At 47.5% G+C, this 59407-nt stretch overlaps 2 protein-coding genes and 1 pseudogene across 2 annotated transcripts; 2 read left to right on the forward strand and 1 right to left on the reverse strand.

Moving 5' to 3' along the window:
• Positions 1-4084: 4084 nt before the first annotated feature.
• Positions 4085-41133, forward strand: LOC147362151 (uncharacterized). The gene is made up of 6 exons (XM_086323894.1): positions 4085-4132; positions 9764-9845; positions 12892-12932; positions 13775-14224; positions 40453-40656; positions 40830-41133. The coding sequence occupies exons 1-4, from the start codon at positions 4085-4087 to the stop codon at positions 14207-14209; spliced, it is 606 nt and encodes a 201-aa protein (XP_086180020.1). The 3' UTR covers positions 14210-14224; positions 40453-40656; positions 40830-41133.
• On the reverse strand, positions 31383-35466 carry LOC147362152 (ubiquitin carboxyl-terminal hydrolase 17-like protein 6). Its single transcript, XM_086323916.1, has one exon. It carries the CDS (start codon positions 34116-34118, stop codon positions 32517-32519), a length of 1602 nt encoding a protein of 533 aa, XP_086180042.1. The 5' UTR covers positions 34119-35466; the 3' UTR covers positions 31383-32516.
• Positions 41134-53113: 11980 nt separating the features above from the next.
• LOC147362153 (small ribosomal subunit protein uS2 pseudogene) lies at positions 53114-54261 on the forward strand (annotated as a pseudogene).
• The last annotated feature ends 5146 nt before the right edge of the window (positions 54262-59407 follow it).

Genomic DNA, 59407 nt, shown 5'->3' on the forward strand with positions numbered 1-59407 from the left:
TCAAATTGTTATTGCTGAGCATTTAAGAGTGTTTCTCATTTTAGCATTATTTATTTCTCATCAAACAGGTAAAACTTTATAGCTTATTATCTACTTGGTATAAATCCCCAGAAATGAGAAATGAAATCCCTAGGCCAAATAGGAAACATTTTAAAGGGTTTTGATTTGTATGTGCCACCAAAGAAGCAAACAAGACAAATTGTAGAGTACACAGATCTTCATGAATGAAAGCGACAGTCTTTGTTAGTGGGTAAGATATTATATTGGAAGATTCTTACCTCTTTGTGGGGAAGAAAATATTATTTCACTCTTAATTTGGTTTCTTTTTCTATTTTCTGGCAACAATGTATATTTTTCATTTCAACTTTCCTACTTACGTTTCTTGCCAATTTTTCTGCTAAAGTGTTTACTCTGCTATATATTTATAGGAATTATTTCTTGGGAATACTAGACCTCTATCAGCTATTAGAAGTTACATTCTGGGGTGGGGGGGAAGCAGTAACATTCTGAGTTTGCGGTTCTCCTCTTATTTTTGGACAAATAAGAGTTTAACAGTACTGTGTAGTAAAACTCTTTAAACTTTTTCTGTGTAGTTTGGCATTTAGGATAATATTATTTTCTTGTAGTTGCCTTAACAAAAGACCACAGGTTGGAGGGGAGCAGGGAAGGAATTGTAAGCAGCAAAAATGGATTTCCTCACAGTTTTGGAGGCTGGAAGCCCAAGGCCACGGCATGATGAGCTGTGGTTTCTCCTGAGGCCCCTCCCTGCCTGGCACAGGCAGCCTCCTCAGTGTGTGCTCACGTCATCTGCCCTGTGCACATGCAGCCTGTGTTCCTTGTGGCTCCAAGTTTCCTCTTTCATAGGGAAGGGGCACAGCCTGATTGGATTAGAGTCCACTTTAACAGCCTCATTTTACTGTTTAACTGTTTATAGGCCACAGATATATGTTTAGTCACACTTTGACATACTAGGGGTTAGGGCTTAAATATGTGAACTTGGGGGACAAAATTCAGTTCATAACAGTTTATAAATATCTTCCTTGACCATAGAAATATTTTTAGTTTTCATCTTGAAGTTCATGGCATCATGTTTCCTATTTATATTCCCCTTGGAATTTATTTGGATGTGTGGTATTTTTTTTGGGGGGGGGATACATACAGAAAGTGCATAGGTAATACAAAAGTCTTTACATGTAAAAGAGTAAAAAAGAAACCACATTCACATCACCTGTCTTCAGAAATGAGATCAGATCAGATCAGATCAGTCGCTCAGTCGTGTCCGACTCTTTGTGACCCCATGAAGCACAGCACGCCAGGCCTCCCTGTCCATCACCAACTCCCGGAGTTCACTGAGACTCACGTCCATGGAGTCAGTGATGCCATGCAGCCATCTCCTCCTCTGTCGTCCCCTTCTCCTCCTGCCCCCAATCCCTCCCAGCACCAGAGTCTTTTCCAATGAGTCAACTCTTCGCATGAGGTGGCCAAAGTACTGGAGTTTCAGCTTTAGCATCATTCCTTCCAAAGAAATCCCAGGGCTGATCTCCTTCAGAATGGACTGGTTGGATCTCCTTGCAGTTCAAGGGACTCTCAAGAGTCTTCTCCAACACCACAGTTCAAAAGCATCAATTTTTCTGCGCTCAGCCTTCTTCCCAGTCCAACGCTCACATCCATACATGACCACAGGAAAAACCATAGCCTTGACTAGAGGGACCTTTGTTGGCAAAGTAATGTCTCTGCTTTTTAATATGCTATCTACGTTGGCCATAACTTTCCTTCCAAGGAGTAAGCGTCTTTTAATTTCATGGCTGCAGTCACCATCTGCAGTGATTTTGGAGCCCAGAAAAATAAAGTCTGACACTGTTTCCACTGTTTCCCCATCTCTTTCCTATGAAGTGATGGGACTGGATGCCATGATCTTCATTTTCTGAATGTTGAGTTTTAAGCCAACTTTTTCATTCTCCTCTTTCACCTTCATCAAGAGGCTCTTTAGTTCCTCTTCACTTTCTGCCATAAGAGTGGTGTAATCTGCATATCTGTGGTTATTGATATTTCTCCTGGCAATCTTGATTCCAGCTTGTGTTTCTTCCAGCCCAGCGTTTCTCATGATGTACTCTGCATATAAGTTAAATAAACAGGGTGACAATATACAGCCTTGACATACTCCTTTTCCTATTTGGAACCACTCTGTTGTTCCATGTCCAGTTCTAACTGTTGCTTCCTGACCTGCATACAAATTTCTCAAGAGGCAGATCAGGTGGTCTGCTATTCCCATCTCTTTCAGAATTTTCCACAGTTTATTGTGATACACACAGTCAAAGGCTTTGGCATAGTCAATAAAGCAGAAATAGATGTTTTTCTGGACTCTCTTGCTTTTTCCATGATCCAGCGGATGCTGGCAATTTGATCTCTGGTTCCTCTGCCTTTTCTAAAACCAGCTTGAACATCAGGAAGTTCACGGTTCACATATTGCTGAAGCCTGGCTTGGAGAATTTTGAGCATGACTTTACTAGCGTGTGAGATAAGTGCAAGTGTGCAGTAGTTTGAGCATTCTTTGGCATTGCCTTTCTTTGGGATAGGAATGAAAACTGACCTTTTCCAGTCCTGTGGCCACTGCTGAGTTTTCCAAATTTACTGGCATATTGAGTGCAGCACTTTCACAGAATCATCTTTCAGGATTTGAAATAGCTCAACTGAAATTCCATCACCTCCACTAGCTTTGTTCGTAGTGATGCTTTCTAAGGCCCACTGGACTTCACATTCCAGGATGTCCGGCTCTAGGTCAGTGATAACACCATCATGATTATCTGGGTCGTGAAGATCTTTTTTGTACAGTTCTTCTGTGTATTCTTGCCACCGCTTCTTAATATATTCTGCTTCTGTTAGGTCCATACCATTTCTATCCTTTATTGAGCCCATCTTTGTATGAAATGTTCCCTTGGTATCTCTAATTTTCTTGAAGAGATCTCTAGTCTTTCCCATTCTGTTGTTTTCCTCTATGTCTTTGCATCGATCTCTGAGGAAGGCTTTCTTATCTCTTCTTGCTATTCTTTGGAACTCTGCATTCAGATGCTTATATCTTTCCTTTTCTCCTTTGCTTTTTGCTTCTCTTCTATTCACAGCTATTTGTAAGGCCTCCCCAGACAGGCATTTTGCTTTTTAACATTTCTTTTCCATGGGGATGGTCTTGATCCCTGTCTCCTGTAGAATGTCACAAACCTCCATCCATAGTTCACCAGGCACTCTATCTATCAGATCTAGGCCCTTAAATCTATTTCTCACTTCCACTGTATAATCATAAGGGATTTGATTGAGGTCATACCTGAATGGTCTAGTGATTTCCCCTCCTTTCTTCAATTTAAGTCTGAATTTGGCAATAATGAGTTCATGATTTGAGCCACAGTCAGCTCCTGGTCTAGTTTTTGCTGACTGTATAGAGCTTCTCCATCTTTGGCTGCAAAGAATATAATCAATCTGATTTTGGTGTTGCCCATCTGGTGATGTCCATGTATAGAGTCTTCTCTTGTGTTGTTGGGAGAGGGTGTTTGTTATGACCAGTGCATTTTCCTGACAAAACTCTATTAGTCTTTGCCCTGCTTCATTCCATATTCCAAAGCCAAATTTGCCTGTTACTCCAGGTGTTTCTTGACTTCCTACTTTTGCATCCCAGTCCCCTATAATGAAAAGGACATCTTTTTTGGGTGTTAGATCTAAAAGGTCTTGTAGGTCATCATAGAACCATTCACCTTCAACTTCTTCAAGGTTACTGGTTGAGGCATAGACTTGGATTACTCTGATATTGAATGGTTTGTCTTGGAAACGAACAGAGATCGTTCTGACGTTTTTGAGATCAGGGAGTTAGAATGAGGAAAGGTAATCTGATAATATGTATCTTCAGAAAAGCAGTTCAGAAGCCTCTCTGCTGAGAAAGAGGGAAGGGAAGATGTGGGTAGATATGAAAGGCCTTCCCTGGGGGCAGGAAGGTACTGCAGGCAGAGGAGCCTCAGGGAAACAGCTGGGAGGGTTGTGCTCCTGATCTTACTTAGATCTGGAGATGATCTGGAGACAGCTGAGCTGAGAGAGGGTGATGCACAAGGGGGCTCTTGGGGCCTTGTATCTGCATCTTGACCACCAGGTGAGCGCCGTCCCTCAAAGATGAGCATCCAGAAGCGGGGGGCCGGAGGGGGGGTCCCACTGGAGGGAAAGAGTAACCAGGGGAAAAAAATGATCTTATATCACAACGTGCCCCATGGAAACTTAGCTTTGCATCTTTCTCTTCTGACACCTAGCTGAAAGTGACAGCAATATGTCATCAAATGCTGAGGTAAGAAGCCAGGCATTCTCAGTGCACAAGCCTGAAGTAAACTGTGCTTGTGTGAGTCAGGGGAACACGAGTTGGCTGTGAGTCACACAAACATCCACATCCTATCGCTACCCCCTGTCTACTTGTGTGACTTTGGACAGGACACCTAGTGTCTTTAATCACCTGTTTCTTTACTTCTAGGGTAGAAATGACAATCCTATTGCATCATAGAGCCATGTGGAAAATTACATGAGGTAAGACATGTACTGGTACTTATACGAGGGTAGCTCAGTTCAGTTCAGTCACGCAGTCATGTCCAACTCTTTGTGACCCCATGGACACCAGGCCTCCCTGTCCATCACCAACTCCCGGAGCTTACTCAAACTCATGTCCATCGAGTCGGTGATGCCATCCAGCCATCTCATCCTCTGTCGCCCCCTTCTCCTGCTTTCAGTCTTTCCCAGCATCAGGGTCTTTTCCAATGAGTCAGTTCTTCACATCTGTGAGGGTAGCTAGTGATCCCCCCAGATCCCAGGGAATGACTCGTGATACTGAGCACAGGGGGATCATGCTTAGCATCCTCTGGGTTCTGGTCCTGCTTTGGATTCTTTCCATCCATCTGGCCTGTTTCTACTTCTGCATCCCCCTTGGTTCAAAAAAACCTTATTACTCTCAACTTTAAAAATCTACTTTTCACTGTACAAGGTTGGAGGAGTTGGTGAGAAGCAGCCTTTCTCTGTGCCCACTCTGAGCCCTTTGAGTTCAGGAAACAAGGCTCTGAGGCCTCTGGCAAAACTCAGACTTTGATACTTTTAGAAACCCAGCCAAGATTAGAACAAGTGAGAGTGACCACGATTCAAATGCAGTTGCGTCCTGTCCTTGGGTCTCAGACCCACAGGAGGTCCACTTCCCATTCTACTCAAATCGCCTCAGCAATTGCTTTCATGTTTCTGACTTTATAGATTTCTTGGGCTTCCCTGGAAGCTCAGCTGTAATAAATCTGCCTGCAGTGCAGGAGATATGGGTTCCAGCCCTGAGTCAGGAAGATGCCCTGGAGAAGGAACTGGCAACCCACTTCAGTATTCTTGCCTGGGAAATCCATGGACAGAGGAGCCCAGTGGGCTACAGTCCATGGGTTCACAAAGAGTCAGACAGAACTTAGTGATGAAACCACCACCATATTATTATCAAAGCAATCTATATTTTATTGTAGCAAACTTTGAAAAATATTGATAACTAGGAAAGAAGACATTTAAATTTACCTGTATACAATTCAGAAAATCTACCTATCAGAGATGATCTTGCTTCATATTTTGGTTTATTTCCTTTCCAATTTAAACATTTCCATGGTGTGAAAGTTGCTATACTTTGTTTAACCAAATCCTTATGCTGAGAGTAAAGATTATTTCTCATTTTAGAGTACATATTCTAATAGTCAAAATAAATAGTCAAAATATTTACCTAATTACTTGGTATAAATTCCCAGAAGTGAGACTTAAAATTTCCATGTCAAACATAAGTCATTTTTACCACTCTTTGACCTGTATGTACTGTCAAAGGACCAAAAAAGAAGGAATGTTAAATACTTAGATCTGCTAAGGATGATAGCTACAATCTTTGTTAAATGTGTATGCTATTATTTTATGAGGCATTTGTCTCTTAATAGAAGAAAAAATAATATCTCAGCCTTAATTTGTTGAGAGAAGTTGACTTTTTTTTTCTGTCTTCTAACAAGCATTTGTATTTCTTTATATGAACATTTCAGTTTATGGATCTTGCCAAAGTTTTTGCTAGATTGTTTTATTACACACTTATAGGGGCTATGTGTTGGTAATGTCAGACTTTGTCAAGTGTATTATAGTTTTGAGTTTGTAACTTTCCTTTTCCTTTTTGACATGTAAGTGTTTAGCAATGTTGTAGTAAAACCCACGAAGACTTTTCTATGTAGTTTGCCCTTCAATGTAATGCTTATGTATTAGTTTGCTGGGGCTGCCATGACAAAATCGCACCTCCTCAGAAGCTTGAATGGCAGACATTTGTTTTCTTACAGCTCCAGAGGCTGGACATCCAAGATCATAGTGTGGTTGGGGTTGATTCTCCAAGGACTTGCTTCTTGACTTGCAGACAATGAATTTCTCTAGGTCCTTACTTGACCCTTCCTTTGTATGCACCCATTCCTGGGGTTTCTTTCTGTGTTCAATTTCCTTTTCTTACATGCACAAGAGTCATACTGAATTAGTGCACAACTTAAAGGCCTCAATTTATTTATCTCTTTAAAAACTCTGTCTGCAGATACAGTCACATTCTGAGTCTCTTCAGGTTAGCACTTCAACACATCTCCCTGGGGGGACACAACCCAGTCCATCCGAGTTTATCAAGGTCTTCCCCATCTCAAGACTGCATACATATTTATACTTTATTCTTAAGGTTTATGGTATCAAATTTTATATTAAATGCCACTTGGAATTTATTTTGATATGTGGCACAAATCTTACTGAGAAATAGATTATATAAAGAAAAGCTTGTAGGTAATATAAATACATAATTTGCAGAATATTAGTAAAGCAAATTCTCATGTTCTCAACACCCACTCTTATTTAAAAAGATTCTAATTTTTCTGTATATGTCAATTCTATGTCATTCTCTGCCTTTTATTTGAGATTTTCACATGCATATGAGTTCCTAAACAGTACACAGGCTTTTCCTCTTTTGTCCCTTTATGTAAGTAGAATCACAGTGATTATCCTTTTGTGACATAATACTTATTTTGTGTGTGGTATCGGTTTCTGAGGTTCATTCATTTGTATGCATGCCATTGAGTTACTTTTACTGCTATATAGTAGTCCATACTTTAAATGTACCAAATCTACCCATTCTATTGTTGCTGAATGTTGGCGCTGTTTACAGCTCTTTGCTGTTAAGAATGTCATTCACATGTATCTGCTTTATGAGCTGGATGGGAATTAATGAAGCCTAGGGTGTGCACTTGTGCAGCTGTGCTGTGTTACTACAGTTGCCATTCCGATTAACAAGGAATGACAGCTTCTTCTGTTCCACATCTGAGCCAGCCTTTCATAGTCACTCACAAATGTTTGCTCAACTGTGAGCTGTGAGATGGTGTTTTGTTGCAATTTTAACTAGTATTTAATTTATCACAAATGATATTGATCACATTTTAAATGTTCATTGGACTTCCATGTTTCACCTTCCATGCAAAGCCTGTTAACGTGTTTTTGACATCTACTTTAAAAAAATATTTGTTGGTGAAAGATCTTTACACTTGTTGCACATGTCACTTCCTACTCCCTGGCTTTTGCTTTCCTCATTTTATGTCTTTGGATGAGCAGCAGTTGTTACTTGTAACATGATCATATTTATCCATCTTTTACTTACCTGTTTGTTTGGCTTTTTAAAGAAGTTCTTCATCCCCTAGACATCATAATAGCATTCTGTTAGGTATGCTCCAAAAGGTTTCATGTTTTTTGTCTTTCACACTTAATGTTTAATTTATTAATATCTTCAATTTAAGTTTCAACTTACCTGCAGTTTATATTCATGTCTTGTCTCTGAAGAAAAACAGCTTCTTTTCCAGCAAAGCCTGTGGAGAGAAGATAGCACCCTACCCTCTCCCCACATCTCCCTTCACCCACAGCCCCATCCCTAGAGGCTGTCAGAGATGCAAGAAATAAGAGAGAGAGAGAGAGAGCAGGACGAGTGGAAGAGAAGGATGGCGCTGATGCCCTCCATGTGAGGTGTGGGGTCTCTCCCCCCGGAGGGAGCATTTAAGTAAAGGCCTGAAGCCAGTGAAGGAATGAGCTGTCTGTCGCTGGAAGAGAAGCGTGTTTCAGGGGAATCAGAGAGAAAGGAAATTCTCTGTGACTGAGGGGGTGTTGGGATTTCAAAGAACAGCCCGGGGTGCCATGTGGTCCAGCACCTGAGAGGAGAAGGCGGGGGTGGGGGGGGATGAGGTTCATTTTCACAAACGTTCCCGTTCTTCACATGAGCTGCCTCCACCTCCAGGAAAAAAAGCCTCACTTTTAAAGACTCACCTGAACCTCCCCTCCTCTATGAGACTGTCAGGGTCCCCAGACTCCTGGGCGGAGCGAGTGGACTCTCCACTGCCCTGTGATGGGGGTAACTTTCTGTATTACCAGCAGAGAATGAGCTTCTCAAAGAGAGGTTTTGTTCTTTATCACTAGTGATAAAAATGTCCAGTAAATATTGGATGAATTTACAAATGAATCCAAGAAGGAATGAAGCTAACATTTTCTTCCATCTTCACCATGGCCCATTAGAAACTGGGTATAGTAGGAACCCTGGGCTTCTGTTAAAAAGAATCTAGTAATGGTCAGGTCAGTCTTTAACCTTGTAGGTAGGTCCTAGGAATGAGACTCAGGCCAAAGCTTCCTGCTGCCTCCCTCTCACTGAGAGTTGGTGACCAGTCAGCCCTTCTCTCTGTGTTCCACCCAGTGGGTGACAAGGTCTGCAGACTCCATGGGCCAATCTTCAACCTGGCTTGGCTCTCCTTGGCCACCCCAGATTCACAAGTGTGCATCTGGTACAGGGACCAAGAAGATGATGTCATTACCTGCTATGAGTCACAGCCCTGAGACCCTGGCTGATTTGCATTTGCTTCTGATGACAAGGGCGCCTGCCTGTCTCTGAACAGAGGGCTGGCCACGCTGCCCTGGTCAGCTTCCCACACAGACAACCTCCTGTCATTTCACCTTGACTCCTCCTGTCCCTTTGCCTTATTGGGACGTCTTGCCTGTGACAGCCACTGCTGTTCCTCACCCTGAATGAGGAAGTAGGTAAGTTCTTATGACCCCGAGAATCCCCAGGTGGTGAGTTATGTGGCCAGCCCTGGCCTTAGCACCCCAGGATGATCACCGACCTAGCCCGCACTGAATGCAGTTGATTCATTCTGCCTGAGAGAGAGGAGGAGAAGGTGGACTCGGGGTGGGTCCTGAAGGTATTTACTGAGTCAGAGATGCTGAGATCAGGCCTGGTTTTCCTGATGGGGAGTCTGAATCATTGAAAGATGGCAACCTTCGCCAGCAGTCTGGGGGCTCAGGAAGCCTGGTCAGCCTGCGGGCCCTCTGCTGCCCCGAGTGAGCCCACAGACAGCTGCTCTGGGGTCCATGCGCTGCTCTCCTCTTGGGATTTTCTGGTGGTTTTGGTTCATTGCTCCCCTCACATCTCCTTGGACTATTCAGCAGAAGTGATGTGTGCCTGTTCCCTGAGACGCTGAACACTGGAAATTCCTCCTTTTCTGTGACCTGGAGTTTTGTAAGCATTCTAAATACCTAACAGAATCAGGTACAAAATGTCAGAGGAAGAATGAAAATAAAGAGAAATGAAATGTTTTTTTTTTTTTTGCTGGACTCTGTCTTTTAAAAATTTAACTGATTGATTTCTTTTGGCTGCACTGGGCCGTCACTGCCGCACACCCGCTGTCTGCAGTGTGACCTGAAGAGGCTCCTCTACTGCGGCGCCTGGCTTCTCACCGTGGCGGCTTCCCTTGCTGTGGAGCACCCGCTCCACGGTGCGCACACTTCAGTGGTCGGGGTGCACAGGCTTCGTTGCTCTGTGGCTTGTGGGATCCCCCAGACCAGAGATCAAACCTGTGTCCCCTGCATTGGCAGGTGGATTCTTAACCACTGCACGTCCAGGGAAGTCCCCGGACTCAATCTTTCAAAAGAACTGAATTTAGTTTCAGGAGGGAAGTATAGCACGGCACACCAGGTCAATGGTGGTTGGGGGATCTTTAAGAACTACTCTAAAGGAATTCCTAGGATGGCTGGGAAGAGCCCTCATGGTAAAATAAATGAAACAAGAAACCAGACCCAGAATTAGAGCTGCTGGGGACAGAATGGGGCGGTGCTGGGCCTCTGGGCACACTCTTCTCTTTCACATCAGCTGCTGCCCACAGACATCATTTAGGAAAATAGCTCTGAGCAGGGGAGACTTGGCAGATTAGTTGGGGAGGGAACTCAAGGATTCTTACCATGCTAGGTATAGCTTCTCATTCTCCTGGGGCCACTAGATCATCTGAGATATTTATTTCAAGAGCGAACTTATGGTTGAGGCCTGAGCTCTCTTATGAAGACAAGGGAGTAGGTGGGACTTGTACTCAGAAGAGGCACACCCTTTTGGGAAAATGGGAAACCTGGAGATGAGCAGGGTGAAATGAAACAAATGATTATATTTCTTATCTTTTAAGAAGATGGAGGGTGTCAACTAAATATCAGAATATGTTTTGAGTGAGCACACAAATTTGTTTGATGAAGAAAGTAATTAATTTTCCTTCCTTAGAGACAAATACCTTCCTATACAAAAAGTATGAAATGAAGAATGTTTCTGCCAATAATATTTAGCAGGACAGAAATCCATGTAGTATTTCACCATGCCTCTGAAGGTGTCAACTAGATTTCACCCCAAATTAAACTTCCTCTGCATTTGATGAGCGTGTCTGCCCTGTGGGACTGTGACAACCACCAGGGGACTCATGGTGTATGTGCTCCTGCTTCTTTCCTGTGCAAGGGGGTTTAAGAGCTTATCTGTGTGACCAGAGTGCCTGACCTTTCACCAAGACATGACCCTTAATGTTGTTTCACCTACCACTGAAAAGGTTCACAGTGGCTTGGTTACATATCTGAGGCCATGACAGAACTAAGGTTCGGGCTCCGAAGCTGCCTGATTCCCACATGGGGAGGACTCAAGATGACTGAAGGCACTTGCATCCAGAGGGTCAGGGAAGGGCACAGCAGGAAGGGTGGGGACTCTAAATGACTTCAGTGGGTATCAGAGAACAAAGCCTGATGCATTTGATCAAGAATTAGTTATGGAAATGTTTGAGAGTGGTGTTTGTTCTGTGGAGTCAAATTCCCCAAACGATCACTGTGAGGGTTTCCTGGGATTTGATGTAAATCATAGGAATTGAGTATTAATTAAATAACTCTGAATAAGTAGATCTAATCAGAGTATAAAGCTCATGACTTTCATTTTTTTCTGTGTAAAATGGAAATATTACTACATTGTTTATGCGGGGAGTAGCCCATAGTATTTTTGGAGAGGGCAATGGCACCCCACTCCAGTGTTCTTGCCTGGAGAATCCCAGGGACGGGGGAGCCTGGTGGGCTGCCATCTATGGGGTCGCACAGAGTCGGACACGACCGAAGCGACTTAGCAGCAGTAGCAGCAGCCCCCTAGTGTTTTACCTTTGACCCCAGAGAAAGGAGGGTTCCCTATTTCTCTGCATGCCCGTGGTTTGGTGAGAGGAGTCACCCCCAGGTGAATGGTTGGGGACTCATGCCTGGAGTATCTAGCAGGGCTTTAAAGGCTTGGCTCTCATAACTTCTTTCCATCTCCCCAGCTTTATCTAATCAGTTTCAACAGTCCTGCATGAGGATGCAGAGGAGGACAGTGGTGGCTGAGTTCTTGACCTTGAAACAATGAGAGGGACTTGCTCTCAGTCCAGGTTTGATCTGTGTCTTGCCAAATTGTCCGGTTTCTCCTTTCAGCTTGGATCTTCTAACACCACCCAGGAAATACTAATGCCAGTAACATCCACCACTCTGTTAGGCATATGGCAGCTCAGGGACTGATATGGAAACACCCTCTTTCTGTCATTCACACCCACTTGTTACAGCATCTGTAAAGGTTGTGACTTTAGAGGACAGATGGGAGAGGTTTCTATTAAAAGGAAAAAAAAAAAAAAATACAACTTTCAGGCTCACTAGAGAAAAATCCCCTGACTTACCATGTGAATGGCTACAATGGCCTCAGGTGTGTAATGAGCATAGAGGATAGTGATGAGTGTGAAAGAAGTCTCCAAACCAGGAGAAAAGGCATGTCATCAGGTGAGCCCAGTGTGACAGAAGCTGGGGCAGAGGTGGTGATGGGCAAGAGGGAGTAATGAAGGATTATTTATTTTTCCTAATTTTAAAAAATATTAAGCTTTTATAGACTATATTTGAACATTTTGGTAGCTATAAAACAGATAAATAAAGCTTCCTCACTACCTTCTTGACAATAACTCCGTTTCTCTCTGTTCTTAAACTTTGTTCAAGTTTGAAAATTGAATGCAATATGTGTCGATTCTTATTTCTTAATGGTGACTGTGCATTGAGGAGAGAGGGTAGAGTGGACCGAATAAAGTGCAGGGCGCTGGACAGCAAACTGCAGACTAGGGCGCCCCAAGCCCGCACTCCCCATGGTGAAGTCAGCAAAGCAACCAGGGTCTGCCAGCGCAGAGGACCCGAGAAGCAGCAACAATGATCTCTTTTCTGCTCCCACCATTGCCAGCCCTAGCAGGAGTCCAGATTAGCTCCTGGGGTGTGTGTGTGCCTCTATGTTTGTACGTGGGTGTGTGTGCATGTGTGTGTGTGTGTCATATTTCTTCCTGCCACATAAATGAGCCTGGATGCTTCAAGTAAGCAATGGTCAGGCCATGCAAACAGCACAGTGGAAAGGGTAGTGTCTTTGGGAGTTGAGTGTGCACACAGAGTTTGTATCATGGGTCCAGGTGCAAACTTCCGGTTGTTCCCGTGGGTCATACCTGTTTTGTGAGGGGAATGGTCTTCCCTTAGGATATCAGCTCAAAGCTTATGGAGAGAAGGACTACACAGCTGTATGTTGGAGCCAGCAGCTCTGGGCATGGATGATTGGGCAAACCAAGTGAATTGCTCGAGGCTTCTGATGTGAAGGAAGAGACTGTGGACATAGGGATCCCAGGCCTGCAGAGTCAGAGTTCTGATTGCCTGCAGGGGCTGTGGGTGTTAGTGAAGCAGAGACGTGGAGGGGCTGAGATGCCAGCTGCCTGTCCCAAGACTACGCAGGAGGGAGCAGAAAAGCACGTAGTGTGGCCCATCTTTGTTTCTGGCACGTCTTTCTGTCCAGACACCAGGCTACAGGGAAGACTTGATTCTTGCTCTTTAAAACCGCTTTAGCTATTCTAACTCTTTATATGTCCACTTCACTTTTAAAAAAGGTATATATATATATGTATATATATATATATATATACACACCCCTGGAAGTGCTAAAATTTTCTGTTTTCATTTGACAGTTTGCCTTCGTCATCTTCCAAGTCAATACCTATGGATCTAACTCATTTAAACAACAGCAATAAACCAAAAAGCAAATTGACAATCTTGTGTTACGCGAATGCACTGAAAATGTCCTTAACTGGTCCCTTGCCGTGTTTTCTAAATATTCTATTATTACGTAATGCTGATGTCAACATTCTTAATATATATTTAGTTGCACAAATGTTCTCACACACCCATTTTTTGTCACCTGGCTTTGCTTGGTAAAGACTAAAAGGCCAATTACATAGTCAAGTTTTCAGTCGTTTCCTTTATGGCTTCTGAGCCTTGTATTTTTGTGCTTTAGCAACATCTCAACTCTGAAATTACAGAATAAAACGTATTCCGTGCTTTTGTTCTTTCTGTTTTACTTTCACGGTTCCAGCTCACAGTTCACACAGCCCAGCCCCCTGCAGAATCTCCCTTGCTCAGGTTGGCCTGCGGCCCTGCAGTCTCGCGGGGAGGGCCTCTCCGCCGCGGCCTCCCGCTCTCCGCCCGCCCTCGTCTGCCGCCTGGGCCGCTCCGCGACGCCGCGTCGCGCTGTCCCGAGCGGGGAGTCCCCTCCGAAGCAGAGGCCCCGGGCAAGCTCGGACGTAAGGGCGGTCGGCGCCGCTGCGGCCTGCCGGCGACTCGTCCCGGGGACACTCGAAGCGGTTGTCGGGCGCCCCTGGCGGCCGCTTTTAGAGCGTTCCTGTCCTTCCGCGACCTTCATAAGGACTGCTACTCAGCCGGCGAACGCGGCGCAGAGCTCCAGAGACTGGCAGCACGGGCGGCGATAACAGCGGTGCTGCTGAGACCTGGGCCTGCTTGTTCCTGCTGAAGATTGGACTTGCAGGTTTGTGAGGCGGTCTCGTACCTCGGTGGTGGGTTGCCGCTTGTTCTGGTCGACCAGCATCTCTCCTCGTCCTTCCATCCGCGGGGCTTGGGAGCGCACAGGAAGAGGGTCTTCCGCGCCGGAGTGCCTGTGGCTCGGCGGCCAGGCTCCTGGGTCACCGTTAGGGGCGTTCGTCTCCCCTCCGCGTTCCTCCCGCTCCAGGCTCTGGGTCTTGGACAGCCTGGCCGAAGCCGTGCTCGCAGGGCTCGTTGGCGAGCGCGCTTGGGCCCCGTCTCCGAACCTGGACGCGTCCTGCTCCCGCTAGAGTTGAACGTTTAGGCTTGCATGGCGAGGACGGGCCGTGTATCTAGAAGCTGTGCGGCGATCCGAACGTTTCGTCCGCCTGGGGTACAGCTCGCGGCCAGGAGAGTGACGGTGCACCGCACGGTGTCCTGGGGCCACATTTTCTTGTTTTCCCGCCTCGTCTGAGTAGCCGTGTGTCTCCGTCGGCAGACGGCGCAGGGTTCCCGCCTGCCGTCCCTGAATCCCGTGCGTCCTCCCCCGTAGTGGGGCCTTGCCGGAGGCGCGGAACAAAGCGGCGCTGGACTGCGCGCCCAGCCGGCACCGCGATCACCGGGCTCGGATCTCCCTGCGCCACGTCCTCGCCGCCTGGAGGCCCAGGTGCGCACCAGAGCCGGACGGCGGGGTAAGCTGCTCCGGGACGGACGCTGTCGTGTCACCATACTCTGCGATCGTACGTGAGCGGGCTTGCGTCTTCGCGGGGACCGCATGTAGTTTCTGCTGTTCTTGCGGGCTCGGGGGTTGTGTGAACCACACACGGGTCCCTCCCCGTGGGCGAGCAAGGAGGCCGCCCAACGCGCGGCTCTAGTCCTGCTCGGCCTCGGTGATCAGAGGCACCAAACAAGTGTTTGAGACCCAAAGAGTGGTCGGGGCCGTCCGCTGAGGGAACCAGGGTACGGACCCTGGCTCGGTCTTTGGTTCTGGAAGAGCCTCTGAACACAAGTGGACGGGAGGACGCTTAGGGGAGAGAAATGCAACCTGCGGCGAACTCGTAGGAAATGAGTGCAGTGGTGGTGCTGTACCTTCGCCCTGTGATCAAAATTTGTCCAGGTAGCATTCATGGTGTTTGTTTGTAGCTGGCTGGTCACCGCCAACAGGTCGACCAGGTGGCCAGACAACTTTGGTGCTTTCAACTTTGCTATATTGTAGGCTGCTGTGGTTATGTTATACTGTAGGTTGTAGTAGATGAGGAATACTAAAATCTGCAATAATGAAAATTACTATTATGGTTATTACCATTGTGTGTAATTAGTGATAAAGTTTACCCACAAAATAGCTAGCTGCTCAGTTCAAGATGACCAAAGGAGTTTCAATATGTCTAAATATACGTTTAAAAGCAGAGGGAACTCCCTACAACCCACGAGGCCCTGCCCCATGCCCCGCAGCAACCATTCTGGAAATCCAGACCCCCAAATTCTGCAGCACTAGGCCTCACATTCCGGTCTTGGTCAGTGACTGTTTCCTCATTTATCCTTTCCAATTAGAAACAAATCGGCGGGAATATGTTCCTCTAAGCAATCCCTTGGGCGCCCCTGTTCCCGTCAGCCTGCCTCTAACTTCCCTACATCACAAGCTCTCAGCAGGACATGCCTTCCTCTTTTGCTACCACTCTTATGTGTGCCCCTTAAGGAAGTCCAGACACTCCTCCTTGAATTTAGAAGCAGAAATCACATTTCAAGAGAAAATTATACTTTTGAATCAATAGTTTAAAATCTAACCACACATTCCTTTGGAAGGAATGATGCTAAAGCTGAAACTCCAGTCCTTTGGCCACCTCATGCGAAGAGTTGACTCATTGGAAAAGACTCTGGTGCTGGGAGGGATTGGGGGCAGGAGGAGAAGGGGACGACAGAGGATGAGAGGGCTAGATGGCATCACTGACTTGATGGATGTGAGTCTCAGTGAACTCCGGGAGTCGGTGATGGACAGGGAAGCATGGCGTGCTGCGATTCATGGGGTCACAAAGAGTCGGACACGACTGAGTGACTGAACTGAACTGATGAGATCAATGAATGTAATAATGTAACTCTAGATATGGAAAGAAGCAACAAGAGGGAATATTCTCCTGGGCCAAGAGGCTAGTAAGACAGGTGTGGTCCTGAGACTTTTGCTACTTGCAAGGTCTGGTCTAGTAACAGCACACAATGGCCTGTCAATGGAATCTTCATTAGACCTGAGACACGAGGGCCCTGAAATGCCCCCAAAGCATGGTCAAATATGTGGTTATGAAGGGACCCTGCTGACTGGAAGTTGGCACTTGCCAGCTGTCTCTACAAAGATTACATCGTGACCACTGCAAGCTGCTGACCTTGAAAGGAGTTCAAGGTGGAGATTAGAAATAAGGCACTCTGCTCTGGGAAAAACCCAGAAGAACCGGCCTTCAGGGAGTCGGATGTTTTCAGGTAAAGGTTTTTATGAGCTCAGCTTCTCACCTCTTCTTGCACCCAGAGAAACACTAATGTCATGACCCAATGTCTGGCCCTGGTTCTCCTGGCTAGCTCCTCGGGAGCTTTTCTGCTTCTCTCAATCTTTGGGCCATGTGTCTTTAACTTTCTTGTTAAGTTTGTTTCTTCTAGAAAACAACAAATCTCCAAGTGATAGTTTGACAAGAATATTCCCTGGCCAACACCCAGACGACGCTGAAACGCGCCGCCTTATCGTTCCATGGACTCTCATCTCCCTCCGTAAATGCATCCTGGCAGAGAGCAGGCAAAGGGAACCTAGAGCCCCACAATGCCCCTCCAGCCTGAAGAAGCCAGAGTGGTCATCACCCCTTTCCCCTGAGACCGGGTTCCCAAATGCCTGAGAAGGGAAATAGGTAGATAGTTAGACGTGAGCAGGGTCTCAAAAGGGGCCAAAGAATTGGCCCTAAAAATAAAGAGAGGGAGGAAGGTGGAGACCCAAGGACAGAAGAGCAGAGAAAACCAAGGGGGAACGAAATGCAGGAACGGAGAACCACACCCTGATCGTCCTTCCCTCCCCCATGGTGTAACTACTAACGGATTTCAGGTCCTTCTGAGCAGTACAACCTGTCTCCCCTCCTAGCCCATAGGGAGAAGGTCTTTGCTTTACTCTCCGCCCTCCTTCTCATCCAATCAGCAATGACCCGCAAGACCCGTATCCTGCTCCCTGTACCCTGGGTATAAAACTGGACTAAGGGCCCCTGTTCAAAGACGGTTCTCTCTTGAGCTGGCCCGCTGTTCTAATAGCATCTCCCACGCTAAGAAACTTTATTTCCCTCTCACTCTGTCTCATATCAGGAAATTCTTTTCCAACCAGCGCCAAGATCACGACAATTTTCCTTACTGTTGTTACAAAATACTGATTAAATTTTCCTATCTAAAATATAAATGTCTGATTTACTTACAGGCATGACTATAACTGACACAGGAAACCCCACGAGGCTATCAGGGGATTTCTCAGAAGAAAACTACAGGCCAGGAGAGAGTAAAATGAATATTCAGAGGGCAGAGCCATAAAAATTGCCAACCAGAAAAACTCTATTCACCAAACATCCTTCAAATATGAAGGGAAAATAAAGGTTTTCCTAAGGAAAAGCTAAGGGCGTTCATCACCACCAGATCTGCCTTGCAAAGAATGCTGAAGAAGTTCAAGCAGAATAAAAGAGATGCAAAGTAACACATGAACACATACAAAAGTATATAACACACTAGGTAAGGTAAAAATGTATAGTCAGATTTAGTTAGTTCCAATTACTTAGAAGAATGGTATATTAACAAGTTCAAGTATAAAGACTCAAGGAAAGGATGACTAAAAGTAACTACAGCTAATATACCTTATCACCAAACACACAGCATAAAAGAGAGAACCGGAACATCAGAACATTGCAGAGGAAGAGTTAAATGGCGGAGCCACTTTATTGGCTAAAAAAGCCAGGTTGCCATCAGCACAAGACAAACTTGTTTTAGGTATAAAATTTTAATGTAAGCTCCATGGTAACCACATTAAAAATCTAGAGTAGATGCAAGAAATATAGAAAGGGGAAACAATACCAGGATGAAAAGCCACCAATTTACAAAAGTAGGCAGAAACAAAGGGAAAGGGAATCAATGGAGACAAAAAACAACCAGAAAGCAATCACTCAGATGGCAGGAGTCAGCTCTTATAATCAATACCCAGTCTAAATGCAAATAGAGTGGGTTCACCAATAAAAAGACACTGATGCTTAAAAAAAAAGACCCAAGTATATGTTGTCTACAAGAAACTCACTTCAGCTTTAAGGATACACAAAGGCTCAAAGTGAGGGGGTAGGTAAAGGTATTTCACAGGAATGAAAACAGAAAGGAAGGGGGCATGCTGCTAAGTCGCTTCAGTCGTGTCCGACTCTGTGCGACCCCATAGACGGCAGCCTACCAGGCTCCTCCGTCCTTGGGATTCTCCAGGCAAGAACGCTGGAGTGGGTTGCCATTTCCTTCTCCAATGCATGAAAGTGAAAAGTGAAAGTGAAATCGCTCAGTCGTGTCTGACTCTTAGCGACCCCATGGACTGCAGCCTACCAGGTTCCTCCGTCCATGGGAGTTTCCAGGCAAGAGTACTGGAGTGGGTTGCCATTGCCTTCTCTGGAAGGGGGGCATCGTAATTCTTATATCAGACAAAATAGACTTTAAGAAAAATGATAACAAACATCAAAGGAGGCCATTGTATGACAAAGGGTTAATACATGAAAAAGTATACACACACACACACACACACACACACACTTACATATGCAAATATATAAAACAACATTGGGTCACCTAAGTATTTTAAGCAAATAATAACTGACCTATAGGAAAAAATAGACAACATTACAACAATGAAGGGGGTTTCAGCATCTCAGTCTTAGCAATGGATAGATCACCCAAACAGAAAATCAAGAATGACGTGTTGGAATTAAACCAAACTTTAGACCAAATTACATTAAGAGACATATATAGAACATTCCACCCAATGGAACCAGAATACACGTCTTCCCAGGTCTACACAAAACCTTCTCCTTGGACAGATAAGGTGATGGGCGGGACATGAGCAAGTTTAAGCAGAGGTCGTTGTTGTTGCAGATGCTGTTGTCACTCAGTGTGTCTGACTCTCTGAGACTCTGTCCATGGGATTTCCCAGGCAAGAGTCCTGGAGTGGGTTGCCATTTCCTTCTCCAGGGGATCTTCCTGACCCAGGCATCAAACCCAAATCTCTTGCATTGGCAGGTGGATTTTTTACCATCTGAGCCACCACAGAAGCCCCTAAGAAGTATATATTACATATGTTACAAATAATTTTATTCCTTTAAAGACAGTGAAGTGCTGGCTTAAAATTATGCACAACCTACAAGTTTAGAGTTACATTTTATTCAGCAGGAATGTTTAGGATTTCCAAACAGGGAGACAGCACCTCAAGAAAACCGAGGGAACTGCTCTGAGGTGAGGGGGAGCCAGGTTACATAGAAGTTTTGCACAAAGGGCAAGTAGTCAGAACATCAAAGATTATTGTTAATTAAAAGAAAGCCAGATATCTCAAGTGAATGAATTTAGCACTTTTCTATGTGTGGGAAGACGCAAGAGGCTGGCCTCACTGAAATCATTCCTTTGATACGCATCTCAGCTGTTTGGGGACAGGATCCTGTGGTTTTGTCCTGGAAGGAATAGCAGTCTTTATTTATTTATTTGGCTGTGCCAAGACTGGGCTGTGGCACGTGGGACATGTTAGTTGTGGCATGTGGGACATAATTCCCTGACCAGGGACAGAATCCAGGTCCCCTGCACTGGGGGCACAGTCTTAGTCTTGAAGTAGGATCTCATTTCCCCATCTAGGAAATGAACCCAGCTGCCAGTCCACCAGTGGCTAGAGGCTACAAGCTAAGTTCCTTGATTCTTACTCCATTTGAAAGCAAAAATGTTTCAAGGAGGCAAAAACTGCAGAACAGGTGCAAAGTTTTTTATATAGAGACACAGCGCAACACATAGTAGAGCACTCAGAAATAATTTATTTATGTCAGAAGCATGACAGTAACACACACTGGGAGAGGAGCACGGGTGTCCTGAATGGGGAGTGCAGTAAGAAGCTGATTTAAAATACTCGTATATGGAGAAGGAAATGGCAACCCACTCCAATGTTCTTGCCAGGAGAATCCCAGGGACGGGGGAGCCTGGTGGGCTTCCGTCTATGGGGCTGCACAGAGTCGGACATGACTGATGCGACTTGGCAGCAGCAGCAGCAGCAGACACAAAACATCACAACAGAAGTAAAGAGAAGAGATGCAAACTGAAACATATTTGAGAGTAAAAATTATATAACTAGAGATAAAAAGTAAGGTATGGACAAGAATGCCACATACCTGTCTATTCTGGGCATCTGGGGGAATGGTACTGACATTTATGCAGGCTTTGTGGTAGATTACAATGTTATAAACTCAGTTCTGACCTGTTAACTTGAAGGTGGGAGTGGGACTTCCGTTTGTGTGTATCATACACAACTCTCCTGAGATTCCTCTGGAGACCAGTGATAAAGCTACAGATACAGGCACGGCCATGTACTAGAAGGCAAGACGGAAGACCACTATAGGCTCTGAGTCAGTGACTCAACACGCACCTTGGGTCCAGTTTCTTTCTAAACTTTTCACTATTACGCTTTGTGTATGGGCTCTATAAGTCTTCACTTTTGGCATAATATTAGATCAAATAAAGAAAAAAATAAGATCAGAAAAAAAAGAAAAAGAAAACACTCATATAGGAGTGTCCTGATATAGGGTCTTTGTTTACATTTGGCCAATTATTTTGTTTCTTTTCTCACACCTGGCTGGTCCTTTGCCCCTAAGAGGCTTGTGCAAATTTCTGCTAATATGGATTCCACCACACAAGCCTGTAGGTGTATGTCCACACTTATGGGATGGGACTCCCTTCCCTTTCTGACCCTCAACAAGCCTTCCTGCACATGTGTGCACAGAGAAGTCCTCCTTGACCTAAGGAGTGGGCACTGTATCTCTACTTCAGCAGAGCTCCGTGTTTGCCACTAGCTTTGTCCTTGGAGTGTCTGGGTGAGAGCAAAGCTTCAACTTTACTCCCCTTGACAATCACCAGGTGTGCAGCCTGGGACCCATCTACATCCTACCACATTTTCACATCTTGAGTTCCCTCAGGGCTCGCCATGGGGCATAGCTGCAGTCTGAAGGCTGCCAGAGGGCAGATAGTCTTTCCCTCCTGAGTCCCCTCAGGGCTTCACCAGCTCACCTTTGGCTGGTGGCTGCAATCACTGATGACTGTGAAATCATTTGTTACTGATATGGCAGGAAATATTCCATTTCTCAATGGGAAAGCAAAAGTATAATAAATTCTGATTCCTTAAAATATAAAACCTGTCAACTTAACCACCATGAAGGATTTTAGCCCTTTTCTAGATACTAGGAGATACAAGAATTGGCCTTATAAACTTGACTCCTGAAAATATCTATCTGAAGACTTGTTCCACCAGTTTTTCCCAGAGCACAGGGGTCTTCATTTCTGCTCTCCAGCCTGAACTGCTTTCAAGGGGTGTTGAAAATCAGCAGCTGCAGCAGCACATTATCTGATCCTTGTAGAGGTGGAAGGCAAGTGACCATTGCAAGTGCCAGTTTGCGGTTGACAAACCTAACATAGCGCGCTTTAATACATCTCTGCTTTACCTTTTCAATATTTTCTCAACTGCGTCCACGTGATATCTATGTCAGCTACAAATTGGCACTTGTGAGGAGCATTGGCCAGAGACTCACCTGCAACAGGGGATTTGCCAGCTGCCTCAGCGGAGATTGACCCTGTGCTGCTGAAGCTGTGGACCGTCAACTTCTGCTGAGGGGAACCTAGGGTAGAGAGCCAGGCACTCTGCTCCAGGGAAACTGCTGGAACAGGTCTTTTAGATAGTCAGATATTTTCAGGAACTGAATTCTTGATCCCAACTCTTACATTTCTTCATATCTAGAAAATCACTAAATCCCTTCATGGTGACATCAGCTCGGGACCAGCAGAAAACCTTTTGTAAAATAAGTGCTTGATTGCATTGAACTCCCCATTCACCAAAATCCTATATACTAACCTCCCCCCACTGCCTCTTTGGAGCAGTCTCTCAGAATTATCTCAGATACTGTCTCCTGGGCTCAGTCCTCGTTTTGCCCCAAATAAAATGTAGCTTGGCCACTGTCACATAGTGCGTATCTCCAGCTATCTCAACGAGCTCTCTAATCTTTCCCATCCTGTTGCTTTCCTCTATTTCTTTGCATTGTTCAGTTAAGAAGATTTTCTTATCTCTCCTTTCTATTCTTTGGAACTCTGCATTCAGATGGGTATATCTTTACTTTTCTCTTTTGCCTTTCAATTCTCTTCTTTTCTCAGCTCTTTGTAAGGCCTCCTCTGACAACCACTTCTTTCTTTGGGGGATGGTTTTGGTCACTGCCTCCTGAAAAATTTTATGAACTTCTATCCATAGTTCTTCAGACACTCTATCAGACCTAAATCCCTTGAATTTATTTGTCTCCTCCACTGTATACCCATAGGGATTTGACTACATCATACCCGAATGTCCTAATGGTTTTCCCTACTTTCTTCAATTTAAGTTTGCATTTTGCAATAACGAGCTCATTATCTGAGCTGTAGTTAACTCCTGCTCTTGTTTTTGCTGACTGTATAGAGCTTTTCCATCTTTGGATGCAAAGAATATAATCAATCTGATTTTGGTATTGACCATCTGGTGATGTCCATGTGTAGTCATCTCTTGTGTTGCTGGAAGAGGGTTTTTGCTATGACCAGCGCGTTCTCTTGGCAAAACTCTGTTAGCCTTTGCCCTGCTTCATTTTGTATTCCAAGACCAAACCTGTCTGTTACTCCAGGTATCTCTTGACTTCCTACTTTTGCATTCCAGTCACTACAAACAAAGCTAGTGGGGGTGATGGAATTCCAACTGAGCTATTTCAAATCCTAAAAAATGATGCTGTAAGAGTGCTGCACTCAATATGCCCCCCAAATTTAGAAAACTCAGCAGTGACCACAAGACTAGAAAAAGTCAGTTTTCATTCCAATCCCAAAGAAGGGCAATGCCAAAGAATGTTCAAACTACTGCACAATGGCACTTATTTCACATGCTAGCAAAGTAATGCTCAAAATTCTCCAAGCCAGCCTCAACAGTATGTGAACCAAGAACTTCCAGATGTTCAAGCTGGATTTAGAAAAGGCAGAGAAACAAGAGATCAAATTTCCAACATCTGTTGGATCAAAGAAAAAGCAAGAGAGTTCCAGAAAAGCATCTACTCCTGCTTTATTGACTACACCAAAGCCTCTCACTGTGTGGATCACAACAAAGTGTGGGAAATTCTTCAAGAGAGGGGAATACCAAATCCCGTTACTTGCCTCTTGAGAAACCTGTATGCAGGTCAAGAAGCAACAGTTAGAACATGAAATGGAACCAATTGACTGGTTCAAAATTGGGATAGGAGTATGTCACGGTTGTATACTGTCACCCTGCTTATTTAACTTATATGCAGAATACATCATGCAAAATGCTGGGCTGGATGAATCACAAGCTGGAATCAAGATTGTCAGGAGAAATATCAATAACCTCAGATATGCAGATAACACCACCCTTATGGCAGAAAGCAAAGAGGAAAAAACGAGTCTCTTGATGAAGCTGAAAGAGGAGAGTGAAAAAAATTGGCTTAAAGCTCAACATAAAAAAAAAAATGATGATCATGGCATCTTCTCTTCATGGCAAATAGAATGGAAAACAGACACGGTAACAGGCTTTATTTTCTTGGTTTCCAAAATCACTGTAGTTTGTTGACTGCAGCCATGAAATTAAAATATGCTTGCTCCTTAGAAGAAAAGCTAGGATGAACCTAGACAGCATATTAAAAAGCAGAGAGACTTTGCGTACAAAGGTCCATATAGTCAAATCTGTGGTTTTCCCAGTAGTCGTGTATGGATGTGAGAGTTGGACAATAAAAAAGACTAAGCACAAAAGAATTGATGCCTTTGAACTGTTGTGCTGGAGGAGACTCTTGAGAGTCTCCTGGACAGCAAGGACATGAAACCAGTCAATCTGACAGGAAATCAACCCGGAATATTCACTGGAAGGACTGATGCTAAAGCTGAACCTCCAATGCTTTGGCCACCTGATGCAAAGAGCTGACTCATTAGAAAAGACCCTGATGCTGGGAAAGACTGAGGGCAGGAGGAGAAGGGGATGACGGAGGATGAGACAGTTGGATGGCATCATCAACTCAATGGACATAAGTTTGAGCAAACTTTGAAAGATGTTGAAGGACAGAGAGTGTGTACTTCATTCCATAGGGTCACAAAAGAGTCAGACACGACTGAGCGACTGAACAACAACCCCTATGATGAAAAGAACTTTTTTTTTTTTTTTTTCGTGTTAATTCTAGAAGGCCTTGTTCTTCTCTGGCATTAGTGGTTGGGGCACAGAGTTGAATTATTTTGATGCTGAATGGTTTGCCTTCGAAATGAACCGAAATCATTCTGTCATTTTTGAGATTGTACCCAAGTACTCCATTTCAGACTCTTTTGTTGACTTTGAGGACTACTCCATTTCTTCTAAGGGATTCTTGCCCATGGTAATAAATATAATGGTCATCTGAATTAAATTTATCACAATCACAAATAACTGAAACAGAAGATGGAAGTGGAAAATCTATGGACTTTTAGCCATTTGAGAATAGGAGTCCAGAGTTAATGCCAAGGAATCAATAGACATCTGAAGCAATGGGATACAGCCGGCATACCTTGGAGCTTGTAAGCTTGTAAGGAATCAAACTGTGCTTTTCCGTCATTTAGCAAATCTGTTGTAGCCACGCATTCTGGGAAACAAACTCATTCAGAAGGACATTTCAGAGAGTCAGTTCAGTTCAGTCACTCAGTTGTGTCCAACTCTTTGCGAGCCCGTGAACTGCAGCACGTCAGGCCTCCCTGTCCATAACCAACTCCCGAATTTACCCAAACCCATGTCCATTGAGTCGGTGATGCCATCCAACCATCACATCCTCTGTTGTCCCCTTTTCCTCCTGCCCTCAATCTTTCCTAGCATCAGGGTGTTTTCAAATGACTCACCTCTTCGCATCATGTGGCCAAAGTATTGGAGTCTTAGCATCAACATCAGTCCTTCCAATGAGCACCCAGGACCGATCTCCTTTAGGATGGACTGGTTAGATCTCCTTGCAGTCCAAGGGACTCTCAAGGGTTTTTTTCAACACCACAATTCAAAAGCATCAATTCTTCAGCACTCAGCTTTCTTTATAGTCCAACTCTCACCTCCATACATGAATACTAGAAAAACCATAGCCTTGACTAGATGGATCTTTGTTGACAAAGTAATGTCTCTGCTTTTTAATAATGCTGTCTAGGTTGGTCATAACTTTCCTTCCAAGGAGTAAGCATCTTTTAATTTCACGGCTGCAACCACCATCTGTAGTGATTTTGGAGCCCATAAAAATAGTCAACCACTATTTTCACTGTTTCCCCATCTGTTTCCCATGAAGTGATGGGACCGGATGCCATGATCTTAGTTTTCTGAATGTTGAGCTTAAAGCCAACTTTTTCACTCTCCTTTTTCACTTTCATCAAGAGGCTGTTTAGTTCCTCTTCACTTTCTGCCATAAGGGTGGTGTCATCTGCATATCTGAGGTTATTGATATTTATCCCGGCAATCTTGATCCCAGCTTGTGTTTCTTCCAGCCCAGCGTTTCTCATGATGTACTCTGCATATAAGTTAAATAAGCAGGGTGACAATATACAGCCTTGATGTACTCCTTTTCCTATTTGGAACCAGTCTGTTGTTCCATGTCCAGTTCTAACTGTTGCTTCCTGACCTGTACACAGGTTTCTCAAGGGCAGGTCAGGTGGTCTGGTATTCCCATCTGCTTCAGAATTTCCCACAGTTTATTGTGATCCACACAGTCAAAGGCTTCGGCATGCAGATAGTGGAGTGCAGTTTATTACACTGGCAGGCCCAAGGCACAGTCTCCTCTTAGCCAAGGACCCTGACCGACTTTTTTGAAAACCTTATATACCTTAAGTGTGAGTGAGTGGAGTTGCTCAGTCGTGTCCGACTCTTTGTGACTGTAGCCCCCCAGGCTCCTCCGTCCATGGGATTCTCCAGGCAAGAATAGTGGAGTGGGTTGCAAGTGTACTCATCCCCAAATTCCTTAAACCTAGCCTGGAAAGTGTTAAAGGGAGATACAGTCAGGTTACAGCCATGATTCATAATCAGAAGAGTCAGCTGGTTAGACATGGTAGCCTACACCAATGGGTGCCATAAAGCTTACAAAGGTGACTGACTATATAGGGGATTATTACAAGCCTTTTGGCAATGGGAAATCTTGGTATGGAATCTCATGTTTGTCAGTCTGGGAGGCCAGTTCAGCCAAAGGCATCTTATCCCCATGGCTACCAGGCACATAGTCCTGAGAGAGAAGACTCTTGAGAGTCCCTTGGACTGCAAGGAGATCCAACCAGTCCATCCTAAAGGAAATCAGTCCTGAATATCCATTGGAAGGACTGATGCTGAAGCTGAAACTCCAATACTTTGGCCACCTGATGAGAAGAGCTGAGTCATTTGCAAAGACCCTGATGCTGGGAAAGATTAAGGGCAGGAGAGGATGACAGAGGATGAGATGGTTGGATGGCATCACCGACTCAATGGACATGGGTTTGGGCAGACTTCGTCTTGGGTCGGGAGACGCCTTAAGGCTGAGGGAGCGTCACCAGGCCCCTCTCCCACAATGAGCGTTATTGAGATGGAATGGCACAAGATGTGTCGTCCCCAGACATGAAACAACTGACATGAATACTGAACTGTTGAGCCATTATCAGCCCAAGGTTTGAGACAAAAGTTAGTCTCAGGCAGAACCGATTTGAAGAAAGTGAGATCCCAAAGCAAGTACATAGTTTCATTAGCATAGCTTAAGAAAAACATTTCCATAAGAAAAACGCATTGGTTAGCTCAAGGTTTGAGAAAAGTCAAGTTCAGAGGGAACCAGGTGTCCTCAACAGAGAAGGGAGAGGAGTCTGCCACTTGCAGTTCGTTTCTTCCTGCTGCTTTGGGACCTCTGGCCTCCCTACCCAGGCTGCTAACACTCTCAATTGTTACCATTAGCACCACCTGGCAAGCTCTCTTCATTAACAGCCCAATACAAATAAAATAAAAATGAGGTTCCAATAGCAAGCGATTCTTCTTGTTGATTTTCCTCCAGTCAGAGATTCTGGGACTCAGCAACCTTTAATTTGTGGATTTTCCATCCTCAACATGTGCTTTCAAATGCAGGCATGTTCCTTGGTCTTATTTCACTTCGTTGTAAAGGGGAAATGTATGGCACATCACGGGGCGTGTTTTCATAGCCTGAGCGTACACACGGCAAATATCCCTTCCACATTCCATTTACTTGCTGGGAACCACTTCCATGTGAATCATCTGTCCTTAGGGCTCCAGAAAATGCGGGCCTTTCAGAGGCTGCAGGTGGGGCATCAGAAAGAACTCACCTTCTGAGCGGAGCCCTTGGTCCAGTGTCGGTGACTGTGCAGGGAGGCGGGGACAGGTGCGCCCACTGTCCCTTCCCTGCACATGCCCTCTGGCTGGTGCTGGGACAGGACAGGTGTCCTGGCCACTCCCGCTACAAGCTCGCCTGCCTCTGCCCACATCAGGAGCACAGGCCTCCTGAGACCACCCGTGCCAACAACCCATCTATTGTTGCTGGAGTCAGAGAACACGTTTGCCTGTGCATGCGCTTATGCAGCTTTTTATCCAAGCCCTCTTGGTACAATTTGAAAACTAAAGCCTAGAAAGAGGCAGACTTGTCTGGAACACAGTATGTGAGCAGAAGCCAGTAGGAAAGTGAGGACCCCAGCTCCCTAAGCCAGTTCGCAGTCCTATCCATCATGCTTGGTTTGGAAGTGAGACCCTAAGTTCCTGGTGAACTCTACCAACCTGGCCCCACTTGGGCCATTATTCTCTCTGCATTTTCATGCTCACACAAGCAGGCACAAACAGAAATAGGGTCCACAGTGGGGACGATGTGAGATGGTAAAGGAGGAGAACACAGTGTCAGGGCTGGGAGAGCAGGAAGGGCTGGAGGCAGCTCCGCCATGGAGCAGGGGCCTCCACACCCCGCTCCTGGCAACGGGCACTGCGTTCAGAAGTCCAAAGCGTGAGGGGAATTCTCCACGTTCCCTGAGTCCTGCCTGGGTGTGGGCCCTCTCCTCAGTGTTCTCCAGTGAACGCGGTCTCAGTCTCACAGTCCACTTTTCTGGGCGTTAAAACCAGGCTGAGCCCACACCCCATTCCCCAGTATAGACGGTGCTACAGGGCAGAAGGACTTGCTTTCCTTTCCTAAACATTGTGTGCTTGCTGTTGGGCCCCCCCAAGCGTTCACTCAGTATGCTTGGGAAATCTGTCGACCTTGGTTCTCCACCATTGACCCCTGTGTCTGAGAGCTTGGAAAAATGCTTTCCACTCACAGAGGTCCCTCAGAGGAGAGAGGAGCTGAAGGAACAAGGGCTTGTGGTGAGCAGGAGAGGGCACAGTTGTGGACCCAGAGTCAGGGTTCCAGAAAGAAGACGAGCCTAACCGGATTCCAGAGGTTCTAATTTGAAAGTAGGGGGAAATTATTGCCCTGTCTGAGCCGAGGATGCAACATGAACGAACTAAATCCCAAAGAGAGGAGAGGAAATGAAAAATCAGAAGGAGATTCCTGGGTCTTTCCACAGCCTGCCTGAAGTACACTTTCACCTCTGGAACTCTGGAGAGCCTCCACCTTGAAGACCTGAATGAAGGTTCGGGTTAGTCCTGCAATGCTAGCGCGGGCCACCAGGAGGCACCGGGTCGGGGTTGCTGGCTGAGCTTTGCTGGAGCAACTGGAGAGAGAAAAAGGATGGCGGAGGTCATTCTGGCCACGCTCCTGCCTCAGAAACAGCATGCACTTCCTAGTAAGAGTGATCATCTCAAGAGACCGACCTGGACAGAAGAGAAAGGGGAGCCCCAGGATCTTCACGTTTATTTACTCTGCCCCCAGGCTGTGAGTACTCACTCTATGCCAGGTGAGTCAGTGGTACAGAGAACAGTGCTGAAAATGACCAGAGGCCCGTCCTTTCAAGGAGCTCTCGGTTTGGAGTGAAGAAAGAGAAAAGTATGGAAGCCAGGCAAGGGAAGGAAAAGAAGAAGTGCTCTACTGAAAATAAAAAAGGGCATTGTGAGGGAGGGCTTGGAGTCAGTGGTCAGGAGGGTCTAAAAGGCCTTGCTGCGGTGACCAGGATGAAGGAAGGAGCTGGGCCTGCACAATTCTAGGAGAAGCACGTCTGAGAGCAGGCAGCCCTTACACAGAAACATGAAGGCAGAAGTGAGATGCCCAGGTGAGGCTAGGAATGTGAGCGTTGCCTCTGGAGGGAGGCTGGTAGGAGATGGTGGTGGGTGGTGAGGTCAGTTCCTGGTTCCTGGTAGACGGTGCTTTCTGTTCCTCTCTGGCAGCATTACTCCAAGGCTGCACTGCTAAACTTTGCCTATTAAACTCCTCACAGTCTGTGAGCTAGAAATGGCTTATGTGGGCGTTTCTGCCTCAAAGTCGCTTTGCTGCTGTGGTGGAGAACTCAGCTTATATTATTTGGGGTCTTCAAAATCATTGCAGATGGTGACTGTAGCCATGAAATTAAAAGATGCTTGCTCCTTGGAAAAAGAGGTATGGCTAAACAACTCAGCATATGAAAAAGCAAAGACAATACTTTGCCAACAAAGGTACTTTTAGTTAAGGCCATGGTTTCCCAATAGGCATGTATGAAAGAGAGAAATGGACTATAAAGAAAGCTGAGCGCAGAAGATCTGATGCTTGTGAACTGTGGTGTTGGAGAAGACTATTGAGAGCACCTTGGCTGCAAAGAGATCAAGTCAGTCCTTCAGAAAGCAGATGAGTCCTGGATGTTCACTGGAAGCACTGATACTGAAGGTGAAACTCGAATAAGTAGCACATCTGATGAATAGAACTGACTCACTTTAAAAGACACTGATGTTGAGAAAAATTGAAGACAGGAAAAGAAGGAGACAACACAGGATGAGATAGCAGGATGGTACCACCAACACAAGGATATTAGACACACTAAATTCTGAGACTACGTATTGGATATGGAAGCCTGGCAAGTTGCAGTACATGGGGTTGCAAAGAGAGGAATACGAGTTACCTACTGAACTGAAATGAACGAATTTCCCTCCTGGAGGAGGATGACTGTTGCTTTCCTTCTCGGTGTGTGACATGTGTGTTTGTTTGCTCTCCCGTCCTGGACATTATGCTTGCCTTCCAGGACTATGGGGGTTTGACCGTCCACAGGTTTACCATAGCTGGAGTGTTGATTCCGTTGGTCCTTACTAGGAAAGAAGGGCCCTGACCCCGTTTTCTTCCTTAGCCTATTGCACCCCTCCCACCTCCCGCTCCCCCCATCCCATCCTAGGAGCCTACCGCTTTGTGCTTTATGATCCAAGTGCTCACACCCTTGCTGTCCTCTTACCTCCTTCCCATGGCACAGAGAAGCGAGATCAGCCAGGATTTTTCTCTCTTTTGCACGGATTTCGCCCAGCATAAGGCCACCTTCCCATTCCCTCTGTCACGCCACCCCAATCGACATTCTCCTCCTCCTCCTCCTCCTCCTCCTCCTCCTTCTTCAGAGGGTGTGGATGGGGCAAGCAGTAAGTCCATTTGAGACGATGGGGCGGAGGAAGATGCGTGGTGATGATGAGGGCGGACCGTGGGTGGCTCCGCTTCCTCGTGCAGGGCACGCTTGTTCGTGTTCTCGGGGGAAGACACTGCTCATCATTCTTTGTCCTCTCTACGTGCGGAGGGCATGGTGCGGCGTAGGTAGCCATGCGGGGGAAACAAGCCATCGGAACGTTCTCTGTTCCTTGCCACGCCGACTAGCGCAGTCAGGAGCCAGAGTTGGCCCTCGAGGTCGGAGATGTTACATCGCAAATTCCCGGTCTGCCGTTTGATGGAGGGTTTGGGGTTTGAAGCCATCAGCCAAGCCAAAGAAAGAAAAACGCAAGAGGTGGTCGATAAGGGGCCTCAGGTGCCCCTCCAGCGGGTCACGGGCCCATGAGGCAGTCGAGAAAGCAGCTAGGGGAGGACAGCTTCCCCACCGCCCCAGGCACTTTGGAGGCCGGCCGCATCTCCTCGCGTCCAGAGGCGTTTGCCCGGGGCCCAGCTGGATGAGACTGCCAGACAGGACGGGCAGAGTCGGAAGTCCAGTTGTCTTGCTATCACAATCTAGGGTAGGCTCGGGTCTTTCCTCAGTGCGGGGAGGACCTTTGCTTTCAGAAATGAACGTGGCGCGACATATCTCCACTCAGGCACCGGTGCGATGCTGGTGGAGAAGTTTCTTTGGGACTGGTTGGGTTGCCTCTCTCCCCTTGGCCTTCGTGTTGGTGCTGGTGGTGCTGGTGGTGCTGGTGGCGGTGCTCATGGCCTTGTGGATCGCTTCTCCTGTTTGGCACTTGGAGCTTCTCCAGCGTACTCCTTGCACCGGACATGGAGCCCCAGGGATCTTTGCGGACGAGCGTCGTGCCGGGGACGCGCGCATCCCCGCCTCATTCCTGCCGGACCCTCCGCCAAGTAGCACGAGGCCTCCCAAGGACAGACACCCATAAAGGCTGCTTGCCCGTCTTCTCCCCGGACGCCTCTCGACGTCTGGGGCATTTTCGAGAGCCTGACCGGCCGGAAGGAGACGGTTCATGGACCTGCACCCGCTCTTCCCTGCCCCCCGAAGGGCTCCCGAGATCTTCTCCTTGCTCGGCTGGCTGTGAGCGCTCTGTGAGGCGTCTCCAGGCCGCGTCACTCACCCGAGGCCAGCGGTGCGGCCAGGGAACGGAGACGGGGAACGAAAGGCAAACCCACACCCAAAGTCCCATCCCGAGAGGACTCTCCCACCCTCGCAGAAGTGGGAGGCCCTCGGACCGTGCCCAGGCCCGCTCATGCACCCCATCACCCCATCCTCTCCAGCGACTTCCCAGCAGAGCCAGCCCTCGAGAGCTCAGCCGCTCAGGCACGAGCCCGTCCCAAGTGAACACCGAGACCCCGGGCACACTCCAGGCCCCGCTTCTTCCCAGGAGGCTGCATCACGCACACGGCCGAGAGGAACCCGCTCCTCGTCGGAACTCTTGGTGCGTCACACAGGGCGTGCCGCACACAGCGTGTGCCTGGGCGTCTGCACGCATGTGCGTCAGAGCCGACCTACCGCCACAGCCCCAGAGACGGCCGCGGCTTCTTGTTCTTCCCCTTGGTGGCTCTGGCCCTCCCGCTGGCACAAGGGCCGTTGCCGACGTTCTTCGGCCCCGGAGGCGGGGCGTCCGTGCTGGGACGGTCGAGCCGCTCGTGCTCCTGTTGGGGCGGCGTGCGGTTTCTCCCTCCTCCGTGTTTGGACTGGTGAATCACGACTGCGCCGGCAGGCAGGGCAGACTGGACCTTCCGCAGCTCCAAGGCCGGCTTCGGTCGGCTGTGTCCTTGCAGGCGTCTCCACTGCTCTAAGCTCATCCCTTCGACCTCTGTGTCCCCCGGGGACTCCTCCGACCCAGGAGCTCTGCCGCTGGCGTCTCCTGCAGGCTGCCCGGGCTCTGTGGGGTCAGCCCCGACGGGGGCCGCTGCCCCTCCCCCAGCGCCCCCTTCCCACGCACCCTCCCGGGCGTAGAACAGGACGTAGGCGCTCTGGCTCAGGGCAGCGGTCTCGTCACAGGCGGTCACCTTGGCATCGTCCATCTTATACCATTGGCCGTTGCCCGCTCGGACGTAACAGAAGTAGTGTCCTCGCTCACAGCTCCACCCGGAGTGCACCAGCACGGCATAGAGCACGTAGCCCAGTGGCCCTGCCTTCCGCTCGGACGTGTAGGGCTGCAGGTCCAAGCACTGGGGATAGCGCACCTCCTGAGCCCTTTTGGCCCCGCTCACCGGTGTGAACCGCTTCAGCACCAGCACCAGGACCTGGGAGGTGCTGTGCAAAGTCAACCTCTTGGTGGCAGGCACCTTCCGGAGACAGACGCCACAGTCATAGGCATTGTCCGCGTCCAGCTTCTCGGGCTTCACCAGCTCTCTCAGAGCTTGCTCCACACTCTGAGCCGCCGTGATATCCAGGCTGATGTCCAGATAAGGGTCGAACGTGTCCGAGACACCGAGGCAGCGGAGACACTGGATCTGAGACCTCCAGGTCCCGCCGAAGATCTGACGGATGACGGTGGTGTCCTCGGAGGCATGGCCCGACGGCTGGGATGCACTCAAGCACCCTTGCTGCATGGCATTCAGAGTGAACATCAGAAACTCGTGGGCATCTTCCTGCTGGTGTCTGTGGAAGCCCGCCAGCAGGTCCTTGCGGGGCCGGATCACCTCTCCCGCGTGAAGGAGGGCTCGGGTCACGTGAGCTCGCATGGCACAGAGCGTGCAGGCGCTGCGGGCCGGACAGAGGGTGGCGTGCTGCTGGGACACCATCCAGCTGGCCAGGGGCGGCGTGTGGCTCAGACACTGCAGCGCCGCATTCACGTAGCAGGTGTTCCCCAGGTTCTGAAGCCCAGCCCCCACCCCCCACGGCCCCTTCCAACTCAGGGCGCCTTTCTGGCCAGGCGTCAGCCCTGCTGACCCAGGAGCCAAGTCACCCCGCTGGGGACGCCCAAGCGCCGGCGACGGCCCCTCAGGGACAGAGGGTCCCCGAAGGGCATCCGCACCAGCGCCGCTGGGCCCACAACCTTGCCCTCCGGGGAAGACGTCGAACGGAGACGGACACACACCTCCCCCGTGCTCAGAAGCAGCCCCCGGGGCTCTGCACCCGAGGCCCACGAGGGTTTCCATCTCCTACCTGCAGCTGCACGCCGACGCCTCCTTCCCTCAGACGGTCCGGCTCCAGAAAAGGGCCTGGGCCCCGCCCCCTCGGGCCTTTGGGGGCTTCCCCACAGCCCCACCCCCGCACGTGCAGGCTCCTCATTGGCTGAGGCGGCCGAGGGCGTGCCCACTCCCACTCCCGCCATCCAACCACCCACACTTTTCTCGGGGAATTCCCCTTGACGAGGCCCCACACGCACTTCCGACCTGACCCCCTGGACCAAAGGGCTCAGGATGCAAGTGATTCGGGGGCATTGGGCCTTCCAGCCTTGCCCGCTAGAGATTCACTGCGGGGCTTCCAAGTTCAGCACACAAATGCCGGCTGCACAGGACTTCCGTGGGCTCACCATTCACATCCTAACACACGTGTGGAAACATATGTCTGCCCACCGAACCTCTCCCCTTTAGGGGTCTCCCGACCCCAGACCCCTGCCTGAGGACAACCCCTCCCCGGACAACAATAAACCCTTGCCTCAACTTTGCGCTCCAGCGAGGTCCTCCCCAATTTCTATGCGTTCTCACTGGACACTCTTCTAGCGTTCAGGGTCCTAGCACCAAAAGATGCCAGCAGAGTGCCACATATGCTTTTCTCCCTTCAGGGCCGTTGCTCAAGACCCAAAGCGAGCTCATTTAGAAAGGCATAGGCTTCCTGCAACTTTGGATTCATTTCTGCAGCTCCTTTTCTCTCTCCGCTGCCCTTTTTTCTTCCTTTTCCTTTTTCCTTTATCATTTACTTTTTTTTTTTTTTTCCTGCTGGGTGTTTTAGGGTTTTTTGAGTTTTTTTTTTTTTTTCCATTTATTTTTAAACTTTTTTTAAAATTTTGTGTTCATTTTGTTATTTTTTTGTTGCTTTTATTCTCTTTCTCTCTTTTATATACACTAGTTGACTCATACAGTCGTCTTTCGAATTCCGGGGCTCAAAATGCGGTATAACTCAAGGTATAAAAAAGGTTTCCCTCCTGGAGGAGGATGACTGTTGCTTTCCTTCTCGGTGTGTGACATGTGTGTTTGTTTGCTCTCCCATCCTGGACATTATGCTTGCCTTCCAGGACTATGGGGGTTTGACCGTCCACAGGTTTACCATAGCTGGAGTGTTGATTCCGTTGGTCCTTACTAGGAAAGAAGGGCCCTGACCCCGTTTTCTTCCTTAGCCTATTGCACCCCTCCCACCTCCCGCTTCCCCCATCCCATCCTAGGAGCCTACCGCTTTGTGCTTTATGATCCAAGTGCTCACACCCTTGCTGTCCTCTTACCTCCTTCCCATGGCACAGAGAAGCGAGATCAGCCAGGATTTTTCTCTCTTTTGCACGGATTTCGCCCAGCATAAGGCCACCTTCCCATTCCCTCTGTCACGCCACCCCAATCGACATTCTCCTCCTCCTCCTCCTCCTCCTCCTTCTTCAGAGGGTGTGGATGGGGCAAGCAGTAAGTCCATTTGAGACGATGGGGCGGAGGAAGATGCGTGCTGATGATGAGGGCGGACCGTGGGTGGCTCCGCTTCCTCGTGCAGGGCACGCTTGTTCGTGTTCTCGGGGGAAGATACTGCTCATCATTCTTTGTCCTCTCTACGTGCGGAGGGCATGGTGCGGCGTAGGTAGCCATGCGGGGGAAACAAGCCATCGGAACGTTCTCTGTTCCTTGCCACGCCGACTAGCGCAGTCAGGAGCCAGAGTTGGCCCTCGAGGTCGGAGATGTTACATCGCAAATTCCCGGTCTGCCGTTTGATGGAGGGTTTGGGGTTTGAAGCCATCAGCCAAGCCAAAGAAAGAAAAACGCAAGAGGTGGTCGATAAGGGGCCTCAGGTGCCCCTCCAGCGGGTCACGGGCCCATGAGGCAGTCGAGAAAGCAGCTAGGGGAGGACAGCTTCCCCACCGCCCCAGGCACTTTGGAGGCCGGCCGCATCTCCTCGCGTCCAGAGGCGTTTGCCCGGGGCCCAGCTGGATGAGACTGCCAGACAGGACGGGCAGAGTCGGAAGTCCAGTTGTCTTGCTATCACAATCTAGGGTAGGCTCGGGTCTTTCCTCAGTGCGGGGAGGACCTTTGCTTTCAGAAATGAACGTGGCGCGACATATCTCCACTCAGGCACCGGTGCGATGCTGGTGGAGAAGTTTCTTTGGGACTGGTTGGGTTGCCTCTCTCCCCTTGGCCTTCGTGTTGGTGCTGGTGGTGCTGGTGGTGCTGGTGGCGGTGCTCATGGCCTTGTGGATCGCTTCTCCTGTTTGGCACTTGGAGCTTCTCCAGCGTACTCCTTGCACCGGACATGGAGCCCCAGGGATCTTTGCGGACGAGCGTCGTGCCGGGGACGCGCGCATCCCCGCCTCATTCCTGCCGGACCCTCCGCCAAGTAGCACGAGGCCTCCCAAGGACAGACACCCATAAAGGCTGCTTGCCCGTCTTCTCCCCGGACGCCTCTCGACGTCTGGGGCATTTTCGAGAGCCTGACCGGCCGGAAGGAGACGGTTCATGGACCTGCACCCGCTCTTCCCTGCCCCCCGAAGGGCTCCCGAGATCTTCTCCTTGCTCGGCTGGCTGTGAGCGCTCTGTGAGGCGTCTCCAGGCCGCGTCACTCACCCGAGGCCAGCGGTGCGGCCAGGGAACGGAGACGGGGAACGAAAGGCAAACCCACACCCAAAGTCCCATCCCGAGAGGACTCTCCCACCCTCGCAGAAGTGGGAGGCCCTCGGACCGTGCCCAGGCCCGCTCATGCACCCCATCACCCCATCCTCTCCAGCGACTTCCCAGCAGAGCCAGCCCTCGAGAGCTCAGCCGCTCAGGCACGAGCCCGTCCCAAGTGAACACCGAGACCCCGGGCACACTCCAGGCCCCGCTTCTTCCCAGGAGGCTGCATCACGCACACGGCCGAGAGGAACCCGCTCCTCGTCGGAACTCTTGGTGCGTCACACAGGGCGTGCCGCACACAGCGTGTGCCTGGGCGTCTGCACGCATGTGCGTCAGAGCCGACCTACCGCCACAGCCCCAGAGACGGCCGCGGCTTCTTGTTCTTCCCCTTGGTGGCTCTGGCCCTCCCGCTGGCACAAGGGCCGTTGCCGACGTTCTTCGGCCCCGGAGGCGGGGCGTCCGTGCTGGGACGGTCGAGCCGCTCGTGCTCCTGTTGGGGCGGCGTGCGGTTTCTCCCTCCTCCGTGTTTGGACTGGTGAATCACGACTGCGCCGGCAGGCAGGGCAGACTGGACCTTCCGCAGCTCCAAGGCCGGCTTCGGTCGGCTGTGTTCTTGCAGGCGTCTCCACTGCTCGAAGCTCATCCCTTCGACCTCTGTGTCCCCCGGGGACTCCTCCGACCCAGGAGCTCTGCCGCTGGCGTCTCCTGCAGGCTGCCCGGGCTCTGTGGGGTCAGCCCCGACGGGGGCCGCTGCCCCTCCCCCAGCGCCCCCTTCCCACGCACCCTCCCGGGCGTAGAACAGGACGTAGGCGCTCTGGCTCAGGGCAGCGGTCTCGTCACAGGCGGTCACCTTGCCATCGTCCATCTTATAACATTGGTCGTTGCCCTCTCAGACCTAACAAAAGTAGTGGCCTCGCTCACAGGTCCTCACAGAAACATAGTATTTTCAATACTCTCTGCTTGAATTTTTCTTGAAGAAATGTAAAATTTTAGTAAATTTTTCCCAATGAAATAAATCTTTTTTAAGTAATGTTTATCTGGCCATATTAGTCTCAATAATCTCAGAATAAACACAAGGACATCAAATATTTATTCATAATTAAAAATTTTTTAAAGAATCAGGTCATTTTCATGATATTACATCTGCATAACACATTAACATGTTTGATTCCAGAGTTGCATTTTCCCTTAGGATCAGGTGGTTGCTTTAGCCCCTCCTTTGTGTGTGTGTGTGTGTATGTGGCTTGAATGATTTCATGCTTCCCTATTCTTGCCACCCTGGTGTTGCTTAGAGACCCTGGATATTTTATGAGAGCAATGGCCACACCACACTAAGAGGCCTAACCCTGTCTCTGTCTTGTGTCTTCAGGAGCTCAATGCATACAAAACGTGTATGAAAGGTCCAGATGTGAAAGCTCAGGCCTCCAATTGATTCACACCTCCTATGTAAAGGGAATGGCCTTCTTCTACCCTCATGGGCATAATTGGGGCCAGATGTGAGGACAAAGTGTGCGATGGGTTCAGGTGCAAAAAGTCAGTTATCCCCTTGCTTCATACTTGCGGTGCAAAGGGAAAATCCTTCCTTTGGGAAAACAGCTCAGAGCTCATAGAGACAAGGGCTGCCCACTGCAGAGTGGGGCCAGTAGCCTCTGGTGGGGAAGACTGGGGTGATGACTGACTGGCTGGGGGCTCCCAGGATGAGGCAAGAGGCTGAGGAGCCCAAGTTTGCAGAGCCAAGGTCATACCAACCCCTCCTTGGATCTGCGTCTGTCTAAGTGGAGCAGTGACTTTAAGGGGCTAGGATGCCAGCTGCCTGCCTGGAGGCCACAGGAGGAGGAGGCAGAAAAGCAGGCGGTGTGGCTCCTTTTGATTTCTGAAGACACTTCTTTCTGGCACCAGGTGCCAACCTATGGGAAAGATTGTATTCTTTTTATAAAACTGCTTTAGCTGTTCTAATTCATTTGCCTTTCCATCTCAGTTCATTTAAAGATAAATGTACAAATGTATATATTTTTTCTTTAACACCAGTGGAAATCCTATAACTTGGCTATTTTTATCCAACAATTCATCATACAGATCTTTCCAAGTCAGTACCGACACAAATTTCCTTCCTAGATCCCTCTTAATGGCTGTTTCCTGAATGTTCTGTTTTTATACTGAGTGATACTAATATCAACAATCTTAGTACACAAGTATTTGCACAAATGTTCCTCCCATGCTGAGTTGTTATCATTGGACCTTCCGTGTGGAATATGAAAAGGTGGATTTATGGCTGTTTATCATTCATTTCTTTGATAGCTTCTGGACTTTTTTTTTTTTTTTTAATGTTGTATCATGATTCCATTCTTTTTATTCCACAGAATAAAAATCATTCATACATGTTTTTACCCAATCATTTCATGGTTTCAGTTTTACAGTCCCCACAGTCTAAGTTTCACTAAATTCCTAAGTCCGCCCGGGAGCAGGGACCTGCCCTCTGGGGCCGCCTGGGTCCCAGCCTCGGGAATCGCTGAGGAGCGCGCCTTCTCCCGCAGCTGCCCGGGGAGGTCTTCCCAGCTCCCGTCCTCCCGACTGGTGTCTGGGTCTCCGCGCCCTGCCGGGCCGGGAGCCGGCTCCCAGCCCGGCTTGTCCCGGGCGTAAGAACGGCCCCCGCTGCGCTCTGGCCTCCCAAGGGTAGGGGTCCGCCCGGGGCCGTGTGCGCCTCCCGTCGGGAGCCACCCAGCGGCCGCCGTGAGCCGGTCCCTTCCTGGGGAACGTTGGCGACTCCCGCGAAGGCTACGGTTCGGCCACCAAGCCCGGGGCAGAGCTCCAGAGGCCGGGGTGACAGCGGCAACGTTCCCGGTGTCATGAGACCCGGGAAGAGCCTGCTGTCGCCGGAGATTCGGGCTGCAGGTCGGCGGACAGGGCGGGCGGCGTCGGTCGGTGTCGGTCGGTGTCGCTTCCCGGCCCGGTGGACCAGCGCGCCGCGGGGCCCCTTCTGCCCGCGGGCACCGCCGGGGCAGCTGAGCGCGAGCAGGAAAGGGCATGGAGCCGGCGTCCGCGGAGTTACAGCCTCTCGATGTTTCCCACTCGCCCGGAGGTGCGGACCACACGGATGCACGCAGACATGTCCAGTCTTCCCAGCCTCCCCCATGGACCCCGATAGTCCCGATTCACAAACGTGTGTCCTCTCCCCGGAGAGGGCCGGCCCTGGTGTCCAGAACAGGAGGCACCGCAAGGGACCACGGGCCGCCCGTCCTCCCCAAAGGGCGCCCGGAAGCGCTTCCTTGCCACCTTGGGGGAACGGTCGTCCCGCAGCCTTCGCGGCGCTGAGGCTGCTCCCAGGCGGCCTCGGTTCCCGGTGACGTGCTCAGGACTCCGCAGATGGGTTTCCTGCGGGTCGGGCTGCATCTATACGAGGGGCGCCCGGCGTCCCTTCTATTCTCCTCGGGCTCAGAAGTGGAAAGGATGGTGTCTGTGTGGAGGCGCTGTGTTTCCCGGGTATGAGACGCGGATACATCTGTGTGAGGATCACAAAGCCGACAGATTGGTGGCTACTGTGGCGAGGTCGACCACATGGCCTGATTCTTGTTAATATATGAACTGTAATGTAGGTATTCAATGAGAAATCTCGAAATTAATTATAGTGAAAATCAGCATTATCATTGTAACTCAAGAATAATGTTTTTATTACCTTTGTTTGCAGTTAATTTAAGAAACAGTTTCAAGTTTATCCACAGAGTATCCAATTGAAGACGACCAGTGAAGGATATTGAAATGAAGAACTTTCTTCATACACTGTGAAGTTGGGGAACCTCTCCTTCCAGCCATGAGGCCCTGCCCTGCAACAGCCGACCTGGAAAGCCAGACCCCAGCCCCTGCAGCAATGGGCTCCAGGATTCAGTGCGTGGTGGGTGACTGCCACCTTTCTTATTTTCCTTCCTTTCAATTTAGTACCAATTGGGGGAAACCAAATCTGTCATCTAAGCAGTCACCTGGGACGGCCCTCTTCCTCCCAGCCTGCCTCCGGCTTCCCCACATTACACGTTCTGAGTAGGACATGCTTTCCCTCTTTCCCACCAGAGCGCGTCCCACTCCTCTGTGTGCCCTGAGTCTCAGCCTAGGCGAGTGGTGGTGGCTGACTCCTTGCTCTGGAGACAAATTCTGAAGAAACAGTGAAGGATCGGGAAAATATCCTGGAGTAGGAAACAGCCACCGCTCCAGTATTCTTGCCTGGAAAATTCCATGAAAAGAGGAGCCTGGCCATCTGCAGGCCGTGGGGTCACAAAGAGTCAAACACGACTGAGCATGCACACACAGACACAGGCATGTTTGTTTATGTCTACAGAGCTTAGAGTGAGAACCAAATAAAGCACTGAGGATAATACATGGGTTTTGTTATTTTTGAAAAAAATCAAGTTAATCATTTTAAGTTGAGATATATATCATATACCAAAAAATTCTCCTTTGAGCACTATATTTTAGTGATTGCCTATCTCTATAGTTGTGTAGCCATCATCACTATCTAACCCAGAATATTTTATATTTTATCTCCCTACAAAGACACCTAGTGTTCCTTAATCAGTCACTTTTAATTCCACATTCCTCACTCTTTCATCCTCATGGAATTGCCTATTCGGTGTATTTCAAGCACATGGGTTTGTACAACTGTGGCCATTTAGGTCCGGTTTCTTACACAGTGTCATGTTTTTGAAGCTTATTCATATTTTATCATGTGATCCAATTTTTTGTTTGGCTTCAGAATTTTCCTGTCTTTAACACATGCACACACACACACACACACAGACATGCTACAGTTCTTTTAATGTGGAAAATACACAGAGGTCCAATGTCACCATGAGAACCATTTTATGCAGACAGTTCCATGGCATAAAGTACTGCCTTCCTGTAGGCACTCAACCTGCCCACCAACCCACAGCGGCCAGCAAGCACAGAGGATGCCAGCCCAACTGTGCTGCCCATTGTCAGAACTCCCAACAGCACCCACCCAGGCCAAGACTCAACAATAGGTGCAGCTCCCTGTGGCCAAAGGAGAGCCCAACTGTGCTGGGGGGTGGGGGTGGGGGGGGGGCGGTGGTAGCAAAGGGAGAGAGAGATGAAAGGAGAGACAAGTGGGAAAGTCCACAGCACCTGGTCTTTCCAGGTGGTCTTGCAACCAAGTACTAATCAGGTTCAACCTTGCTTTAGCTTCTGAGCTCAGAAATTAACAGGGGCCTTCATGGTGGTATGGCCCTAGGTGATGGCAGCCCCGACCAGGCACCCCAGTACCCTGTGCTGTGGGGCCCTGACATGCCAACCTCACCAGCCCCTGTCAGAGCCCTGGGGTGCCCAGCATCTGTGGGCAAACCACTCCTGACACATCCTTCAGCCCTGTGGAGGCCCAGCCATCAGGCTGTGACTTGGAGTTCCCAGGAGATGGTTATCACTCAGGGTATGTGGCCAGTGGCAATAGGGCCTGACCCTCTGGAAGTGAGTGGAGAAAAGCCCAGTGCTCTAATTCAATGCTGTCCTGGCACCAACTGAGTGTCTCTCGCTGACATCTTCACTGCTTCATCCAGATATTGCACGTACCACTCGTGTTCCAGGTGGGATTCTAGGGGCAGCCTTCACAGGGCTGCAGCCTTTCAGTGACCAATCCCAAGTGCCGATGCCTCTGCCTCTGGGCCCTCACACAGGTAGTACCGCTGTCAATGCTTAGGGATAAAAACAGCAGATCTAAGACGCTGAAGACTTGTCCTAGGTCTGGCAAACAGCTCAGAACTGATGGCTGGTGGCCTTAATGCTGTGACCTAAGACCACACCACCTGCCAGCAGACATGTCAATCTCCAGATAATCAGGATCGGATTGATTAAGTACGAAGAGGGACAAGTGTGTCATGTTGGGAGGAGGGAGGTGGAAACAGCACCCCTCTGCCTTTGTTTCCCTACTTCCAGCTGCCCAGGGGCCCAGCCACCTCCTCAATATCCTATGTTCATGTAGTGTTCTGTTTTGACTCAGACAACATGAAGTGTTCCTGCCCCTCAAGTAGTAATTTTCTCAGTTTTGAAGGGTACAGTCATGAAATGTCTTCCAGTGTAAAAATAAAGAAAAGATAAAACTCACCCAGACCACTGGAGTCCCTTATGAGGTGAGGGTGATATAATATCCCTTGAACTTCTGTTCTGGAAAGAGGGAGGGAGGAGGAAGAAAAAGCTAATCTTCAGTGAATGTAACCTTCTCATGGACTCTGTGTAGTCATTTTATCTGTACAGCTATTCAGTCATCATAACATTTACTCAAGGTCTTTTCTCTTTCTGGCCTGATGTTCTCATGGAGCTCACAGGCTGAAGAGGTGCTCAAAGTGAGAGAGTCAATTCCTAAGCAGGTTGATAAGAAGTCTGGGGGAAGCCAAGGAGAGAGGGTCTGGAGTTCTCAAGGAGGAGGAAAGGACAAACATCTTTTTTTCTCTACATTCCTTAGTCTTAGTCACTTAAAACATTTTTTTGTTTTGTTTTCTTTCTTTCTTTAGGCCCAGAACTGATGATTACACAACTCAGTTTAAACTCTGTGAAAGAAAGTGAATTTGCTCGGTCATGCCTGACTCTTTGCAACCCCATGGGCTGTAGCCTACCAGGCTCCTCTGTCCATGGGATTTTCCAGGCAAGAGTACTGGAGTGCATTGCCATTTCCTTCTCCAGGGGATCTTCCCAACCCAGGGATGCAGCCCAGGTCTCCCACATTGTAGGCAGATGCTTTACCATCTGAGCCACTTAAACTCTGTACTAAGGATCATATAAGAACAATGTATCCTGCTTGAGGACAGTTTCTCCTTTCTGAAAACCTTCTGACTAATCCTGACATCTTAGAATATATATTATGGGAATGGGTCTCGTAGGATCTTTCTGTTAAAATCTAATCCTGTTATCCTAAAATGCTAATTGTGGGAGTGGGTCTGGTAAAACTTTCACAAACTTGAGACATTCTTTTGATTTATTGTAGTAACTAATTTAAAAAGTATATACCTCCCTTGCTAACACTAGCAAGGGGGGCACTCTCCACCCACTTCTGCTGTCCATGTCAGAAGCTTTCTATGACTTTTTTCCACTGTCTCAAAACTCTGCTACACAAACGCTCTTGAGTGATCAATCCTGGTCCTTGGTCCTGAAGCTAAATCATCTTCGGAGATCCTGAATCTGACATCGTTCACAGTAAGCTCAATTGAATCTATAACAATCTCTTAAAAGCCAAATATAATCTTAAAATAAGCTATGCTGTTGCTAAGTCACTTCAGTCGTGTCCAACTCTGTGCGACGCCATAGAAGGCAGCACACCAGGCTCCCCCATCCTTGGGATTCTCCAGGCAATAGCACTGGAGTGGGGTGCCATTGCCATCTCCAAAATAAGCTATATGCCCTATTAAAATAAAATTCAACTGAGTAAAATTTTAAAATCTTAGTGCCTTTATTTAAAGATTTATGAATCAGGCAGCATCCAATTTAGCAGTTAGAAACTCTGAGGAGTTGCACAAAATAAAAAACTTTTATAGGCATAAGGGATCAGAAACAAGGAAGTTGTACTGGGCAAAGAATCCAAGTGGTTACTGTGAGGTTACTTTCCATTAAAGGCTGGAAAGCTTTCTCAGGCAGATGACTTAACTAGTGATAATCAGAAGATTCCTGGCTGACTGGTTCAAGATTTCATTTCTGGAAGAGCCAAAACTGCATTTACGTCGTCTATTTTGCTAGCATGGTTCCTAACTAAGCAACTCCTCTGGGGCTGTTGTCTTGTTTTTAACAGTCCCCTGGGGGGCAGCAACAAGGCTTACCACTGCTGGTTCTTCCCAAATGCTGAGAGCGCATGTGCTCTGTGCCAGGCCTGTGCTGGGGGCAGGGACCCAGCCACGACACCTCACAGTCCTTGACATTCAAGAGGAGAGTAAGACAGAAAACCACCACACTTTAAAAAGAAAGGATTCTGCTGCTCCCACAGAGCTGACACTGTGGAGCGAGACAAGGAATAAACAGAACAGCTTGTAGAAGAGTCAGCTCCATGGAGTGAAGGGCGGGACACGGCATAGCAGGAAGAGAGGAGCTGGGGCGGTGGGAGGGTGGGGAGGAAAGGAGTCCCGGGACAGAGGACGGATGGGTGATGAGCCCCAGCGGGTGCAGACAGGGCCAGCCCTGGTGCCGTGAAGGACCAAGGTGGTAAGGGCAGGAGACATGGGGGAGCTGTCACCACAGATGCACATGGGGATGTGTCTCTGAGGAGGTGACAATTAAAATGCGCTCCGAGCCACTGTCCCCTTCCCTTGTCACCCAGAGGCAGACACCAAGGATGGCCGCTAACATCACGTGCACCAGCCAGTCCTCAGCCTGCACACCCAGCTCACTGTTCCCCCTGAAGAGTCACAGTAAAGGTCCCTGTACCTAATTCCCTTCCCTCAATCTGCGGACAAGTCCGGTCCTTTCCCGTGTGGCCCAATGGTGTGGCCTGTCCCTCCTCTTGGGAACTGTAAGTCATCAACTCTCTTTTCGAGGACAGTTATCTCCTGATCTGTTCGCCTTATTATGCCTGCAATTTCCTACTAATACACTATATTTTAAATTAGCCAAGAATGACAGTACACTCTAGACACAGAGTGTCTTAACTGAGCACACTCAATTAAGTGTGGACAAATGGAGAATGATCTAGGACACTTCCCACGATGTCCTCAATCAGTTTAATGTTTGATTGTGTGTTAAGCGGTGTTTTGTGTTTTCCTGCCTGGTTAGTTTCCTCTGGGTCAGCTGTGCTTTCTTTCACCAACTCTTTCTCCCGGCAAAATTACTTCCAAGCACAACTGAAATTCAGAATATGTTCAAATTGTTCCCTACAGGGAAAGCATCTTAGAGCAAAACTTACTGCAGCACTGATAAGGCGTCATGTCTTTCTCCAAGTTGGCTAAGAACGAGCAGAGTAGGACTTGTGTGGTTAGTCCCTCTGTTGTGTCCAGCTCCTTGTGGCCCGTCCTTTGAGAGGAGCCTGGCAGGCTACAGACCCTGGAGTCCCAAAGACTTGGACACGACTGAGCCACTATATATTCTTCCGGATTCTTTCTGGTTACAGGTCGTCACAAGATACTGAGTACAGCTCCCTCACTACACAGCAGCTCCTTATGTCACCTGGTGTACATACAGCAGTGTGTGCGTACTGACCCCAAACTCCTAACTCACCTCTCCCCACACCCCCGTGTCCTCTTAGGTAACCATAAGCATGTTTTCTATGTCTGTGACTCTACCTCTGCTTTGTAAATAAGTTCATCTGTATCATTCTTCAATATTCCACATATGTGATGTCATACGATGCTTGCCTCTTTCTGTCTGACTTCACTTAAAGTGAAATCACCATGTTCATCCATGTTGCTGCAAATGGCATTATTTCATTTGATTTTATGACTGAGTAATTTTCCATTGTATATATATTCCACATCTTCTGGAGCAAGCACTTCTTAGACTGTACAGCTTGACTTCCTTTAAAGGAACAAAAATTGTGAGGAAACCTAAATTTTTTTAGAGATGGAGAATTTCTCTGCAATGATTCATATATCATTAATCAGCATTTAATGGATTAGGAGACCAAGAATAGTAGGTAAAATTGGTGTGTCGTTTTGTTTTATGTCACTTATGTCAAGTTCTCATGCTGCTGCTGCTGCTAAGTTGCTTCAACTCTGTGCGACCCCATAGATGGCAGCCCACCAGGCTTCTCCATCCATGGGATTCTCCAGGCAGTAACACTGGAGAGGGTTGCCATTTCCTTCTCCAGTGCACACAAGTGAAAAGTGAAAGTGAAGTCACTCAGTTGTGTCCGACTCCTATCAGGGTTAAATTATGTTCACAAAATACAGATTTCTTCTGTTCCTCTATTCTTGATTCTCTAAAATTATGTGGTGCTTTTGTAGTCAGTTGTTCTTTGCTTGCATAGCCTTCACATGATTTTCAGAAGTAATTCTTGAAAAAAATTTTATTTTATAGCCTTCCTTGCTTATTTTTCTTTTGTTACAGCTGCTTTAAATATTGGTCTTGAGAATTCATATTTTTCCAGAAAGTAGTCAATTTCTTGAATATTCTCGTATATTTGCAGTGTATATAAAGGGGTTTATATTCATTTTTGTGGGTGGGTATGAGGTAATATGAAATATACTTCGGACCTCTTGTCTGACACAGGACCCCTAAGTGTCTTGAAGTTTCCTGGGTGATAGAAATGTCTTTTGGCTTGTTTTCTTTGTATGATTCCTGAAAGTGTTAATTTTGCTTTTTCCTGGTAGGAAATGATTACCTTCATAACAGACACGTTTGAGGATTATTGCTAAGGTTTGTTAGTAGAATTCTATGTGCCCTTTATTTTAAGGCTTGTGATTAGTTTCATCTCTCTCTCTCTCTCTTTTTTTTTTTTAGTTTCAGCTCTAATATATGCATTTTCCATCTCAGTTGAATGCCCCATGTATTCAAGGAGGTTTCTTCACTCTGGCTGGTGAGGATTCTCCGCCTCACATGAATGTTGCACATTATTCAATGCATTCAGTTCAGTTCATTTCAGTTGCTCAGTCGTGTCCAACTCTTTGCAACCCCATGAACCGCAGTGCACCAGGCTCCCTGAGTTCACCCAAACTCATGTTCATTGAATCGGTGATGCCATCCAACCATCTCATCCTCTGTCGTCCCCTTGTCTTCCTGCCCCCAATCCCTCCCAGCATCAGAGGCTTTTCCAATGAGTCAGCTCTTCACATCAAGTGGCCAAAGTATTGGAGTTTCAGCTTCAGCATCAGTCCTTCCAGTGAACACCCAGGACTGATCTCCTTTAGGATGGACTGGTTGGATCTCCTTGCTGTCCAAGGGACTCTCAAGAGTCTTCTCCAACACCACAGTCCAAAAGCATCAATTATTCTCTGCTAAGTTTTCTTTATAGTCCAACTCTCACATCCATACATGACTACTGGAAAAACCATAGCTTTGACTAGACAGACTTTTGTTGGCAAAGTACTGTCTCTGCTTTTTAATATGCTGTCTTGTTTGGTCATAACTTTCCTTTCAAGGAGTAAGCATCTTTCAATTTCATGGATGCAATCACCATCTGCGGTGATTTGTGAGCCCCCAAAATAAAGTCAGCCACTGTTTCCACTGTTTCCCCATCTATTTGTTGAGCTATTTCAAATCCTAAAAGATGATTCTGTGAAAGTGCTGCACTCAATATGTCAGAAAATTTGGAAAATTCAGCAGTGGCCACAGGAATGGAAAAGGTCAGTGTTCATTCCAATCCCAAAGAAAGGCAATGCCAAAGAATGCTCAAACGACCGCACAATTGCACTCATCTCACACGCTAGTAAAGTAATGCTCAAAATTCTCCAAGCCAGGCTTCAGCAATACGTGAACCATGAACTTCCTGATGTCCAAGGTGATTTTAGAAAAGGCAGAGGAACCAGAGATCAAATTGCCAACATCCACTGGATCATCAAAAAAGCAAGAGAGTTCCAGAAAAATATCTATTTCTGCTTTATTGACTATGCCAAAGCCTTTGACTGTGTGGATCACAACAAGCTGGGGAAAATTCTGAAAGAGATGGGAATACCAGACCACCTGACCTGCCGCTTGAGAAACCTGTAGGAAGCAACAGTTAGAACTGGACATGGAACAACAGACTGGTTCCAAATAGGAAAAGGAGTATGTCACCCTGCTTATTTAACTTATATGCGGAGTACATCATGAGAAACGCTGGGCTGGAAGAAGCACAAGCTGGGATCAAGATTGCCAGGAGAAATATTGATAACCTCGGATATGCAGATGACACCACTGTTATGGCAGAAAGTAAAGAGGAACTAAAGAGCCTCTTGATGAAAGTGAAAGAGAAGAGTGAAAAAGTTGGCTTAAAGCTCAACATTCAGAAAACTAAGATCATGGCATCTGATCCCACTCAATGCACAGCTCTCCAGTAATAATTCTTTCCTCAAAAGTTGTTCCTGCCCAGCCTTGGGAAATTTCACCTGCGTGTGATCAGATGACAGAGACTCAATGGGCTCATTAGGCACTTGTAATCATTCTTTCTGTCTGAGTAGCTCTCTTTTAGATGCCCTGCCCCACACATATCACCTTCTGCACCTCCCTGGCTCACTTGTGTTCTCAGATCAGGGCTTTGCTGGGCTGCATCTGGGTTCCCCTCCCTGTACCTGCAACATGGAAATTGCCTGAAGGCAGACAGCCAGGAGTTTTCAAATGGATTTGTGCATCCATCTTCACTCTAGGAACTTAGTCCTACATGGCCTGCTGTCCAGGATCTGAAAACAGTTGTTCCCAGTATTTTGTTCAGCTTTCTAATTACCAGTGCCAGGTGAGGAAGTTCAGATACTGTTCCTCTTAAAGCTGGGAGTGGAAGTCACATTTTATTTTTACAGACACTCTTTGAATCAGTAATTCTAAATCAGTTAACCATATATGTTTAAAAGTATCCTTTGCTTCATTTTCTCTGTTTTGCTCTTGCAAATGTAAAAACAAAACCAAATATCAAGAGACACATTAAAATAGGTTTTGTTTTCTGCTTTTCCTGGTTGAACTTTATGCCAACAAATCCTAGGTAAGAACTTAGGAAGCTGCAGTAAGTCAAGGCACCAGCAAGATCACAGGATCTGCAATCAACAGGGATATTAATGGTACCAGAGAGCCTTTTTTTTCTTTTTGCCATGCCATAGGAGGTGGATGAAGTAGTTGAGGGGCTAGAGGGATCCCAGGACCTTAATGACACCAGTGAGCCAACTAAAATACAGGAGGCTGAGGCCAGGTATAGCATGTTTGGCCAATGTGAGCTGAAATATATTTAATTCTGAATTTCCAGAACCATAACCTCAAACAAAATGTTCACCTTCTTCTGATATTCACATAGAAAGATTGCATAGAATTTTTTGCATAGAAATTCTACTTCCTTGTCCATCAGCAGATGAATGGATAAGAAAGCTGTGGTACATATACACAGTGGAGTATTACTCAGCCATTAAAAAGGATACATTTGAATCAGTTCTAATGAGGTGGATGAAACTGGAGCCTATTATACAGAGTGAAGTAAGCCAGAAGGAAAAACATAAATACAGTATACTAACGCATATATATGGAATTTAGAAAGATGGTAACAATAACCCAGTGTATGAGACAGCAAAAGAGACACTGATGTATAGAACAGTCTTATGGACTCTGTGGGAGAGGGAGAGGGTGGGAAGATTTGGGAGAATGACATTGAAACATGTAAAATATCATGTAAGAAACGAGTCGCCAGTCCAGGTTCGATGCACTATACTGGATGCTTGGGGCTAGTGCACTGGGACGACCCAGATGGATGGTATGGGGAGGGAGGAGGGAGGAGGGTTTAGGATGGGGAACACATGTATACCTGTGGCAGATTCATTTTTATATTTGGCAAAACTAATACAATTATGTAAAGTTTAAAAATAAAATTTAAAAAAAAAGAAGAAGAAAAAAAGAAACTGAAGAAACAAAAAGTTATGGCTTGGGAATACATGCTGCAAAAAATAAATGCAAATAAAAGTAAAAAAAGAAAGAAAAAAAAAAAGAAATTCTACTTCCATGGAAGAAAGCCACTAGGAAGATTGCTTGGAGAATTTAAGAGATGTGTGGTTTTTAGGTGGAGAAAGAGGCAAGTGTGGTTCAGAAACGGAAAGGGGTCTGTGCAAACCCAGCAGGCTCTCTTTGGTGGAAGGCAGGCCGTGCACTCACTGCTCCTTCCCCCTTTTGCTGAGATCACTTTTATCATGTTTTAGGTAGCTCCAATGAAAACTTCAAGTACAGGGGCTTCCCTGGTGGTCCAGTGGTTAAGAATCTACCTTGCAGTGCAGGGGACACCGGTTCAATCTCTGGTCCCCAGAAGATCCCTCATGCCACAGAGAAATCAAGTCTGTACACCGCAAAGACTGAGCCCAGGCATCCTAGAGCCCAGCGCTCCACAGCAAGAGGAGCCACCAAAGCGGGAAGCCCAACCACCCAACTAGAGCACAGGCCCTGCTTGCTACAAGTGGAGAGAGCCTGCAGGCAGCAAAGAAGACCCAGGGCAGCCAAAAAGAAATAAAATTATGTGTAAACAAAAACCCCTTCAAGTACAGTGACTCTCAATGGCTCAAGTAACTCCTGCTCGATGTTCTCAGCACACCGGCGTATGGGGTCTACAGGACCCCCCTCGTCCCGTGAAGGCCCAGAGTCTCCATCGACCATTTGTCTCCACCACTGTGCTGTGCCGTCTCCCCATTCTCCTCTGCACAGAACTGCTTCTGATGGTGTCACTCTTTAGGCAGGGGAGTCATTCTTGTGAATCACCATCTAAGAATTAATATCATCTCACCTGCAATTTTATTTCTATATTCCTTAAAAGGAGTTCCTTAAAACCCCAACTGTATTCCTTAAAAGAGGGTTTTAACACAATCTTGATTTGAACACCTATGTTTTTATTTATCAACTTTCATGTCTCCTTCACTGTGTCCTGTGCTCTGGCTCAGCCTCTCTCTTGGCCTCTGCTCTTGGCCTCTCAGGAAACAGCATACAGGATGTGTTAGTTGCATCCGCCCTCCCTCTCACTGGCTCTTTTCCGTCCTCCCTCATCTCCGTGACATGTGTAACTCTGTGCACATCACTATCACCATGACACCCTCCCTCCCTCGGGAAGCCTGTTATCACCTTCCTGCTCCTTTCTCTGCTGCCCCATGTGTGTCCCTGCCCGACACTCACAGCAGCTTCACAGCAGGCGCTCTCCCTCACTCTTCTCTCCAGAGCTCCTGCTGGAATTTCTGGACACCACCTCCCAAGTATTTACCTCTGACTCTGACTTCTCCTTCCCTGGTGGGCCCTGTAGCATCTTCCCCTGAATGAAGACCACAGATAAAACCTAAATTCTCCTTCTTCCCCAGCTACCTTAGACTCCCCTGTGGATGTCTCCTTCTCATCCAGGCTCAGTGATTCAGTATCATCCATGAACCATTTTTCTATACTCAACCATCTATCTGGCCGTATTGATACCATCTCTAGGGGAGTGGGTGGAGCAATGATGAGCAATGTTGAGATGGCAGGTAGAGACCAGACCAGGCAATGAGGGCGTGAGAATGAAGGACAGTGCTAAGAAGAGGAGCAGATTATAGAGAAGTCACAAGGGCAGAAGAGGTTGGAGAATGTTTTTGAAAACAGATCAGGGAGAAATCTGGGAGAGGAGAGGTTGAGTCTTAAGGAAAGAGAAATGATCATTGCATAGCTCCTTGGTGGAGTGGGGGAGGGGGGGAAATCCAGCAACGTGCTAGTTTACCAGCAACATCCTATCAGATGCTATATTTCAGTTGGAAATACTTCAGGCTACAAATCCGTTAGATTTATAGAAATTCCATATGCATTAGAAATTGATACAATTTCCTGCAATGGAATAAATTAGGCTAAGGTTATGCATTACATAGTTTTTTGTGATGTCAAGATGTCATTTTATATTAGTGTTTATTCCAATGTGGACCAGTAAAGCATATTATAGTACATCATCTATTCAGTGGACTGATTTGTGGAAAATAGTGTTCCAAGAGAGAATATTCCCCAAGATATTGTCAGCTGAATATAAGCAAGATACCATAAAACATTGTGCACAGTATGTGACCATGTATGGTTTTAGATGTGGTTGTGCTCAGTCACTCAGTCATGTCCCACACTTTTGACACTATGGACTGTAGCCCACCGGGCTCCTCTGCCCATGGCGATTCTCCAGGCAGGGATACTAGAGTGGGTTGCCATTTCCTGCTCCAGAGGATCTTCCAGACCAAAGGATTGAATCTGAGTCCCTTATGTCTCCTGCACAGGGAGGTGGGTTCTTTACCATTAGCACCACATGTGGAGTGAAGAAGAAATAGATATTCATAGTTGCTTGTGTATCCATAAAATGACATTCTGGGCCTTCTCTCTTGATCCAGGGGCTAAGACTCTGCACTCTCATTGTAGGGGCCTGAGTTCAATACCTTGTCAGGAAACTAGAACCCACAGGCCATAGCTAAGAGTTCCCATGGCAAAGGTCCCGCGGGCAGAGCCAAATAAATACTTAGAAAAAATAAATAAACCTCCAGAAGCTATTCCTGAGAAACAAAACACGTGGCTGACTGTGGAAGCAGCAGGGCCTTGACAAGAAGGGAGGCGGTAGGAAGAACAATGTAATATGAAGTATTTTATATTTCTAGGTTCTTGAATCTTGTACATGTATTATAAGTTTCTCAGAAATGCCAAGACATTATAAAAGAATTTAAACCTCTAAAGAATAAAACTCACAGCGTTATTTCTACAAACTGAATGAAAGTCAAGTTTGTTTTATCAGAAAGATTATCTGGCTTCTCTAAAACATCTTCTCAGGCTTTTCCCACGCTACCCACACAGTGGTCCATAGGGCACTGTCTGGATTCTTGTCATAACGGGAAGTGAATCTTTTACACTATCCTGGGTCCTTGCTGTCCGGCAAATGAAGGACGACGTCATCACGTTCCTTGCAGCAGGGGCCCACTTAGGTAGCACCGACCTTTACTTCCCAACGGAGCAGTACATCTACAGAAGGAAAAGTGACGGCGTCTACACTAGGAATCCGAAGAGAACCTGGGAGAAGCTTCTGTAGGCAGCTCATGCCATCGTTGCCACTGAAAACCCAGCTGCTGTCCCTGCTGCGTCCTCCAGGAACCCTCGCCAGCGAGCTGAGCTGCAGTTTGCTGCCGCCACTCCTCTGGTCAGCCGCTTCGCTCCTGGAGCCTCCACTAACCAGACCCAGGCAGCTTCCAGGAGCCAAGACTCCTGGTGGTTACGAGGCCAGGGCTGACCGCCGGCCTCTCCCAGAGGCATGTATGTGAACTTCTTACCATCGGTCTGTGTGACACGGACTCTCCTCTGCACTCTGGAGATGACATCAAGTCCGTGGGTCTGACTTGGCGGATGCTCACCCGGGAAGTTCTGCCCGTGCGCGGCACCGTTTCCTGTGAACACTCTTGGGAGGTCGTGCCTGATCTCCACATCTGCAGATTCTGAAGAGATTAAAAGGGAAGAGCAGGCGGCAGCTGAGCAAGCTCTGACCAAGGAGGACTTCACCGTGAATGGGTCACTTCAGCAGCTGAGTGCAACGCTACTGGATCTGAGGTGCTGGCCTAGTCCACAGGCGGGCAGCGAGCTCGCTGCCTACTCCGCAGTTCCCCCTGAAGGCTGGCCTGCAGCGCCCACTGCTCAGGCCACTGGATGGGTAGGCACAGCACTGCGTGGGCTTCAGCTGTTCTTTCACAGGCTCTTTTCTTGGGTGGGGGCTGTGCTGGGTCCTTGCTGCTGCACAGGTTTGCTCTGGTTGCGGTGAGCAGGGAGCACTCTGGTTGTGGTGCCTGGCCTTCTTGTTGCAGCGGCTTCTCTTGTTATGGAGCGTGGGCCCCAGGGACCCCAGGCTTCAGTGGTGGCAGAGCGTGGGCTCAGGAGCTGTGGCCCCCAGGCTGTGGAGCACAGGCTTGATGGTTGTGGTTCACAGGCTTAGTTCCTCTGAAGGCACATGGTATCTTCCTGGACCAGGGATTGAACTCATGTCTCCTGCATTGGCAGGATTCTTTACCATGAGCCATTATGGAAACCCCACAAACTCTTAAAATGGAAATTGATTGACAGAAAATAAGCAGTTTCTAAATAAATAAATATATCTACTCATGAGGATGTTCTGTGACTTTTGCTGTTTTCCTTTCACATAAGAGGAAAATTTCCTAATTCATAATTCGTTATGTTCTTCCCTCAAACAACATTTGCAACTGCTAATTTTATTAGCTAAGCTTGATCCAAGTTTTAAAATACTTTTCTCCCACTTTTCCCTATGCACTGTACATTCATTATCAATTGAGATAATACTTTATCATTGTTCAGTCACTCAGTCATGTCCAACTCTTTGCGACCCCATGGACTGCAGCACACCAGGCTTCCCTGTCCTTCACCAACTCCCAGAGATTATATTTATATACTTCATATGGATAGGAGGATAATCAGTTGACTTCATACTTGAATTATTTCTCTGAATCTGACATATTAATATGCTAGTAAGATATAAAACACTTGATTGACTTCAGCATAATAAAAAATAACAGAATCAGGTGACCATATCTGAAGACTGATTATAAAAGCAGCAGCCATGTTGATGAGGAGCAGTGACACACGGGGGGACATTTTATGCGGTGAGAGAGGGGCGCTGGCCTCAGGGATTTAAAGGGCTGCTTGAAAACAGACAAACTCGGCTCAGTGGATGGACCTCCTGGGAATCACTTCCCAGGGACACACAGGACAGAGTCCTGAGCATCCTGAGTGCCCACAAGGTGGTCTGAAGCGGTGGCCAGGGCACCCCTCTGTGTATCAGTGGAGATGGTAGCTGTATTGTGTGTCTGTACGAGTCTGTATAAGGTGACCCTGCATGCAGAAAAGCAAATTTGACGAAATGGCAGAAGGCCTCAGCTCTAATATTAAGCTCTAATATTAAGATCTTGTCTTAAATCAATTTCTTTCTCCTCTCAGCTTCTCCATCTGAAAGGAGTTACTCTTCATGAGACCCATTCTCTTTTAATTCCCTTCTTCAAAGCCTCAGATTTTGTAGCTTTTTTTCAGTAAGTATCTTTCCACGTTTATTCCTCAGACAAGACAAGCAAGAGTAAATGTTTATTATTGGACTTTAAAGATAAACAAATACTTTTAAAATCAGACTTTCCAAAAGTTCTAAATTTATTCATGTTCTCACTTTAGTATCTTCAATCCTAAGCCTATAATGAGCATTTTTACTTGATTCAGACACAGCTCTGGGGAGTGAATTGGTGGCGGGACTCCACAGACCCGTGGAATTCTGAACTCTTGACAGTTAGATCTCTTTTTACAGAAGTGTTAGCAGCCAATGGAGCAAGGCACATATAGTGCCAGATTATAGGGCTGACAGCGGGGAAAAGACAGTATATTGATGGTAGAAAAGATCTGCCTTCTGACAAGCAGGCGCCTCTCATGGTGAGGCAAACTGGAAGTGCCTGCAGACTCAGAGCCCCATGTGCTTGGAGAGTAATGCTTCAGCCACACCCGTTATCAGCGCAGCCTTCACAAAGGGGTCCTTCCTTGACCTGACTCGTGCTTCCTGTTTCTTTAACTCCCTGTGCTTCGGGGCTGCTCTGCTGAGTTGGACTCCCCTTTGCTTTTCCTAGATCTCCTTGGGGCCTTCTCACAAGGCCCGGCAGCAGGCAGGAAGCAGTGGCGCCATTGGGCAAGTCTGCTCCTGTAACTCCTCTGGCAGCCGTGAGGCTGGGACAGCGCGCTGAGCGTCCACTGTCCCTCTCATGGGACCAGAGGTCGGAATGGGGAAGAGAGAAGGGCTGCCTTTGCTTTCTTTCACTCCCTGGCCAGGAGCTCTTAACCTGAGGGATTTGGAGAGCCCAGGGAGCCTGTGCCCTCCCTGGTGATGCATAAAATGCATCTGTGCACAAGCTTTTGTTCAGATAAGAGTAAATGCCCTGGATTCACCCCTTCAGAATATTTTATCTTTGTTCCTAGTCTGTACAGACCCTGTGCTTTGAAGCACAGCACCGCTGCAGTGATTTCATCACACTTCCACTGCTGCCGGTCCCTAGGAAACCCAGCTTTCAGAATCAAGAGAAGCTGGTGGCTGACAAGGCTTAAAAACATCCTTTGAAGTTCCTAGAATCAAGAGCACTTGACTGTGCTCTACTGGAACATTTTAAGGTATAGTAGTTTGCTTTTCGCTTGTGAGCAAGCTACGTCAAATTGTTTCCAAACAAGAAAACTGAACTAAAGTCTATGTGGACCAGGGTTACAGGACACAAACTACTTTAGGGCAGGTCCCGGGTCGACCTGAGATTCTGTCATTACCAGGAATCAAAGTAGTGAGGAGTATTTGTGACACAGACCCTAAAAGCGTTTTATTACTGGATAATTTGAGTTGGGATGGTTCTCTAGAGAAGAGAATGGCAACTCACTCCAGTGTTCTTGCCTGGAGAATTCCATGGGCAGGGGAGCCTGGCGGGCTACAGTCTAAGGGATCGCAAAGAGTCGGACACGACTGAGTGACTTTCACTTTCTGTTTTCAGTTTGGATCTACGGAGAGGTAAAGTCTTTTCTGTGGATATTTGTAAATGCTTCCTACAGATCCAGTTATATGGCTTTGTGTTCTTCTGGAATTGCTCCCATGACATTGATCTGGACTTCATACACTTATGTACCAAATTACTCTGTTTTCTGTGCAATGGTGGTAAAACAGTTAAAAAGCAAGTAAACAAGCCAAAGCCCGTGGACTGTTCCAAACACGCTGAAAGCGCCACCTACTGTCCAATCTGCAGAGGTGCCTGAGGAATGTAGTCTGAGCCTTATGGACTGAGAGCCACAGGAACTAGGATATTAAGCTAAGTTAGACTCACATCTGACTATACTTTCTACTTATATGCTATTTATAACGAGTATGTAGTTATATTTATGCTCTCTCCTGAGCATTCTCAATCTTTGGTTACAAAAAGTAAGATATTGAAAATCACTGAACTGTGGCAGATGTGAGAAACAGTATCAGGCTATCATATGCTTTCCACGGGTCCCGATTATCCCACACCAAAATGCCTTGAGAGTTCTGGAGCAAAAATGCTCGTTGCCACTTTTATTCCTAGGAACGACTGAGGCCCAGAGCTCCCTGAGTGGCCCCTCCTGAGGGGACTTGACTGTATTTATTTTACATGTTTAAGAGATGACAGAAAAAGAGAAAGCTCTAAAATGGCAAAAGCTTTCAGGTACACCAAAAGGGTGGTTTTTAATGTTGGTTTGAGTGTTTTGTTTTTAATGGAACAATCCATTATAGAACAGGCCAAAATAAGTTTAGAGAATACAGTGTACTTTTGCTACCTCTGAGAGCTACTAATTGAAATATGTATTTACTATGGGCTTGGCATCAATTCAGACGTGCCTTGGACAGGTGACTGACTTCCAGGCTGCCTTAAACCCAACAAGTGTTCAGGGAATGACCCAGTGACTGGAGGGCACAGCAGGGTGCAGCCAGCATTTCACTGTTTGTGCTGCTCGTGCGCTCTTTCTGTCTCTAGCCCTTCTAAGCTGGTTCTGTACAATCATATGTACTGTTTATTTAAATGCAAACAATATACACTCTCGTTCAAGTTCCTCCTGAGTTAAAAGTACACCCAAAAAGAAACTGGATAATTTAGAGTAAAAGTAGAATTTCTCTTTCATCCTTATCAAAGTATCTGTGGTTCACTTGTATATATTCCTCCAGCTTTTTAGAAAACATTTTCAAATATATTTTATTTACATGCAGATAATATATGTTCATTTTTAGTTCAGTTAATCAAATAATGTGTGCTGTTTTACAACTTGCTTTTGTCATGTAACAGTATGACTTTGAGGTGTCACCATTTCCTGTTTGGGGGTTTTCCAGTGGTTTTCAATAGGAATATAAAAATCTTTCTTTAGAACAACATGATTCTGCTATAAGCAAACTAGGTTCATCTAGCATGCACATTCAGGGAAATTCAGAAATGGGTTTAGTTGCCCTGCGCATCCCACCATCCGGAATGAAGGAAACTATGAGCAAGGAAAGTCTCAGCAATGAACACGAGGCACCCCGTTAACCCAGCGCTAAAGGAGGAGGGCCGGGCGAGGACAGCTCACGGGCTGGGGGAAGGTCTTCTGATGCCTGTGTCTCCAGCCTGGCCGGTAGCAGCCCAGAGAATCCAGGAAAGAGAGATGGTAGGCGGAGAACAGTGGAGGGCAGGAAATGGGCCTCCTGGCGGCAAAGCACAAAGGTCTCAGCAGAGCCTGGGGAGGACAAGCGGGCTCGCAGAGGAGCCGGCGGAGAGACACCGGGAGGAGGCTCCCTCGCGCTCACCCCACCCCAGAAGGTGCCCACAGGCCGGGCAGGGTGCAGGGTCGCATCCGCTCCCCTCACTTCAGGCTGGTCTTGGGAACACACTTCTTGTTTCACTTGAGTGATTCAATTATGCCTCCCTGTAATTTCAGGTTGGGTCTTCTCTGCCTGCCTTCCCCTCACTTTTCACTCTGGCCTCAGTCTTCATTTTTTCTGGCAAACAAAATGTGGTCAGCAGGCAGAGTTGACTGCATAAAAGGCAAAGATCTGCCTCTGAGGAGTAATATATACTCATACTGTCATGCTAGTTTATTTATATTTATTAATTTAATTTATTATAACATAATGCTACATAAATGTATGCACATATAATGTAAATAAACATTAAATGTTATGTACTATTATTATTTTAATATTTATATATCAATGATATATGTTAATATTAATAATATATAGGCTGATTTACTTAACGACACCCCTGGTGAGAAGACTAATGAAGACTAAAAAAGTCAGAAAAAGACAGAAATTTGAAGATCTTTGAGAAAACTTCATGCTCACGATGTAAATGGCGAGACGTGCATGAAGCTTCTTGGCCAGGGCTCCTCACAGGCTTCTCCAGGCCCCTTTTATGGTCAGCGGTGAGAGAGGGAGTGAGGATCCTGGCAAAGCCCTCAGGCCGAGGCCAGGCCGAGCCCCCCTCCAGTCTCCTTCCTTCTGTCACCATGCATCACCTCCTCACTTACACTAGTGTAAA

This window comes from Bos grunniens, chromosome 11 (assembly GCF_055505025.1).
Source record: "Bos grunniens cultivar Pamir isolate PY7600 chromosome 11, Bosgru_T2T1.0, whole genome shotgun sequence".
Classification (NCBI taxonomy): Eukaryota; Metazoa; Chordata; class Mammalia; order Artiodactyla; family Bovidae; genus Bos; species Bos grunniens.

Bases quoted from the DNA above. Each gene is read 5' to 3' on its own strand.
- LOC147362152 (XM_086323916.1), bottom strand. From the start codon at position 34,118: ATGGAAACCCTCGTGGGCCTCGGGTGCAGAGCCCCGGGGGCTGCTTCT.
- LOC147362151 (XM_086323894.1), top strand. From the start codon at position 4,085: ATGCACAAGGGGGCTCTTGGGGCCTTGTATCTGCATCTTGACCACCAG. The intron at 4,133-9,763 runs GTGAGCGCCGTC...CGCTGTCTGCAG, and splicing joins ATCTGCATCTTGACCACCAG to TGTGACCTGAAGAGGCTCCT. The intron at 9,846-12,891 runs GTGCGCACACTT...GTCTTCCCTTAG, and splicing joins TGTGGAGCACCCGCTCCACG to GATATCAGCTCAAAGCTTAT.